Source organism: Coregonus clupeaformis, chromosome 36 (genome assembly GCF_020615455.1).
Source record: "Coregonus clupeaformis isolate EN_2021a chromosome 36, ASM2061545v1, whole genome shotgun sequence".
NCBI classification, from domain to species: Eukaryota; Metazoa; Chordata; class Actinopteri; order Salmoniformes; family Salmonidae; genus Coregonus; species Coregonus clupeaformis.
This window is the reverse complement of record NC_059227.1, coordinates 31,484,610-31,556,178: the sequence shown is the minus strand read 5'-3', so window position 1 is coordinate 31,556,178 and position 71,569 is coordinate 31,484,610. Positions and strand designations below refer to the sequence as shown.

The 71,569-nt window shown below is 44.4% G+C and overlaps 3 protein-coding genes across 5 annotated transcripts; all 3 read right to left on the bottom strand.

Moving 5' to 3' along the window:
* Positions 1–27,894: 27,894 nt before the first annotated feature.
* LOC121552913 (serine/threonine-protein phosphatase 4 regulatory subunit 3) lies at positions 27,895–50,883 on the bottom strand. 3 transcript variants are annotated; one of them, XM_041866014.2, is made up of 15 exons: positions 49,793–50,883; positions 49,137–49,192; positions 48,929–49,027; positions 47,954–48,574; positions 44,654–44,731; positions 44,340–44,456; positions 43,441–43,557; positions 41,714–41,845; positions 40,698–40,800; positions 40,287–40,445; positions 36,155–36,324; positions 32,309–32,451; positions 29,731–29,942; positions 29,222–29,436; positions 27,895–28,336 (listed from the first exon to the last, which is right to left on the bottom strand). In XM_041866014.2, the coding sequence occupies exons 1-15, from the start codon at positions 49,941–49,943 to the stop codon at positions 28,226–28,228; spliced, it is 2,484 nt and encodes an 827-aa protein (XP_041721948.1). In that variant the 5' UTR covers positions 49,944–50,883; the 3' UTR covers positions 27,895–28,225. The 3 variants fall into 3 exon arrangements, with proteins under 3 accessions (XP_041721948.1, XP_041721949.1, XP_041721950.1); XM_041866015.2 differs by having other exon boundaries at positions 32,309–32,448; XM_041866016.2 differs by having other exon boundaries at positions 49,802–50,883.
* Positions 50,884–60,106: 9,223 nt separating this feature from the next.
* LOC121552193 (enhancer of rudimentary homolog) lies at positions 60,107–63,731 on the bottom strand. The gene is made up of 4 exons (XM_041864917.2): positions 63,582–63,731; positions 62,965–63,052; positions 62,368–62,488; positions 60,107–60,987 (listed from the first exon to the last, which is right to left on the bottom strand). The coding sequence occupies exons 1-4, from the start codon at positions 63,582–63,584 to the stop codon at positions 60,885–60,887; spliced, it is 315 nt and encodes a 104-aa protein (XP_041720851.1). The 5' UTR covers positions 63,585–63,731; the 3' UTR covers positions 60,107–60,884.
* A 945-nt stretch (positions 63,732–64,676) lies between these two features.
* paplnb (papilin b, proteoglycan-like sulfated glycoprotein) lies at positions 64,677–70,853 on the bottom strand. Its single transcript, XM_041865481.2, has 11 exons — positions 70,708–70,853; positions 69,403–69,463; positions 69,195–69,297; positions 68,949–69,079; positions 68,515–68,823; positions 67,901–68,077; positions 67,410–67,560; positions 67,241–67,312; positions 65,658–65,805; positions 65,204–65,282; positions 64,677–65,082 (listed from the first exon to the last, which is right to left on the bottom strand). Exons 1-11 carry the CDS (start codon positions 70,851–70,853, stop codon positions 64,789–64,791), a joined length of 1,671 nt encoding a protein of 556 aa, XP_041721415.2. The 3' UTR covers positions 64,677–64,788.
* Positions 70,854–71,569: the final 716 nt, after the last annotated feature.

Genomic DNA, 71,569 nt, shown 5'->3' with positions numbered 1-71,569 from the left:
GTAACTTTGTTGTGTGTTTCTGGGAAAAGGGGAATTTAAGCAAGTTGCCCTTGGGCGTACATTACCCGTAGGAAGAAAACTGTCTAAAAACACTAGTTAGACCTGAGCGGACCACCCACTGTATTTTTGAATGGTTAGCAGTAGCTTAGCGGTTCTTGAGGCAGGCAAGATCAGTTTAGTTTTTTTTTTACACTTGTTTCATTTCTTGGGTCCTGCTCAGCCCTTTTTCCCCAAACCTTTACCGTGTGTTCAAAAATAAACCTTTTATGGTTGTCGTGTAGTTTTTGTTCTCACTGTTTCATGTCACGATTCTAATTTGCATGAATTATGTTACGGGTCTCTTGTTCATCCACCCTAGACGTTTAAAGCCACGGGGTTCGTAACACTGGTGCAGGTCTACAATTTTGTTTCTGGTGTCCTTTGACAGCTCTTTGGTCTTGGCCATAGTGGAGTTTGGAGTGTGACTGTTTGAGGTTGTGGACAGGTGTCTTTTATACTGATAACAAGTTCAAACCGGTGCTATTAATTCAGGTAACGAGTGGAGGACAGAGGAGCCTCTTAAAGAAGTTACAGGTCTGTGAGAGCCAGAAATCTTGCTTGTATGTAGGTGACCAAATATTTATTTTCCACCATAATTTGCAAATAAATTCATTAAAAATCCTACAATGTGATTTTCTGGAAAATAAATTCTCTATTTGTCTGTCATAGTTGACGTGTACCTATGATGAAAATTACAGGCCTCTCTCATCTTTTTAAGTGGGAGAACTTGCACAATTGGTGGCGGACTAAATACCTTTTTTTCCCCACTGTACTTTTGAAGTACATCTCCTGAAGATAACCCTTTTCCTTTCTCTCTGTTTGTATAATAGTAAAGTTACCAGGTTGTTAGGGCGATATGGGTAAAAAAAAATCGAATTGCTATTTTTCAACCAAATATTGCGATTCGACTTGCGATATATACTGAACAAAAATATAAACAGAACATATAAAGTGTGGGTCCCATTTTTCATGAGCTGAAATAAAAGATCCCAGAAATGTCCCATATACACAAAAGCTTATTTCTCAAATTTGTGCACAAATTTGTTTACAACCCTGTTAGTGAGCATTTCTCCTTTGCCAAGATAATCCAACCACCTGACACATGGCATATCAAGAAGCTGATTAAACAGCATGATCATTACACAGGTGCACCTTGTGTTGGGAACAATAAAAGGCCACTCTAAAATGTGCAGTTTTGTCACACAACACAATGACACAGATGTCTAAAGTTTTTAGGGAGTGTGCAATTGGCATGCTGACTGCAGGAATATCCAACAGAGCTGTTGCCAGATAATTAAATGTTAATTTCTCTTAGAGAGTTTTGGAGTACATCCAACCGGCCTCACAACCGCAGACCACGTGTAACCATGCCAGCCCAGGACCTCCACATCTGGCTTCTTCACCTGTGGGATCGTCTGAGACCAGCCACCTGGACAGCTGATGAAACTGAGGAGTATTTATGTCTGTAATAAAGCCCTTTTGTGGAAAAATAAGTATTCTGATTGACTGGGCCTGGCTCCCCAGTGGGTGGACCTGGCTCCTAAGTAGGTGGGCCTATGCCCTCCCAGGCCCACCCATGGCTAAGTCCCTGCCCAGTCATGTGTAATCCATAGATTAGGGCCTAATTCATTTATTTCAATTGACTGATTTCCTTCTATGAACTGTAACTCAGTAAAATCTTTGAAATTGTTGCATGTTGCGTTTATATTTTTGTTCTGTATAGATCAAAACACTTGGGTGAACTGTTGGAATCCTAGAAATAGAATGATTATTCTAATTCTATGGTTGGTGTTGAGAAAAACAGGTAGGAGTTATGACAGGGTAGGAACCAAAGTGCTGGTTAGTGTTTCTCAAGGGACCCTAATAGCATTTGAATAGTTGCTCCCCTGCTGATTTTGTAAGTTTGCCAACTGACAAAGAAATGATCAATCTATAATTTTAATGGTAGGTTTATTTGAACAGTGAGAGACAATAACAACAAAAAAATCCAGAAAAACGCATTTCAAAAATTTTATAAATTGATTTGCATTTTAATGAGGGAAATAAGTATTTTACCCCCTCTCAATCAGAAAGATTTCTGGCTCCCAGGTGTCTTTTATACAGGTAACGAGCTGAGATTAGGAGCACACTCTTAAAGGGAGTGCTCCTAATCTCAGTTTGTTACCTGTATAAAAGACACCAGTCCACAGAAGCAATCAATCAATCAGATTCCAAACTCTCCACCATGGTCAAGACCAAAGAGCTCTCCAAGGATGTCAGGGACAAGATTGTAGACCTACACAAGGCTGGAATGGGCTACAAGACCATCGCCAAGCAGCTTGGTGAGGAGGTGACAACAGTTGGTGCGATTATTCGCAAATGGAAGAAACACAAAAGAACTGTCAATATCCCTCGGCCTGGGGCTCCATGCAAGATCTCACCTCGTGGAGTTGCAATGATCATGAGAACGGTGAGGAATCAGCCCAGAACTACACGGGAGAATCTTGTCAATAATCTCAAGGCAGCTGGGACCATAGTCACCAAGAAAACAATTGGTAACACACTACGCCGTGAAGGACTGAAATCCTGCAGCGCCCGCAAGGTCCCCCTGCTCAAGAAAGCACATATACAGGGCTGTCTGAAGTTTTCCAATGAACATCTGAATGATTCAGAGGAGAACTGTGTGAAAGTGTTGTGGTCAGATGAGACCAAAATTGAGCTCTTTGGCATCAACTCAACACGCCGTGTTTGGAGGAGGAGGAATGCTGCCTATGACCCCAAGAACACCATCCCCACCGTCAAACATGGAGGTGGAAACATTATGCTTTGGGGGTGTTTTTCTGCTAAGGGGAGGGGACAACTTCACTGCATCAAAGGGACGATGGACGGGGCCATGTACCGTCAAATCTTGGGTGAGAACCTCCTTCCCTCAGCTAGGGCATTGAAAATGGGTTGTGGATGGGTATTCCAGCATGACAATGACCCAAAACACACGGCCAAGGCAACAAAGGAGTGGCTCAAGAAGAAGCACATTAAGGTCCTGGAGTGGCCTAGCCAGTCTCCAGACCTTAATCCAATAGAAAATCTGTGGAGGGAGCTGAAGGTTCGAGTTGCCAGACGTCAGCCTCGAAACCTTAATGACTTGGAGAAGATCTGCAAAGAGGAGTGGAACAAAATCCCTCCTGAGATGTGTGCAAACCTGGTGGCCAACTACAAGAAACGTCTGACCTCTGTGATTGCCAACAAGGGTTTTGCCACCAAGTACTAAGTAATGTTTTGCAGAGGGGTCAAATACGTATTTCCCTCATTAAAATGCAAATCAATTCATAACATTTTTGACATGCGTTTTTCTGGATTTCTTTTGTTGTTATTCTGTCTCTCACTGTTCAAATAAACCTACCATTAAAATGATAGACTGATCATGTCTTTGTCAGTGGGCAAACGTACAAAATCAGCAGGGGATTAAATACTTTTTTCCTTCACTGTAGATGTTACATTTAGACAAAGATTTTAGAATAGGCTATCTGATTCAGAACATGCCGTTGCACAAACAACATCCTGATCTACACCACCACTGGCAGCAACCTGTATTAGAGCCAGTGGTGGAAAAAGTACTCAATTGTCATACTTGAGTAAAAGTAAAGATACCTCAATAGAAAATGACTCAAGTAAAAGTGAAAGTCACCCAGTAAAATACTACTTGAGTAAAAGTCTAAAAGTATTTGGTTTTAAATATACTTAAGTATCAAAAGTATAACTCATTTCAAATTCCTTAAATTAAGCAAATCAGACGTCACCATTTTCTTGTTTTTTAAATTTACGGATAGCCAGGGGCACACTCAAACACTCATACATCATTTACAAACGAAGCATGTGTGTTTAGTGAGTCCGCTAGATCAGAGGCAGTAGGGATGACCAGGGATGTTCTCTTGATAAGTGCATGAATTTGACAATTTTCCTGTCCTGCTAAGCATTCAAAATGTAACGAGTATTTTTGGGTGTCAGGGAAAATACATGTAGTAAAAAGTACATTATTTTTTGTAGGAATGTACAGACCACAAAAAACTAGTTAAGTAGTAATTTAAAGTATGTTTACTTAAGTACTTTACACTACTGATTAGAGCTATTGTTTGCTTTGCCCTAACTACTGCATTTAGCTAAAAGGGCATTTAGCTAGCCAGCTAGCTAGTTAGCAATTAGCATGAGCGATTTGGTCGGATATGCAGAAAGGTCGCACAAGGGTCAGATCTGTGTGTCCTCTGTAGCTCAGCTGGTAGAGCACGGCGCTTGTAACGCCAAGGTAGTGGGTTCGATCCCCGGGACCACCCATACACAAAAATGTATGCACGCATGACTGTAAGTCGCTTTGAATAAAAGCGTCTGCTAAATGGCATATTATTATTATTATTATCTGAAACAGGGAACAACTTTGACCCCTTAGGGTGAGGACAGTGGAGTTCTGCAGTTGTGTTATTTGGGAAATGGATGAGATGCAGATAGAGAGTTTTGTTTTGGACAAGCAGACAGGGAAACATGTTGTCTGTTGATTGTTAGAGATTTCTAAAGTAGTTGCAGGGCCGGCTCCAGGCATAAGGGGGGGAACTCAGTTGAGAGTAAGAATAGTAGAATACACAAGGTGCAGCAGCAGTGTCTTTCTTGTTATGTCAGTCACTGAATTAGCCATGTCAGCTAAGAACTTTTTAATTGGTAGTTAGTCTAGCCAGCTTTCTAAACTTGTATTAATCATGGCCGAATACCGACCGGGCACGCAGGGCAGGTGCCCAGGGGCCCTCATTGATTTTGTTAGTCATTCTCACTCAGATACCATATTAACAGTAACGACAAAGTAATGACGTGTAGAATTGCAGGAAATTAACTTTAAAACTTAAATCTCACTTAGGGCCCCCAAAAGGCTAGGGCTGGCCCTGAGTAGGTGACACTGAACTGAAGATAGGTAACAGACTTTCCTCCATTGTTGATGTGTTACAACCAATAGTTACTGCATAGTGCAATTCTATTGGCAGACGTGGGTTAGCTTAGTTAGCTTATTGAGCTCTTATTCAGTCCCAAAACCCATCTGAGGGACCACATGACCAAGTGTTGACCCACCAACACAGCTTTCCTCTAAACATTGATTTAGGGGGATCTTCGTGCCCCATTGGTTGGCAAACTTGGCATCAGACGCTCATGCCAAGGTACACTACATGACCAAAAGTATGTGGACACCTCCTCGTTGAACAACACATTCCAAAATCATTGGCATTAATATGGAGTTGGTCCCCCCCTTTAGAGCTAAAACAGCCTCCACTCTTCTGGGAAGGCTTTCCACTAGATATTGGAACATTGCTGCGGGGACTTGCTTCCATTCAGCCACAAGAGCATTAGTGAGGTCGGGCACTGATGATGTGTGGCAATTAGGCCTGGCTCGCAGTCAGCGTTCCAATTTGGTATTTGGTATTTTATTAGGATCCCCATTAGCTGTTGCAAAAGCAGCAGCTACTCTTCCTGGGGTCCACACAAAACATGAAACATGACATAATACAGAACATTAATAGACAAGAACAGCTCAAGAACATAACTACATAAAACATTTTTAAAGGCACACGTAGCCTACATATCAATACATACACACAAACTAACTAGGTCAAACAGGGGAGGTGTTGCTTTATTTGTTTTTTGAAACCAGGTTTTCTGTTTATTTGAGCAATATGAAATGGAACGGAGTTCCATGCAATAATGGCTCTATATAATGCTATACGCTTTCTTGAATTTTTTCTGGATTTGGGGATTGTGAAAAGACGCCTGGTGGCATGTTTGGTGGGGGAAGTGTGTGTGTCAGAGCTGTGTGTAAGTTGACTATGCAAACAATTTGGGATTTTCAACACATTAATGTTTGTTATAAAAAGAAGAAGTGATGCAGTCAGTCTCTCCTCAACTCTTAGCCAAGAGAGACTGGCATGCATAGTATTTATATCAGCCACTCTGTTCTGGGCCAGCTGCAGCTTAACTAGGTCTATCCATGCAGCACTGGACCACACGACTGGACAATAATCAAGATTAGACTAAACTAGAGCCTGCAGAAATTGCTTTTTGGAGTGTGGTGTCAAAAAAGCAGAACATATTTTTATTACGGACAGACCTCTCCCCATCTTTACAACCATTGAATCTATATGTTTTGACCATGATAGTTTATAATCTAAGGTAATGCCAAGTAATTTAGTCTCCTCAACTTGTTCAACAGCCACACCATTCATTACCAGATTCAGCTGAGGTCTACAATTTAGGGAATGATTTGTACCAAATACAATGTTCTTAGTTTTAGAGATGTTCAGGACCAGTATATTTGTGGCCACCCATTCCAAAACAGACTGCAACTCTTTGTTAAGGGTTTCAGTGACTTCATTAGCTGTGGTTGCTGATGCGTATATGGTTGAATCATCAGCATACATGGACACACATGCTTTGTTTAATGCCAGTGGCAGGTCATTAGTAGAAATAGAAAAGTGTAGAGGGCCTAGAGAGCTGCCCTGTGGTACACCACACTTTACATGTTTGACATTAGAGAAGCGTCCATTAAAGAAAACCCTTTGAGTTCTATTAGATAGATAGCTCTGAATCCACAATATGGCAGAGGTTGAAAAGCCATAACACATATGTTTTTTCAACAACAGGTTATGGTCAATAATATCAAAGGCTGCACTGAAATCTAACAGTACAGCTCCCACAATCTTCTTATTATCAATGTATTTCAACCAATCATCAGTCATTTGTGTCAGTGCAGTACATGTTGAGTGCCCTTACCTATAAGCATGCTGAAAGTCTGTTGTTAATTTGTTTACAGAGAAATAGCATTGTATTTGGTCAAACACACATTTTTCCAATAGCTTGCTAAGAGCTGGTAGCAAGCTTATAGGTCTGCTGTTAGAACCAGTAAAAGGCTGCTTTACCATTCTTGGGTAGCGGAATTACTTTGACTTCCCTCCAGGTCTGAGGACAAACACTTTCCTCTTGGCTCAGATTAAAGATATGATAGATAGGAGTGGCATTAGAGTCCGCTACCGTCCTCAGTAGCTTTCCATCGAAGTTGTCAATGCCAGGAGGTTTGTCATTATTGATCAATAACAATCTTTTATCATTGATCTTGTCTTCATAATACAGTTTCTTCTTCTTTTTGTTGAGTTTAGTCACATAATTTCTCAATTTGCAGTAAGTCAGCCAGTCAGATGTGCAGCCAGACTTATTAGCCACTCCCTTTGCCCCATCTCTTTCAACCACACAGTTTTTCAATTCCTCATCAATCCATGGAGCCTTAACAGTTCTAACAGTCAGTTTCCTAACAGGTGCATGTTTATCAATAATTGGAAGAAGCAATTTCATAAATTCATCAAATGCAGCATCTAGATGCTCCTAATTAATCACATCAGACCAACAAATATTTTTTACATCATCCACAAATGAGTCACATAAAAATATTTTGTATGATCTCTTATACACTACTTTAGGCCCAGCTGTTGGAACTTTGGCTTTCCTGGATATAGCCACTATATTGTGATCACTGCATCCAATGGGTACGGATACAGCTTTAGAACAAAGTTCTACAGTATTAGTAAAAATGTGATCGATACATGTGGATGATCTTGTTCCTGTAGTGTTTGTAAACACCCTGGTAGGTTGATTAATAACCTGAACCAGATTACAGGCACTGATTATAGCACAAAGCTTCCTCTTGAGCGGACAGCTTGATGAAAACCAGTCAATATTCAGGTCCCCAAGAAAGTAGACTTCTCTGTTTACATCACATACACTATCAAGCATTTCACACATATTATTTAGATACTGACTGTTCGCACTTGGTGGCCTATAGCAACACCCCAAAAGAAAAGGCTTTAGATGTGGCAAGTGAACCTGCAACCACAACACTTCAATAACACTTGACATAAGATCTTCTCTAAGCATTACAGGGATATGGCTCTGAATATATACAGCAACACCTCCCCCATAAGCATTTCTGTCTCTTCTATGGATGTTATATTCTTGTATTGCTACTGCTGTATCATCAAATGAATTATCTAAGTGAGTCTCAGAAATGGCTAATATATGAATGTTATCTGAAGTTAGCGAGTTATTGATTTCATGAACCTTATTTCTAAGGCTACATATATTAATATGGGCTATTTTCAGCCCTTTCCTGGGTAGCTTTATCAGAGATAGACAAAACTGAAAAGAGCAAACAAAGCAAGATAAATAAATATATATTCAGCAGGCCATTAATCAATTGGTGTGTGTGTGCTGCTGGGTTGAAGCTACGAACCCATAGGCTTGGCTCTCTCATCCCTTCCAGGCTTCTGGGAGGGAGGGTGGACAATGAGCCTGTCATAGCGGATGTAAGCAATGTCCCCACGTGCTCTGGCAGCTTTCATGGCTGGGATAAGTTATTTCCTCTTCTGGCGCACAGCTTCAGGATAGTCCTTGTTGAGAAAGATATACGTTCCTCTCAAGTTCTTGAACCTCAGGAACTTGACCAGTCCTGGGCCTGTCACCTGGGCCGGTGGTGGGTTTTCCAGTCCTGCGGGCGCGCTCCACCTCAATCTTCCTGTGGTCCAGCTTCAATTTCTCAGAGATCATTTCCCTCACTTTGTCCTCAGACTCCGTCCAGGTCTCATGTGGAGATTCTGCAATTCTGTCCAAAACCATGTTGTTACACCTCGATTGTCCCTTGAGATTGTCCCCTGATTTATCCGCTATTGTTATCGTGGATTCACACACAGAACTGACGTCCTCTCATAATGACTTACCTTCCGTTCTCCTGTTTCAACTCATCGAGCTGACCCTGGGAGAACTGCAAACTGTTCTTTCGGTCCTGGACCTTTCTGGTCAGGTCGTCCATTCTTTTATTAGTTGAATCCACCAGTATTTGGACAAAGTACTTGAAGCTATTTTCTTGTTGTTGTAACAACTGCTTGTAGAACTCTTTTTGTTTGTTTAAAAGATCCTTCACGTGTGATAGAGAGACACCACTATCCTCGACAATGGTACTCCCGCCGGCTTTGCTCTTTGTCATGGTAGCTAGCAATGTAGGTTACGCTGTTACTCCTCACAGTTCCAGACAGGGCAGGTCACAGGGAAGATTGAAAACAACGAACAGCAGGGATCTAGACAGCCACAAACCCGGGACAATCTGTGGTCCCAGCCACAATGACTAACCACGTCGCGGGCTGCGTTCAAGCCCTCAAGAAAACCCCACTAGCTTGATATGCTGCTAGCTAGCAGCTAGGCTAGCTGCAATGCCAAATAGCTCCTCAGACCCGTCCTTGGTCGGCAGGATCACTGGACAGAGACTAGCAATCCCAGTAACTGATGCCAACTGTGTCGCGGGATCCAAACTAAAAAGTTAGCTAGCTACTAAGAACTTCCCAACACACTTTCAAAACAACAAACTTTTCAAAACAACAAATCCGAGCTCATCTTCGTTCCGCGTTCAACAGGAAGTGCTCGATGGGGTTGTGGTCAGGGCTCTGTGCAGGCCAGGCAAGTTCTTCCACACCGATCTCGACAAACCATTTCTGTATGGACCTTGCTTTGTGGACGGGGCATTGTCATGTTGAAACAGGAAAGGGCCTAACCCCAAACTGTTGCCACAAAGTTGGAAGCACAGAATCATCTAGGATGTAATTGTATGTTGTAGCTTTAAGATTTCCCTTCACTGGAACTACGGTGCCAGACTGAACCATGTAAAACAGCCCCAGACCATTATTCCTCCTCCACCAAACTTTACAGTTGGCACTATGCATTGGGCAGGTAGCGTTTTCCTGGCATCCGCCAAACCCAGATTCGTCCGCCGTACTGCCAGGTGGTGAAGTGTGATTCATCACTCCAGAGAACTCGTTTCCACTGCTCCAGAGTCCAATGACGGCAAGCTTTACACCACTCCAGCCGACGCTTGGCATTGCGCATGTTGATCTTAGGCTTGTGTGTGGCTGTTTCGATATGGAAACCCATTTCATGAAGCTCCCAACGAACAGTTATTGTGTTTACATTGCTTCCAGAGGCAGTTTGGAACTCGGTAGTGAGTATTGCAACCGAGGACAGACGATTTTTACGTGCTATGCGCTTCAGTACTCGGTGGTCCCGTTTTGTGAAGTTGTGTGGCCTACCACTTCGCAGCTGAGCCATTGTTGCTCCTAGATGTTTCCACTTCACAATAACAGCACTTACAGTTGATGGGGGCAGCTCTAGCAGGGCAGAAATGTGACAAACTAACTTGTTGGAAAGGTAGCATCCTATGACGGTTGCATGTTGAAAGTCATTGAGCTCTTCAGTAAGGCCATTCTACTGCCAATGTTTGTCTATGGAGATTGCATGGCGGTGTGCTCGATACACCTGTCAGCAACGGGTGTGGCTGAAATAGCCAAATCCACTACTTTGAAGTGGTGTCCACATACTTTTGTATATATAGTGTACCTTCTGAAAAGCCTGACGACCACCAACACCATTGGAACAATAAACACCTGGTACAGTGATGTTATAGTACTGTAACAGGAAAGGAAAATACAGCTACCCGTAGGATTGTTTCACGCTTTATTTGCTCTACCATTTTCACATTATTTTTCACTAGCGGATCAAGGCAAGAGAACACGTGAGGGGAAACGGCTCATATCCTCTTTTATCCTCTCTCACTCGACTGAACAAAACCCACCAACGCAGGTTCCTGATCATAATGTAAATATAGCTCATCCCATGAATACAGACTGTGCAGAAAACACAATGAGCAATATATCGTAAAAGAAAACATGAAAGAAAATGAAAAACGATTTACAGTAGGTTTAAATCACAGTCAACATGAAAAAAAAGCTCCAATGCGTAATCTATTTTTAAAATGTATAAAATAGAACCTATTGTTAATATCTTAGGACTTAGAATCTTTTCTTTTTTTTCCATGACAGGAGATTGCCTCCTAGAAAAGGTTCACTCCCTGTATTTCTAAACTCTGGTTCCATGTCAGATTTTGAACACAGGGGAGTAGTTCGAAGCATTCCTAAACTCACAGACCTTTTATTCTAGGGTCAGATTGAAAACACTGTGGGGAGCTCTACAGCATTCCTAAACTAACATCAAACTGGTCTTGGGTCAGATATTGTACAGTGGGGAAAAGCCCTGGGAAACATTACTGAACACTGGCTCTTGGTTCTTTGGTCAGGTTGAGACCACTGGGGTGTAGTTATCAACTTTTTAGAAGGACGGTTCACTTGTGTTCCGCACACGTTCTTGACTTACAGTTCCGCGAAGTCTCGCACACTCACACACCAGTAGTCCGAGACTGTGGACAGATTTACCTGTCAGTCTATAAAGAGGGTTTTCTCCTGAATGTATTCTCCTGAGAGGTGGTCTAGGCAGTCATCCAGATCTTATTTTCCTTGTGTGTGTGTGTGTGTGTATATGTATGTGTCTGTGTGTGTATATGTATGTGTCTGTGTGTGTATATATGCCAGACATAGAAGCTTCCACTCAAAGTCAATTTGCTCACTTTTCTTTCACTTTCCTTTTGTGCCTTTAAAAACTGTTCTCAATGTCTAAAAACCCTTTAAACTCTTCTCAATGTCTCAATGACACATAAACAAAGCTGGATTCAATGGGGCTGAATTAAGGTGCCAGGGCATCATAGCCAGGATGTGGTGCCATGACTTACTCACCAGACATAGCTTGTTGCTTGTGTGTGGGTGTGGCATGGGAGGGGGCAGTGTTTGTGTGTGTGCCTACCTGTCAGTGTTGTGTGGGTGTATGTAGGCTATTTCTGGTTCACACTGATTAGCTAAATCTACAGATCCATCTATAAACAGCTGTGTCAGATTCAGAGCTGTCTGTATTCCATGTAGCTCTGAGTCTAACCTTCCTGTGCCATATAGTTTGACTTCCAAATGGCACCATAGAGCTCCATAGGGCCCTGGTCAAAAGTAGTGCACTACATGGGGAATAGGGTGTCATTTGGGACGCAGGCAGAGATAATGAAACGCTAGTGTAGAAAAGTGGAGAGAGGAAAAAAAACCCATGGCCATGGAAGAGAGGGCTAAGAATAGCAGCTAATTGTGTGAAACCTGCCACTGGCTCACACACACACACACACTCTTTGGCAACGAGTCTGAACGGTAACCTAAGTTGGCCCGTCACAGAAACCAAGGCAATCAGGAAATCAAAGTGCTGTGTGTGTGTGTACATTAGGGTGTGGGAAGGGGGCTGTGGATAAACGAAAGCAGAAGACATGGTGGAAACCACTCGTCCGAAGAATGAGGTTGTGTGTGTGTGCCTCTCCACTCTGATGTATAGTGGATGTCCCAAGTGAGTGAGAGATTTTGTTCACTCAACCCCTCATTCACTCATCCCCTCATCTTTCCCCCTTCCTTCTCTCCTGGAGAGCATCTGAAGTCCATTCTCTCCCCCTCTTTCTCCATCACACACAAATATAACATCTCTCTGATGGGCAGACCAAGAAAATGCCACTCTTTCCTCTCTAATTGTGCCCAGATGTTTGTTAACACGAGACAAAGGGGCGAGAAGGAGGGGTTAGGTGACGAAGGAGAGCAGAGAGGAGAGTGGAGGGGTTAGGTGAAGAAGGAGAGCAGAGAAGGGAGGAGAGTGGAGGGGTTAGGTGAGGATGGAGAGCAGAGGAGAGTGTGGGGGTTAGGTGAGGATGGAGAGCAGAGGATAGTGGGGGGGTTAGGTGAAGAAGGAGAGCAGAGAAGGGAGGAGAGTGGAGGGGTTAGGTGAGGATGGAGAGCAGAGGAGAGTGTGGGGGTTAGGTGAGGATGGAGAGCAGAGAGGAGAGTGGAGGGGTTAGGTGAGGATGGAGAGCAGAGAGGAGAGTGGAGGGGTTGGGTGAGGAAGGAGAGAAGAGGAGAGTGGAGAATTGGGGAAAGGAGGGTGAGTGCAGAGTCGGAGAGACCGAGAGAAAGAGAGAGCGAGAGAGAGAGGAAGGGTGAGGGAGAAGGAAAGAAGAGGAGATTGTGGGGGAAAGCAAGGGAGAGAGGAGAGGGGTGGAGTGGAGAAGAGGAGTCAAAGGAGGAGAGAAGAAAGGAAGAAATCAAATGTGTGTTTGTTCACAACCAGCGGCTGATCTCTTGCCCAGCTAAACCACATGCCCCTAGGCCACACTGAGGGAGCTGTGTGTGTGTGTGTGTGTGTGTGTGTGTGTGTGTGTGTGTGTGTGTGTGTGTGAACAAGAGAGGGTACGTACCAGACGGACAGGGAAGAGAAAGAGTGTGAAAGAAAGAGGTCAAATAGGATGAATTGAGAAAGATGGAGAATAAGAGAGAGAGAGAAAGTATGGCAATGGAGAGAGAGAGAAACAGACAGACAGATGGGGGAAGGATGAGCGTAGCTAGCAGGGGCTCGGCTTTGACCTGGTTCCACTCTCTCCCCCATGGTCACCCAGTCGCCTGATGACCACACACACCGTCGGCCCGCCGCGGTGCAACTGGCAGGGCACAGACGCCATCGCCCCACGACACAGAGCCGCCGCCACAATCCTCCAGACACCCCAGCGGGCCACCATTTTTGCTCGACAGCCCTGACTTATCATCTTTGGAGCTGATAGTCCGCCGTAACAAAAAAACTGACCGTTGTGTCTGTGGAAAATTTGGGAGGGAAAGCGTGGATGTCAAATAACGTTTCGGATTACTAGAAAAACATAGAGGCTGCCAAGACATTAACAGGCTACAGGTTTTTGAATTGTTGAGTTAAACGTGGAGTGAAATGTACAGAGTATAACAGTGTGTATCCTGACAACGGTGACTACGGTTGGGATGCCAATGTACAAAACCTGCTCTTTCCATGACATAGACTGACCAGGTGAAAGCTATGATCCCTAAGTCACGTGTTAAATCCACTTCAAAACAGCGTAGATGAATGGGAGGAGACAGTTTAAAGAAGGATTTTTAAGCCTCAAGACAATTGAGACATGGATTGTGTGTGCGCCATTCAGATGGTGAATGGGCAAGACAGGTGGTAGTAGGTGCCAGCCACACTGGTTTGAGTGTGTCAAGAACTGTAACGCTGCTGGGTTTTTCACCATCAACAGTTTCTCGTGTGTATTAAGAATGGTCCACCACCCAAAGGACATCTAGCCAACTTGACAACTGTGGGAAGCATTGGAATCAACATGGGCCAGCATCCCTGTGCAATGCTTTCGACACCTTGTAGAGTCCATGCCCCGACAAATTGAAGTTGTTCTGAGGGCAAAAGGGGGTGCAACTCAATATTTAGAAGGTGTTCCTAATGTTTTGTACACTAACTGTATATTTCCACACTATGAGGTTGGAATAATACTGTGAAATTGTGAAAATTATGATAATGCCCTTTTAGTCTAAGACCTGTTTGAAAAGGCAGCCTGAAATTTCAGCCTTCCTGGTGACATCAGCAGGTGGTAAACGAGTTAGACTAATAAGGAAGAGGGATCCAAACCTCTCTGCCAAAAACAACTCATTTTCAGTTTCCCCCTCCCCACTCAGACCACTCCAACAGTCTTTGCAAAATTTTTGCTTGAGAAATTGCTCTTTGCTAAGAATCTATTTTGACCATTTTAATTGAAAACAATCAACACCACAGTGCCCACCAAGTTCATCACTAAGCTAAAGAAAGGATTAACCAGTTAAATGTAAATCTACATAACCCACAAAAGTAATTATTTATCATAAACAATAACTACAAATGCTGCAAATCTCACCTTTCTGGTAAAAAAAAATGTTATATAGTGCTAAGGTGCAGTCACTTGAGGACACAAGCAAATACACAGTACAAATATGATAAAAATATGACATTTTATATGATGAATTTCCTATTCAACAAAACTGTATGAATAAGGCTGGAAATTACATATGCCTTCTAAATATAGCATAATCAATTTATAAAACGACTAACTATAAGATTTCACCTTCCTTTTAACTGTAAAATACATATTTGTATGTTTAGTGTTAGGGAAAATGTGCATATTCTCTAAATGTCTCGACCAAAATGTCTGCCCCCATTGCTGTGAACATCTCAGAGCTCTAGCTTGGCTTCCTGAACTCGTTAGGATCTCGCCTTTCCTCTCATATTAATCTTGTCCGTCTATGACAAACAGAAAATGTTTTTTTATTTAAAATCTATTAACTATTTTAGATTAATGGCTATAAATCGATCTCTGAATGTGCTACCGCGATGAAACCACAATTGCAGGCATGTGTGCTTTGTCAGTGGCTGCGATGTAGGGTTCAGCCTTCAGTTGATGGACAGTCAGAAGAGCGAATTAAATGGAAGGAGGAACATCTCAGCTTCAAGTGGTTTCAGATTTCTCATCCTACGTCACACAGGCTCATAACAAATACTACTGTATCCGTGAGAACCAGGGCTATCACTCAATGTAAGGCAATTCAATCTACAGTGTCCACAGATCGATTTAGAAGTGAAACTGTCAGTCGGAACCGGTACCAGAACCACGCAGGTCGCCAAAACAGGGGATCATACATCAAAGCGGTTTTAAACACCTCCCTCTGCAACTGTATCCTGGACTTCCTGACGGGCCACCCCCAGGTGGTGAGGGTAGGCAACAACACATCCGCCACGCTGACCCTCAACACGGGGGCCCCTCAGGGGTGCGTGCTTAGTCCCCTCATGTACTCCCTGTTCACCCATGACTGCGTGGATGCACACGACTCCAACACCATCATTAAGTTTGTCGACGACACGATGATGGTAGAGCTGATCACCGACGACGATGAGGGAGGTCGTCAGACACCTGGCCCGTCAGCGTGAGCAAGACAAAGGAGCTTATCGTGGACTACAGGAAACTGAGGGCCAAGCACGCCCACATTCACATCGACAGGGCTGTAGTGGAGCGGGTCGAGAGCTTCAAATTCCTCAGTGTCCACATCACTAAGGACCGATCATGGTCCAAACACACCAACACAGTCGTGAAGAGGGCATGACAACACCTCTTCCCCCTCAGGAGGCTGAAAAGATTTGGCATGGGCCCTCAGATACTCAAAAATATCTACAGCTACACCATTGAGACAGCAAGGCGCTACAGAGGGTAGTGAGTACGACCCATTCAGGACCTCTATACCAGGCGGTGTCAGAGGAAGGCCTTAACAATTGACAAACTCCAGCCACCCAAGTCATACAGAGCCTTGCAAAAAAGTATTCATCCTCCTTGCCGTTTTTCCTATTTTGTTGCGTTACAATCTGTAATTTAAATGGATTTTTATTTGGATTTCATGTAATGGACATACACAAAATAGTCCAAATTGGTGAAGTAAAATTTAAAAAATAACTTGTTTCAAAAAATTCTAAAAAATAAATAACGGAAAAGTGGTGCGTGCATATGTATTCACCCCCTTTGCTATGAAGCCCCTAAATAAGATCTGGTGCAACCAATTACCTTCAGAAGTCACATAATTAGTTAAATAAAGTCCACCTGTGTGCAATCTAAGTGTCACATGATCTCAGTATGTATACACCTGTTCTGAAAGGCCCCAGAGTCTGCAACACCACTAAGCAAGGGGCACCACCAAGCAAGCGGCACCATGAAGACCAAGGAGCTCTCCAAACAGGTCAGGGATAAAGTTGTGGAGAAGTACAGATCAGGGTTGGGTTATACAAAAATATCAAACTTTGAACATCCCACGGAGCACCATTAAATCCATTATTAAAAAATTGAAAGAATATGGCACCACAACAAACCTGCCAACCTGCCAAGGGAGGGCCGCCCACCAAAACTCACGGACCAGGCAAGGAGGGCATTAATCAGAGAGGCAACAAAGAGACCAAAGATAACCCTGAAGGAGCTGCAAAGCTCCACAGCGGAGATTGGAGTATCTGTCCATAGGACCATTTTAAGCCGTACACTCCACAGAGCTGGGCTTTACGGAGAGTGGCCAGAAAAAAAGCCATTGCTTGAGCTTTTTGGCCATCAAGGAAAACGCTATGTCTGGCGCAAACCCAACACCTCTCATCACCCCGAGAACACCATCCCTACAGTGGGGATGTTTTTCCATCGGCAGGGACTGAGAAACTGGTCAGAATTGAAGGAATGAGGGATGGCGCTAAATACAGGGAAATTCTTGAGGGAAATCTGTTTCAGTCTTCCAGAGATTTGAGACTGGGATGGAGGTTCACCTTCCAGCAGGACAATGACCCTAAGCATACTGCTAAAGCAACACTCGAGTGGTTTAAGGGGAAACATTTAAATGTCTTGGAATGGCCTAGTCAAAGCCCAGACCTCAATCCAATTGAGAATCTGTGGTATGACTTAAAGATTGCTGTACACCAGCGGAACCCATCCAAGTTGAAGGAGCTGGAGCAGTTTTGCCTTGAAGAATGGGCAAAAATCCCAGTGGCTAGATGTGCCAAGCTTATAGAGACATACCCCAAGAGACTTGCAGCTGTAATTGCTGCAAAAGGTGGCTCTATAAAGTTTTGACTTTAGGAGGGGGGTGAATAGTTATGCACGCTCAAGTTCTGTTTTTTTTGTCTTATTTCTTGTTCGTTTCATAATAAAAAAATATTTTGCATCTTCAAAGTGGTAGGCATGTTGTGTAAATCAAATGCTACAAACCCCCCAAAAATCTAATTTTAATTCCAGGTTGTAAGGCAACAAAATAGGATAAATGCCAAGGGGGGTGAATACTTTCGCAAGCCACTGTAGATGTTTCTCTCTGCTACCGCACGGCAATCGGTACTGGAGTGCCATGTCTGGAACCAAAAGGCTGCTGAACAGCTTCTACCACCAAGACATAAGACTGCTGAACAGTTAATCAAATCTCTTCCCAGACTATTTACATAAACCCCCTTTATTTTGATTTTAACAAATTGCACTGGCTCTATGCACACTCACTAGACCTCAACTGGCAGCTTCATTAAATAGTACCCGCAAAACACCAGTCTCAACATCTACAGTGAAGCGGCGACTCCGGGATGCTGACCTTCTAGGCAGAGTTGCAAAGAAAAAGCCATATCTCAGACTGCCCATCTTAATATTTTCTTTTATTGGCCAGTCTGAGATATAGCTTTTTCTTTGCAACTCGGCCTAGAAGGTCAGCATCCCGGAGTCGCCACTTCATTGTTGATGTTGAGACTGGTTTTTTGCGTGTACTATTTAATGAAGCTGCCAGTTGAGGACCTGTGAGGCGCCTGTTTCTCAAACTAGACACTAATGCATTTGTCCTCTTGCTCAGTTGTGCACCGGGGTCACCCACTCCTCTTTCTATTCTGGTTAGAGATCTTCAGTTTCTTGGCAATTTCTCGCATGGAATAGCCTTCATTTTTCAGAACAAGAATAGACTGACGAGTTTCAGAAGAAAGTTATTTGTTTCTGGCCATTTTGACCCTGTAATCGAACCCAAAATTGCTGATGCTCCAGATACTCAACTAGTCTCAAGAAGGCCAGTTTTATTGCTTCTTTAATCAGCACAACAGTTTTCAACTGGGCTAACATAATTGCAAAAGGGTTTTCTAATGATCAACTAGCCTTTTAAATGATAAACTTGGATTAGCAAACACAACGTGCCATTGGAACACAGGACTGATGGTTGCTGATAATGGGCTCTGTACGCCTATGTAGATATTCCATAAAAAATCAGCCGTTTCCAGCTACAATAGCCATTTACAACATTAACACTGTATTTTTGATCAATTTGATGTTATTTTAATGGACGAAAAAATTGCTCTTCTTTCGAAAACAAGGACATTTCTAAGTGACCCCAAACTTTTGAACGGTATTGTATGCTGATACTCTGTTTATTGTCTATCCTGATTGCCTAGTCACTTTTACCCTTACCTACACGTACATACTGGTTTACCTCAATTACCTCGTACCCCTGCACATTGACTCGGTACCGGTGCTCCTTGTATATAGTCTCATTATTTTATTGTGTTAATATTTACTTTTTTTATTTAGCAAATATTTTCTTACTCTTTAACTAGGCATTGTTGGGAATGGGCTTGGAAGTAAGCATTTCATGGTAAAGTGTACACCTGTTGTATTCAGCGCATGTGACCAATCAAATTTGATTTGAGTAGGCCTAAGGTACTTAATTGTTACCCAGAAATGATTTGATATTGAGATAAAAACGGCTGCATTGGACCTTTATACGTGAGGTGAATGAAGTGACTATCGCTGTTGGCCATTCCACTCTATGCTCCGAGTGATTTTACATGGCTGTGAGTGGGGTTAGCCAACACCGGGTCCCATTCATTAGGCATAAAACAGGAGAAAACAGAAAGAAACAGGGAGGAACTACCTGAACTTGCCCAATGCGAAACGCTCATATTCGTTTTCCGTTTAAAACGTTTTGCTTTGGCATGCCCTAATGAATACAACCCCTGCCCGGATGTCTGTCTCTCTCTCCCTCTGGGCTGCGTTCAGAGGAGTCTTTGTGTTCCTGAACGTTCCCCAGCGCTGTCTCGTTCCTCAATAACACCTCCTGAACAGCCTACTATACTATACAAGCCCTTGGGGCCGTTTAACTGTTAGTTTCACTCAGTGTGAGTTTTATATGTCTGTTTAATGGGAGGAGAAATTTTCGCCTGTGGAGGTTTTATCTGCTCGATCTCAATGCGTGACTTTACATAGTAACTGCGGTGAAAAATAGAATCCCTAGAGAGTAGTGGTATTATTGCGAATGGGAGCAGTAGCGATTTTGGGAGCAGTAGCGATTTTGAATAGCGTATGTGTCCTTACTCACACACTCAATCTCCCTCTCCCACATTATCTCTCTCTTTCTCACACACAAACACACTTCCGGTGCGGAGGTGCGCTATTTATCACTGTGACAGTTCCATTTAACACGTGGCTCGAACGCACTTAGCCTCACATCCGTGTTTCCTGTGCCCCCATAGCGAGCAATAATACCCCCCCCTCCCTAACATTTGGGACGGGCGTAAAGCAGGAACAGATCCCCTCACCATTCACGGAAAAGCTCATCATATCCCTCCAGATCTGGGGTGACAGCAGACGGATGGTGGGATTGGGGGTTTGCTGTTATCCAAGACAAAGAATAGGCGATGTATTCAAGCTGCAAAACTTATCGAGAAACAGATGTAGACGATATCGAGTCACATTGAGTACCTGGGTTATACTGTATGCCTATACACTGAGTATACCAAACATTATGAACACCAGCTCTTTCCATGACATAGACTGACCAGGTGAATTCAGGTGAAAGCTATGATCCCTTATTGATGTCACTTGTTAAATCCAAAAGATTGAAGTGCCTTTGAACGGGGTATGGTAGTAGGTGCCAGGCGCACCGGTTTGTGTCAAGAATTGCAATGCTGCTGGGGGTTTTCACGCTGAACAGTTTCCCGTGTGTATAAAGAATGGTCCACCACCCAAAGCACATCCAGCCAACTTGACACAACTGTGGGAAGCATTGGAGTCAACATGAGGAACGCTTGACACCTTGTAGAGTCCATACCCCGACAAATTGAGGCTGTTCGGAGTGCAAAACAGGCGGGGGGTTCAACTCAATATTAAGGTGGTGTTCATAATGTTTTGTATACTCAGTGTATGTTGCCACTTCAGAAAGCACATTTTGTACTGGTCGTCTTCTAGTGGAAGACAAGCCTGCTTATTTAAGTATCGTTGCACAGGAAATCACAACACATGGGCATTTGTAGATGGGATAAGGGCTAGGAGTGATATAAGCATGCATGCATGCAGGCAGGCAGGCAACGAACACATGCACACACACAATTTAGACAGCAACATTGGATAATGCTTGGCACAATTCAAAATACAGATTAGGCTACTGAATAGGCTAGGAGAACATGTTTTATATCCAAGAGTAAGGGGGATTCATCCAAGGCCTACATCTGACCTTTACAGTGAACCAAGTTATCACCAGACAACCTGAGCTCTAATGTCTCTCTCATCAACGCACCTACTGACAATTAAAAACACAACTCCAGGGCTGGCAGAAACCCAGCAGTGTAGTGCTGCAGTGGGGCCTCGCCTCTCCCGGCAGCGGCAATAATCTAAAACACATGGCGAAACAGATGACTTTTTTTTCTCAGGTCTTTCATTACAGCTACCGACGGACGGATGCTGACTGTTGCGGAGACGGATGCTGACTTGCTGTGACCTCGGGCATGGGGCGGCTTCTACCAATTTCGCAACGCGAACGGCAGCCATCTGCACTGTTGGACCTCCCGCCTCGCTCACCCCGTAGGACACAGTACACAGAGATCCGGACGTTTTCACATAGTGATTAATCACAGCGGACACGCTGCGCTGAACATGGCCAATCACCTCTATTAGCCCGGGAACCGCCGCCAACACAAGGCGAGACAGAGGAGACTTTGTTGGCGAGAACACAGGTCATTGTCCGCCGGTCGCGGCCGTGACGCCTGGGTCCGTTTTGCGGACATGAAGTGGACATTGTGCGGGACTTGTTTAGACAACCTTGCCGTGCAAGGCCATGTATTTCCTCCCCAGTATAGGCTACGTTTCCCCATTTCATATTTTGCCGCGAGATTAATGTTTCATGAATGTTTCATATTAGGCCTACATGCAAGGAGACGATTAAAAAAGGCACTTAGCAAAGCAGCAGGAATGGCATCTGGGGCGGCCTCCACGTCAATAATTGGCACATAAAAGTTGTTTTGCACATTGATACTCTAACCTTAACTTCTTGACTTTTAATTATATATCACTTTCTCTGAAGGGTCCGTGGCGGGGATTCGATGACAAAAAGCCAGGTTTCAATTAATTTAATTTCTATAGTTTAATCCAAATCCAAGTAGCAGCAGCAAAAACTTTAGTGGCACAACAGGTTTACATCTCCATCACTCTCCTTCTTTGTCACAGCTGACGGGTGATTCTAAAACTAGGAAAGATTCCACTCTGGAATGTTATATTTTCAATATTCATGTTTAGATTTTTCTATATTCATAAATTTAGAAAATTGTTATTTAAATCAAAATAGCCTAATACTCATATTACAGCGCAAGCGGCAAAGCTTCATTTGACACAAATGTGTCCTTTGTAGCACATACAGATGAAACATTATGGAGTCTTAAAGGAGGCCTGGGTAAGGCCAAAATGTCACAAATGTTCCAATTTAAAAACATAAGAGAAATAATTAATTTAAGATACGAATATCAAATATACCTTAAGTCACAATTCTTTCTCCAAAAGGACCCTTCGATGGATAAAATTGTGAAAATCCAAAAGATCATGGTCTTGTTTTGTTATAGTTTGGTGAGGAATCCCCCATCTCTCAGACGAATCTCCTCATGCGCAGGTGAGCATGACATTATCGATCATCGTCTGCTACTGGAAAAATGTGTGTGTTATGGCTTCAGAATACAGAGGGTGTTCTTTAATAGAAGCCTCTCAAACATAATCCAGGTAGAATCAGGAATTCCCCAGGGCAGCAGTCTAGGCCCCTTGTTTTTTTCCATCTTTACTAACGACATGCCACTGGCTTTGAGTAAAGCCAGTGTGTCTATGTATGCAGATGACTCAACACTATACATGTCAGCTACTACAGCAACTGAAATAACTGCAACACTTAAAGAATGGGTGGCAAGGAATAAGTTAGTCCTGAATATTTTCAAAACTAAAAGCATTGTATTTGGGTCAAATCATTCACTAAACCCTAAACCTCAACTACATCTAGTAATGAATAATGTGGAAATTGAGCAAGTTGAGGTGACTAAACTACTTGGAGTAATCCTGGATTATAGACTGTCATGGTAAAAGCAAATTGATAAAACAGTTGCTAAGATTGGGAGAAGTATGTCCATAATTAAGCGCTGCTCTGCCTTCTTAACACTATCAACAAGGCAGGTCCTACAGGCCCTAGTTTTGTCGCACCTAGACTACTGTTCAGTAGTGTGGTCAGGTGCCACAAAGAGGGACTTGGGAAAATTGCAGTTGGCTCAGAACAAGGCAGTACGGCTGGCCCTTAAAAGCACACGGCGAGCTAACATTGATGACATGCATGTCAGTCTCTCCTGGCTCAGAGTGGAAGAGAGATTGACTTCATCACTGCTTGTTTTTGTGAGAGGTGTCGACGAGCTGAATGTACCGAGCTGTCTGTTTGTAATACTGGCACACAGCTCGGACACCCATGCATACCGCACTTTGACATGCCACCAGAGGTCTCTTCACAGTCCCCAAGTCCAGAACTGACTATGGGAGGTGTACAGTACTACATAGAGCCATGACTTCATGGAACTCTATTCCACATCAGGTAACTGATGCAAGCAGTAGAATCAGATTTAAAAAAGAGGTACAAATACACCTTGTGGAACAGCGGGGACTGTGAAGAGACATACACACAGACACTCACTCTACACACACGTACACATGGATGTTGTATTGTAAATATGTGATAGTGGAGTAGTGGCCTGAGGGAACACACTAAATGTATTGGGTAAAGTGTTATGAAATATGTCATTTTAAATTGTATATAACTGCCTTAATGTTGCAGGACCCCAGGAAGAGTAGCTGCTGCCTTGGCAGGAACTAATGGAGATCCTTAATAAATACAAATACAAATGAGAAGGATAGCCTACTGTCAAAATAAATCCCTAACAAATTCTCAATGGCAATGACATATTAATAGTCTCAGATACACATTACATATTTCTGATTCTGATTATAAAACATTTCTTATTTCAAAACCATGGCTTCTTATGGGGCGGCAGGTAGCCTAACGGTTAAGAGTGTTGGGCCAGTAACCGAAAGGTCTCGGGTTTTGAATCCCTGAGCCGGCAAGGGGGAAAAGTCTGCCATTCTGCCCTTGATCAAGGCAGTCAACCCCCAACAACAACTGCTCCCCGGGAGCTGATGACGGGGGACGTCGATTAAGGCAGCAGACCCGCACACCTCTCTGGTTCAGAGGGGTTGGGTTAAATGCGGAAGACACATCTCGGTTGAATGCATTCAGTTGTGCAACTGACTAGGTATCCCCTTTCCCTGCTTTCAAGACCAGATAAGAGGACAAGATTGGCCTACCTGAAGTGTGAGGTGACCAATTCAGGACTGTACGCAGCTAAAGGGCTGCTGGTTGCTCTGGTTATAGACATCCAGGCTGTCATACAGAAGGTTCAGGAACAATATCCACAAATTATCTCAGAGTAGGAGTGTTGATCTAGGATCAGTCCAGAAGACCTTATTATGATCTAAAAGGCAAAACTGATCCTAGATCAACACTCCTATTCAAATTGCTTTGTGAATACGGGCCCTGATCCTCATCTACCTCCTGAGTAGGGGTCTGAAGTCATCTCAGTTCACTGTTCATCACATTGTGTTAGCCTACCTCACAACCTGTATACCGGGGTGGAAACTCAGTCTGGAAACCCACCAATGTAAAATCCTTGAATTCACCTTAAAGATATATTCTTTACATGTCAAAATTATTTCCCTCCCAGAATCCCCCATGGCTGTATATAACACAAATTACCACTGCCATATATTTTGTATGTTTAGCCAGTTTCATCAAATGCCAGCAACATTTGCCGACATTTTCCTCTGCAGGAACCCATGACAGAGGCATGGCCCATTGGCAAGGAGATGATGCAGTCGTCTGGATTCTTAATACAATGAAATAAGCCTGGGGTAGTAGGACTTAACTTACGTCCTAACTATAGGCTCCATCCCTATACTATACCCTCCCAGGCCAACCAATGACTGCGCCCCTACCAGTCAGGTGAAATCCATAAATTAGGGCCAAATGAATTCATTTCAATTGACTGATTTCCTTCTATGAACTGTACCTCAGTAAAATCTTTGAAATTGTTGCATGTTGCCTTTCTATTTTTGTTCAGTATATATATAGCTAACCTACAACTTATTATCGCGTTCACTGTCAAACCTACACTGCCGTGCAACCATTCAGAGACCCAAATACTGTACACATTCATGGTGGAACATTTGTTGGTGGATGATCAGACCATAAAGTGTATACGGTTGTGTTCAGCTGTGTTTTCCCCCACCTAAAAGATTTTGGCTCCTATCGGTTTCAATTGACAATTGTGATGCCAGACACAGGCCTGGATGTTGCTTTGGGGGCCCATTGGAAATTAAACTTGAGTAAACACTGGCCTAAGGGACCTTGGCTAGATAACATTTAAGTGAACCAGTTATGTAGCGTTGTCAGTTACCTGCATTGCTGTCAATGCTCATCCTGGACTGGTCAGTCCACGGAACAGCTCCAGATCGCTCCCAGACAAAACTGGAGGCGGCAATGCCGGCGAAGACAGCGAGTCGTGCCAATCAAAAGAGCTGTCAAAGAAGGTATTCAGTGGCACGCTAGGAAGTCCACAGTACGCCAGCAGTTCCGCCAGTGGGGATGCCTTCAGGCTGGCAGACAAACAGGCGGGCGACGCAAGGGGGCAAGCGTCTTGGCAAAAACCTTGCGTTGGGTTGGCATGCCTTTCGGTCGAGTAGAGCTGGCATCTCTAGGCCACTACCAGACTGCCCCTCTCTCCAGTCCGGTAGTCGAGAGAGAACCCACACCGTCATGCTGTGGAACAAACGTAGCATTGGCGAGGAGAAAGGCTGTTTTTGAAAAGTGTCTTGTCTCTAAAGTCTATAAAGGCTTTGTAGTGAATGGGGTTGTAAATAGGCGTTGTGAATCACAATGAATCGCGGCCTGCTGAGCTTTGGGGATCAGATGGGTTTAATCAGATGGTTTTAATTAATAGCAGACGTTTGATAGCCAACTCGGCTATTGAAGGGATGGGGCGGGATAATGCGGTGCGCGCCAAGGTTTCACCGTTTGCTTTTTTGTTTAGTTCCAGCGCCCACTGAGGCACAGATAAGCAGACTAATCGATGTTTATCGTAAAGAGAACTGTCAGTCACACATCTATCCTGGTCTTTACCATTAAAATTGTGTGTAGTTACCTTCAATAATTGCCCCTTGGGGATGAATAGAGTAGATGGAATTAAAACTGTAATCTCCCCTGGCCCATAAACTATCTGCAAAATGGGAATTTTAATTGACATTTTAATCAATTATCTCATTTGAGCAGACAAAGGCAATCTAATACAGACGAGAGACCAATAATAATAAAAAAAATCTCAAAAGTAATTAAATGTAAAGTCTTATTGTAACCCCAGAGGTGGTGCTTGTTGCTTTAGCGGTCAAACCCTGCCATCAAACGTTACACAGGGGGACTAAGTAGACTACAGATGCTCTTCTCTTTGAAGAAACATGGGCGCCTGTGGTAGAACAAAGTAACAGCTGAACAACATAAGTAGTTTGTTGGAAAATAAGAACCATGACAACCTCTGATTGACCTGCATGTTAGAACTCAAGACGCATGACTTCAATTATAGACAAAGACCCAGAAAGAACATCTACAAAGACCCAATAAAGGACTTCAACAAAGACCCAACAAAGGACTTCAACAAAGACCCAATAAAGGACTTCAACAAAGTACTTCATCAAAGGACTTCAACAAAGACCCAACAAAGACCCACAAAGGACTTCAACAAAGACCCAACAAAGGACTTCAACAAAGACCCAACAAAGACCCACAAAGGACTTCAACAAAGACCCAGAAAGGACTTCAACAAAGACCCAGAACTTCAACGCATAATGAGTAGCTAAGACCAGAAATGAAAACCGTCGCACATCCCAAAGACCCCCAGTATAACTTTTCCAAATGGACTGGCATGTCTTGTGTGACGCGAGGGCACCACCCGGTGGAGATGTTGTATGAGTGCACTAACGGAGGTTAACCCTTATCAATATATAGAACTGGTAAGCTGACCTCATTGTCAATTCAAACTATTAAAGAAATGGTATGAAATGGGTTTTAAGTATCAAAAGTTCCCATTCCAAATAAAACAATATTCCAGTAGACTTTTCAACATCCCCAAAAATCATTGGAGGTGTCAGGTGAAAAGCAACTAGAGAACATATAAACATTAGCCTTGTCCCAGATCTGTTTGCGTTGCCAACTGCTGTGGTCATTGTCAAACCCCTATTGGAGTTGGTAAGATGGCACAAACCGATCTGGGACTAGGCTACGGCAACACAGCAGTGCAGAGATAACACAATTCAGTCTTGCGAGTCGCCAGCACAAAAGGTAGTAGGACATCATACAGCAAAGATAATTTTTAATGGTCCCAAATATTTCTGAACAACTAAGTATACACTCATGTAAAAGAAAACAAAAAAAAATGAGAAGATATGACAAAATTGATCACATCTAGAATTCCACTCAATCTTTAATCAAGACGGGATTACAAATTATTTTTCCCAAAAAATCTGCAGTTTCAAAGGGCAAAAAAGGGTCAAACTAGCTCAACCTACTGAGGTCTTTAAAAACCTGTTCAAGTGCGACTGAAAATGTCCTGAACATGTAAAGGCTGGGTTGTTTACAAAAACATGAGAGAGGGAGAGATGGTCAGAGAGAGAGAGAGAAAGAGCAAGAGAAAGAGAGAGAGAGTAAAAAGACAAAATAAGAAACTGCTGGCTTTTTTCTATCAAGAGGAAGAACTTCCCTCTGAGCGACGACATCAAAAGGAAAAACAGACAGCGTTTTCGCCGCGCCGGTGTCTGCTGTCTCCCGTCTGGTCCTAGAAACTAACTTGGTTAAAAAAAAAAACGAAAAAACAACAAAAAACGGACAGAGAAAAGGGGGGGGAGAATGTAGCGGATGGAGGAGAGAGAGAGAGGAGCTGAGAGGAGGAGTCAGCGTAGGGGGTGAGTGGTGGTGGTTCTGCTTCTGGATTGGCCGGCCCCATTTTGGGGGTCGCTGCAATGTCCTTCCCTGAGTGGGGGGTTGGGGGTGGGGCAGTGAGTCATGGTCTGAGCCCGCGAGCTCTTTGGGGTTTTAGTTTGTAGCGAGTGTGTGTGTAGATAAATGTGATATTTTAGCTTTGTTGAATTAGAAATCGTCAGTCCGCCCCTTTTATCTGACGCCAATATCGGAAATAGTATTTTCTCCACGCCTTTCTCTCTTGTCCGTTCGTTTGCTGCGTTCGCTCCTAGCTCCACGGCCTCCAGATTGGCACTTGTATATTGGGATTAGTCCGAGGAGACGCGTTTCCATTCATAGTCCACTCCTCAAAAAGAGCCACCATTGAAAACCAAGGGGGTGGGGTCATTCATGGTTTTAACAGTTTTTGTTAGTTTTCTGTGCCTATCGTGGGATCGGTGGAAAATAGTCTGGCGCTCGGAGAGAGGAACAATATTAACGTTTTTTTATTTTTATTATTAGGAGCTCAGCTTGGACTTCTTGGACAGGGGCGGAGTCTCCTCTTTACTCTCGCCGTCCTCTTCCTCCTCGTCGTCGTCGGGGTAGTCCACCAGCCCCACCAGACCTCCCTGAGAGAGATGGAGAGATAATTCATCTATTCAGATCTGATCTTCAGATTTAAAGAAGAAACAAAAATAACTACTAAACTCCAGACCTGGGGGCCACATCAGGACCACAAGCTACTTTCTTGGGGCCCACAGACTGATATCTGCTTCCCATCCAGAGGACTTCTTCCCTATTGGAATCAACCCAATGCACAACTACGTTTATTACTATCGCATATTACATGCCACATATCTTTGGAGTAACCATAGACCACATACGCTGGCACAACAATCTACATAACGGCTGCAATAAGTCCAACCACTAACATAGAATGCTAGCAAATATGTTAATGAGCACCTAACACCACACAAATAATATTTTGCACAATGTTGGCATTACTCAAAATGGCCACCTATAACAGCAGCAAGATGGGTGTTGGCCCCCAGGTAATTTGAGTTTGAGACTCCTGCATTAGACTGTGCAAAGCTAGCAGACACCTCACCTTTCAAGGAGGGATAGTTCATCCAAATAATGCTAATTTGGGGTAAAACTACTGGTTTTTGGTTTGCAAATGCTAAAAGTCAGCGGTTGTTGGCAGTTGCTCTGTAAACAAACCCAAAGTGTGGATTGCAGTCTGTCCTTCTCCAGACTGCTTTCAAGGTAAGGAAAACAAAATGTCCATTTTATACTATGGGTAAACTATCCCTGTCTTCTGTAACACCTAAACTACTAAACCACCTCCCAAACCCCCCCAAAATCACCCCATTATTATGCACAGAATGAAGACTACTGACAAACTGGGGGGGTTACCTGGATTTTCATTTTCCATCGGGAAACATTGAACAAATATTTTCTGTTGTTCCGTGCCTTAAGGAACACATGGAGGTGGGTTAGCTACTACTACCCACCTTGGTGGTGACTGCTGTCGGGGGCGAGCCCTTGGTCCCTGACCCTGGCGATCCTGGGGAGCCTGGCGAGCCGGGGTGCAGCGAGGCGGAGGAGGGCGGGCTGGACAGGCTGGTCTTGGTAGTGGAGCCGGAGAAGGACAGCTTGAAGCTGGGGCTCTGGCGGCCCGACAGACTACTGGACTTGCCCAGAACTTCCTTGTCGTCTGAGTCTTTCACTGTGGGGCCGAGAGACCGAGATACAGACAGTTGTAGGCCGTCAGTTTGACCGTTTTTAAAGACGCAAGACACGACTTACTTCGTTCTCAGTACATAGAGTATGTCAGCTACCGTCGAATGTATGAGCTGCGCTTACATTTTGTTTACTCAGAGCAACAGAACCAATTGCATAATCCCAAAAGTACAAATTCCAAGCCAAAACAGGTGTAACCTAAAAACTGTATTTCACATAACATGTATTTGAACCAGGCCAGTTCTGCCAGCAATTCATGCATTCTTTCCCTGCGACCTACGTTTCTTCCTCTCCATGAACTTGCTGATGGGGTCCATGAGGTCTTCGTTCTCCGCGGCGCCGCTAGTCTTGGTGGTCTTGTTGTCCGAGGGGGGCACCACCGCCTCGCCGTCCTCCAGCTCGTCCTCGTCCGCGTTGAACCACATCTCCTCGTCGTCGTCCAACGTCCGTGCGTCCCGGCGGAAGCGGTGGTTCCTCAGGATGGACCGCATGCTGTGTGAAGGGAGGTGACCAACGGTTACGCCTGACCGTGACTGTAGAGTCGACTTACAGATACATCATGAATAGCAATCAATAAGAACCGGCGGATTCCAAACTGTAAAATGTTTTAAACCATTGGTAAAGCCAATAGTGGAGGGGCATAACTATAACGGCCCCCATGCACTTTTCACAAATTGCCATGTTCTCATTACTGTACAGTGCTCTCCGTTACTCTTTTCTCGTACAGTCATCAGCACAGTGCACATGATCCCAATTCTAGCTTCAAGACGCCGGCAATTAGAAAAAACTAAAAAGTAGATTGTGCTGATTTATTGGCACATTGTACCATGTTGCCTGCCGTAGTTTAAACAGTCAGTGGACAGCGCTAAAACAATGACATATCTTTTAATTCTGCCATCTTTATGCATTTTCGACCATTAGATCGAGTCGCGGCAAAAGACAGTAGCACTAGCCAATCGGATTCCTTCAAAGCCAAAAAACGACCACTCACTCACCCTGTAGCTAACGGCAGTCATTCCCAAACAACCACAGATAGAACGCCCACCACCAACTCCAAACATCACTAGCAGAATTTTGATTCCATCTGTCCTTCCATCCATTAAATCACTCATCCAACCATTGTCAATACATTACCTGTCCAGTTTGGGGTTGTCAATACATTACCTGTCCGCTTCGGGGTTGTCAATACCTTACCTGTCCAGTTTGGGGTTGTCAATATATTACCTGTCCAGTTTGGGGTTGTCAATATACACTGCTCAAAAAAATAAAGGGAACACTTAAACAACACAATGTAACTCCAAGTCAATCACACTTCTGTGAAATCAAACTGTCCACTTAGGAAGCAACCCTGATTGACAATAAATGTCACATGCTGTTGTGCAAATGGAATAGACAACAGGTGGAAATTATAGGCAAATAGCAAGACGCCCCCAATAACGGACTGGTTTTGCAGGTGGTGACCACAGACCACTTCTCAGTTCCTATGCTTCCTGGCTGATGTTTGGGTCACTTTTGAATGCTGGCGGTGCTTTCACTCTAGTGGTAGCATGAGACGGAGTCTACAACCCACACAAGTGCCTCAGGTAGTGCAGCTCATCCAGGATGGCACATCAATGCGAGCTGTGGCAAGAAGATTTGCTGTGTCTGTCAGCGTAGTGTCCAGAGCATGGAGGCGCTACCAGGAGACAGGCCAGTACATCAGGAGACGTGGAGGAGGCCGTAGGAGGGCAACAACCCAGCAGCAGGACTGCTACCTCCGCGTATGTGCAAGGAGGAGCAGCACTGCCAGAGCCCTGCAAAATGACCTCCAGCAGGCCACAAATGTGCATGTGTCTGCTCAAACGGTCAGAAACAGACTCCATGAGGGTGGTATGAGGGCCCGACGTCCACAGGTGGGGGTTGTGCTTACAGCCCAACACCGTGCAGGACGTTTGGCATTTGCCAGAGAACACCAAGATTGGCAAATTCGCAACTGGCGCCCTGTGCTCTTCACAGATGAAAGCAGGTTCACACTGAGCACATGTGACAGACGTGACAGAGTCTGGAGACGCCGTGGAGAACGTTCTGCTGCCTGCAATATCCTCCAGCATGACCGGTTTGGCGGTGGGTCAGTCATGGTGTGGGGTGGCATTTCTTTGGGGGCCGCACAGCCCTCCATGTGCTCGCCAGAGGTAGCCTGACTGCCATTAGGTACCGAGATGAGATCCTCAGACCCCTTGTGAGACCATATGCTGGTGCGGTTGGCCCTGGGTTCCTCCTAATGCAAGACAATGCTAGACCTCATGTGGCTGTAGTGTGTCAGCAGTTCCTGCAAGAGGAAGGCATTGATGCTATGGACTGGCCCGCCCGTTCCCCAGACCTGAATCCAATTGAGCACATCTGGGACATCATGTCTCGCTCCATCCACCAACGACATGTTGCACCACAGACTGTCCAGGAGTTGGCGGATGCTTTAGTCCAGGTCTGGGAGGAGATCCCTCAGGAGACCATCCGCCACCTCATCAGGAGCATGCCCAGGCGTTGTAGGGAGGTCAAACAGGCACGTGGAGGCCACACACACTACTGAGCCTCATTTTGTCTTGTTTTAAGGCCATTACATCAAAGTTGGATCAGCCTGTAGTGTGGTTTTCCACTTTAATTTGAGGGTGACTCCAAATCCAGACCTCCATGGGTTGATAAATTTGATTTCCATTGATAATTTTTGTGTGATTTTGTTGTCAGCACATTCAACTATGTAAATAAAAAAGTATTTAATAAGATTATTTCATTCATTCAGATCTAGGATGTGTTATTTTAGTGTTCGCTTTATTTTTTTGAGCAGTGTATTACCTGTCCAGTTTGGGTTGTCAATATATTACCTGTCCAGTTTGGGGTTGTCCTGCCTCTCCCTCTGCTGTTCGTAGCGCAGCTTCAGTCCTTTAAAGGTCTGAACGTAGTTCACATCCTCCAGAGCCTTCCAGTAGTTCTCTACTATATGGGCTGTCAGGGACTTCACATCCTCCTGGGGGGAACGGGAGAGTATAGAGGGAGGGAGAAAGAGAGAGAGGGAAAAGGAGGAAGCGGGAGGGAGGAGAGGGTGGCAGGGTGGGATGGGAAGAGGGAGACCGTACCAGTTTTGTTTAATACAATGCACTGTGTCATGCATATACATACACATATACACACATATATACACACACACACACACATACATATAACACACACACACACACACACACACACACGTATTTCAAGGCCTACCTTCAAACTCAGTGACTCTTTGCATGACATCATGGGAAAATCAAAAGAAATCAGCCAAGACCTCAGAAATATTATTGTAGACCTCTACAAGTCTGGTTCATCCTTGGGAGCAATTTCCAAACACCTGAAGGTACCACGTTCATCTGTACAAACAATAGTACGCAAGTATAAACACCATGGGACCACGCAGCCGTCATACCGCTCAGGAAGGAGATGCGTTCTGTCTCCTAGAGATGAATGAACTTTGGTGCGAAAAGTGCAAATCAATCCCAGAACAACAGCAAAGGACTTGTGAAGATTCTGGAGGAAACAGGTACAAAACTATCTATATCCATAGAAAACGAGTCCTATATCGACATAAGCTGAAAGGCCGCTCAGCAAGGAAGAAGCCACTGCTCCAAAACCGCCATAAAAAAAGCCAGACTACGGTTTGCAACTGCACATGGGGACAAATGTCGTACTTTTTGGAGAAATGTCCTCTGGTCTGATGAAACAAAAATAGAACTGTTTGGCCATAATGACCATTGTTATGTTTGGAGGAAAAAAGGGGTGCTTGCAAGCCGAAGAACACCATCCCAACCGTGAAGCACTGGGGTGGCAGCATCATGCTGTGGGGGTGCTTTGCTGCAGGAGGGACTAGTGCACTTCACAAAATAGATGGCATCATGAGGAAGGAAAATGATGTGGATATTTTGAAGCAACATCTCAAGACATCAGTTAAAGCTTGGTCGCAAATGGGTCTTCCAAATGGACAATGACCCCAAGCATACTTCCAAAGTTGTGGCAAAATGGCTTAAGGACAACAAAGTCAAGGTATTGGAGTGGCCATCACAAAGCCCTGAACTCAATCCTATAGAAAATGTGTGGGCGGAAATGAAAAGGTGTGTGCGAGAAAGGAGGCCTACAAACCTGACTCAGTTACACCAGCTCTGTCAGGAGGAATGGGCCAAAATTCTCCCAAGTTATTGTAAGCTTGTGGAAGGCTACCCAAAACGTTTGACCCAAATTAAACAATTTAAAGGCAATGCTAACAAATACTAATTGAGTGTATATAAACTTCTGACCCACTGGGAATGTGATGAAAGAAATAAAAGCTGAAATAAATCACTCTCTCTACTATTATTCTGACATATCACATTCTTAAAATGAAGTGGTGATCCTAACTGACCTAAGACAGGGAATTGTTACTATGATTAAATGTCAGGAATTGTGAAAAACTGAGTTTAAATGTATTTGGCTAAGGTGTATGTAAACTTCCGACTTCAACTGTACATACAGTACCAGTCAAAAGTTTGGACACACCTACTCATTCCAGGGTATTTCATTATTTTTACTATTTTCTACATTGTAGAATAACAGTGAAGACACCAAAACTATGAACTAACACATATGGAATCGTGTAGTAACCAAAAAAAAGTATTAAACAAATCAAAATATATTTTATATTTGAAGTTCTTCAAAGTAGCCACCCTTTGCCTTGATGACAGCTTTGCACACTCTTGGTATTCTCTCAACCAGTTTCATGAGGTAGTCACCTGGAATGCATTTCAATTAACAGGTGTGCCTTCTTAAAAGTTAATTTGTGGAATTTCTTTCCTTCTTAATGCGTTTGAGCCAATCAGTTGTGTTGTGACAAGGTAGGGTTGGGTATACAGAAGATAGCCCTATTTGGTAAAAGACCAAGTGCATATTATGGCAAGAACAGCTCAAATAACCAAAGAGAAATGACAGTCCATCGTTACTTTAAGACATGAAGGTCAGTCAATACGGAACATTTCAAGATTTTTCAAAAAACATTAAGCGCTATGATGAAACTGGCTCTCGTGAGGACTGCCACCGGAAAGGAAGACCCAGAGTTACCTCTGCTGCAGAGGATAAGTTAATTAGAGTTAACTGCACCTCAGATTGCAGCCCAAATGAATGCTTCAGAGTTAAAGTAACAGACATCTCAACATCAACTGTTCAGAGGTGAAATCAGGCCTTCATGGTCAAATTGCTGCAAAGGAACCACTACTAAAGGACACCAATAAGAAGAAGAGACTTGCTTGGGCCGAGAAACACGAGCAATGGACTTTAGACCGGTGGAAATCTGTCCTTTGGTCTGACGAGTCCAAATTTAAGAAGCATGGAAGAGATGGTGTGATGGTTTGGGGGTGCTTTGCTGGTGATTTGTTTAACACTTTTTTGGTTACTACATGATTCCATATGTGTTATTTTATAGTTTTGATGTCTTCACTATTATTCTACAATGTAAAAAATAAAGAAAAACCCTTGAATGAGTAGGTGTTTCCAAACGTTTTGACTGGTACTGTATATACACATACATATATAACATTTTGTTCACAAATTTGTTTACATCCCTGTTAGAGAGCCTTTCTCCTTTGCCAAGATAATCCAACCACCAGACAGGTGTGGCATATCAAGAAGCTGATTAAACAGCATGATCATGACACAGGTGCACCTTGTGCTGGGGACAATAAAAGGCCACTCTAAAATGTAGTTTTGTCACACAACGCCACAGATGTCTCAAGTTTTGAGGGATCGTGCAATTGGCATGCTGACTGCAGGAATGTCCACCAGAGCTTTTGTCAGATAATTTAATGTTAAGTTCTCTACCATGAGCCACATGACCACGTGTAACTATGCCAGCCCAGAACCTCCACAAACAGCTTCTTTACCTGCTGTATCGTCTGAGACCAGCCACCCGGACAGCTGATGAAACTGAGTTTGCACAATGGAATAATTTCTGCACAAACTGTCAGAAACGGTCTCTGGGAAGATCATCTGCGTGCTCGTCACTCAGGGTCTTGACTGCCCCATGGTGGCGGTGAGGTTATGGTATGGGCAGGCATAAGCTACGGACAACGAACACAATTGCATTTTATCAATGGCAATTTGAATGCACAGAGATACCGTGACGAGATCCTGAGGCCCATTGTCGTGCTATTCATCCGCCACTCATGTCTCAGCATGTTAATGCACGGCCCCATGTCGGAAGGATCTGTAAACAATTCCTGGAAACTGAAAATGTCCTAGTTCTTCCATGGCCTGCATACTCACCAGACATGTCACCCATTGAGCATGTTTGGGATGCTCTGTATTGACGTGTACGACAGCGTGTTCCAGTTCCCGCCAATATCCAGCAACTTCGCACAGCCATAGAAGAGGAGTGGGATGACATTCCACAGACCACAATCAACAGCCTGATCAACTCTATGCGAAGGAGATGTGTCGCGCTGCATGAGGCAAATGGTGGTCATACCAGATACTGACTGGTTTTCTGATCCACGCCCCTACCTTTTCTTTTTAAGGTATCTGTGACCAACAGATGCATATCTGTATTCCCAGTCATGTGACATCCATAGATAAGGGCCTAATTTATTTATTTCAGTGTATATATTTGAAAATTACAATCAAAAGTTAATCACAAAAGGATGAGACATTGGAAGCGGAAGAAAACTCACCACGCGGACATACTCAAACATCTCTATGATGGCCGAGTTCATGAGGTTGTAGCGGGTACCGTTGTTGAGGAAAGCCTTGACCACGGGCTCAAACAGGAAGTTCCTTATGATGTAGCGGTTATAGAACTCGTCCTTCAGACCGATGATCCGCCGCATGAAGCGCAGCGCGCCTGGAGGAGAGGGTAAGAGGGAGACAGAACAGACAGACAGACAGACCGACAGTGAGAGTGAGAGTGAGAGTGAGAGAGAGAGAGAGAGAGAGAGAGAAGGGGAGAGAGTGGAGAAGGAGACAGGGAGTGTCAGCACTGTGTGACAATATAGCTTCCGTCCCTGTCTGCCCAAAGCAGAGTTAGACCCAGGGACCCTGCCACCCAAAGCCAGCCGTGCTAACTGACAGGCCAAGAGACTAGTCTATTACGTTGACTTTTGTGTCTAAGGGAAGGTAACGTCACTTGCACGATGGCCGTTACTCACGTTACTACTATCGCTAGCTACTAACTAGTGATTTCACATCAGCTATACAGTGCATTCGGAGAGTATTCAGACCCCTTTACTTTTTCCACTTTGTTATGTTACAGCCTTATTCTAAAATTGATTAAATACTTTTTCCCCCCTCAATCTACACACAGTACCCCATAATGACAAAGCGAAAACAGGTGTTTAGATATGTTTACAAATTCATTAAAAATAAAACAGAAATACCTTATTTATATAAGTATTCAAACCCTTGACAATGAGACTCAAAATTGAGCTCAGGTGCATCCTGTTTCCATTGATAATCCTTGAGATGTTTCTACAACTTTTAAAAAAGGCACACACCTGTCTATATAAGGTCCCACAGCTGACAGTGCATGTCAGAGCAAAAACCAAGCCATGAGGTTGAAGGAATTGTCCGTAGAGCTCCGAGACAGGATTGTGTCGAGGCATAGATCTGTGGAATGGTACCAAAAACAGTCTGCAGCATTGAAGGCCCCCAAGAACACAGTGGCCTCCATCATTCTTAAATGGAAAAGTTTGGAACCACCAAGTCTTCCTAGATCTGGCAGCCTGGCCAAACTGAGCAATCGGGGGAGAAGGGCCTTGGTCAGGGAGGTGACCAAGAACCCGATGGTCACTCTGACAGGGCTCTAGAGTTCCTCTGTGGAGATGGGAGAATCTTCCAGAAGGACAAATATCACTGCAGCACTCCACCAATCAGGCCTTTATGGTAGAGTGGCCAGACGGAAGCCACTCCTCAGTAAAAGGCACATGACAGCCTGCTTGGAGTTTGCCAAAAGGCACCTAAAGACTCTAAGACCATGAGAAACAAGATTTTCTGGTCTGATGAAACCAAGATTGAACTCTTTGGCCTGAATGCCAAGCGTCACGTCTGGAGGAACCCTGGCACCATCTCTACGGTGAAGGATGGTGGTGGCAGCATCATGCTGTGGGGATGTTTTTCAGCGGCAGGGACTGGGAGACTAGTCAGGATCGAGCGAAAGATGAACGGAGGAAAGTACAGAGAGATCCTTGATGAAAACCTGCTCCAGAGCGCTCAGGACCTCAGACTGGGGCAAAGGTTCACCTTCCAACAGGACAACAACCCTAAGCACACAGCCAAGACAACATAGGAGTGGCTCCGGGACAAGTCTCTGAATGTCCTTGAGTGGCCCAGCCAGAGCCCGGACTTGAACCCAATCGAACATCTCTGAAGACACCTGAAAATAGCTGTACAGCCATGCTCCCCATCCAACCTGACAGCTTGAGAGGGGAGAAACTCCCCAAATACAGGTGAATCCTCCATTTGCAACAATTACAGCCTTGCAGACCTTTGGAATTCTAGTTGTCAATTTGTTGAGGTAATCTGAAGAGATTTCACCCCATGCTTCCTGAAGCACCTCTCACAAGTTGGATTGGCTTGATGGACACTTCAGCTCAATAGGGTTGAGATCCGGTGACTGTGCTGGCCACTGCATTATAGACAGAATACCAGCTGACTGCTTCTTCCCTAAATAGTTATTGCATAGTTTGGAGCTGTGCTTTGGGTCATTGTCCTGTTGTAGGAGGAAATTGGCTCCAATCAAGCACCGTCCACATGGTATGGCATGGTGTTATAAAATGGAGTGATAGCCTTCCTTCTTCTAGATCCCTTTTACCCTGTACAAATCTCCCACTTTACCACCACCAAAGCACCCCCAGACCATCACATTGCCTCCACCATGTTTGACAGATAGCATCAAGCACTCCTCTAGCATCTTTTCATTTGGTTTGCGTCTCACAAATGTTCTTCTTTGTGATCCGAACACCTCAAACTTCGATTCGTCTGTCCATAACACTTTTTCCTATCTTCCTCTGTCCAGTGTCTGTGTTCTTTTGCCCATTTTTTTTATTTTTATTGGCCAGTCTGAGATATGGCTTTTTCTTTGCAACTCTGCCTAGAAGGTCAGCATCACGGAGTCGCCTCTTCACTGTTGACGTTGAGACTGGTGTTTTACGGGTACTATTTAATGAAGCTGCCAGTTGAGGACCTGTGAGCCGTCTGTTTCTCAAACTAGAAGCTGTAATGTATTTGTCCTCTTGCTCAGTTTTGCACCGGGGCCTCCCACGCCTCTTTCTATTCTGGTTATAGCCAGTTTGCGCTGTTCTGTGAAGGGAGTAGTACACAGCGTTGTACGAGATATTCAGTTTTTTTTGCAATTTCTCACATGGAATAGCCTTCATTTCTCAGAACAAGAATATACTGACGAGTTTCAGAAGAAAGATCTTTGTTTCTGGCCATTTTGAGCCTGTAATCGAACCCACAATTACTGATGCTCCAGATACTCAACTAGTCTCCAGAAGGCCAGTTTTATTGCTTCTTTAAATCAGCACAACAGTTTTCAGCTGTGCTAACATAATTGCAAAATGGTTTTCTAATGATCAACTAGCCTTTTAAAATGATAAACTTGGATTAGCAAACACAACGTGCCATTGGAACACAGGACTGATAGTTGCTGATAATGGGCCTCTGTACGCCTATGTAGATATTCCATAAAAAATCAGCCGTTTCCAGCTACAATAGCCATTTACAACATTAACAATGTCTACACTGTATTTCTGATCAATTCGATGATATTTTTTTAAAAATGCTTTTCTTTCGAAAACAAGGACATTTCTAAGTGACCCCAAACTTTTGAACGGTAGTGTGTATATATAGGCTGATTATTAATTATTATTCACTCGAAAATGTTGATTATTTTGGTTTCTGTTACAAAGTAGGGCTATGCCATTGCCCTTTTAAGATGCCATTGCCCCTTTAAGAGCTATGTTGCGAAGCTGCGCCTAACATGCTTGAACTCCGGTTGTACCTGCACTTGCAAAACGATGCCACTCGAGCAAGAGAAAGATAAATAAACGTGGTAGCAATGGAAAACTGGGATCCCACTCTTTTTTAAAAGGCCAAAAACTGCTCACAAAATACATTTGCGTAAACTGCTTTCAAAAGTGTTTTCCTGCGATTGCATTAAGAATGGTTGTGCATTGACTGCTCGTCAGAATACGTTTCCCTCCCTATGGCTCTCGCAACTTGAATGCGCCTCGAGGGGAATATTTATCTCACATAGAACACACAAGCCGACTAGGTAAACTATTCTACTATGGGGTTGTCTGATTTCGTTTTAATAACATTACATTGCAAAAATAGTAGCACTGGAAAGTTCCATCCTGAGTGATAAAGACTAGGCTATACATCGCTGTCTGAGTGATGCGCATTATAGATTAATACATTAATTCCCTTCATCTGAACATTGGAGTGTCAGCAACAATCGTGCATGTCAGTTCAGTGCATACAGCGTAAGAGAAAATAAAATATTTGACATATACATTTATTTGGGAATATATTTAGTAGAACAGAGATGCTTATGTATTAGGCCAAACTACACCCCCCCAATGTACTGTATATGTGTGTGTGTGAGTGCATTATGATTGTTATGAACACACCTATCCCCAAACACACACTGTTAAACACCCCCCCCCCCACCCCAGATATTTTTTCTTGCGGATCTACAAAAAAAAAACGACCTCTCCAGAATCCATATGACGGAAATCCGTCACAGTAACAGCGAACTTTAACCCCTGACTATACAGTGTGTATGTATGTATATAGGGGACTCACAAAGGGCCAGGAAGGCGTGCTGCGAGGCGGTGAGAACCAGGACCCGGCGCAAGACGTCCTTGTTGATGATGTAGTTCTTGATGTGGTACGTGTGGTGCTCCACACAGAACGTCAGCAGCTCCAGGATCAGCGCCAACAGCTGAGACGTCTGGAAGTCATCTAAAGGGGGAGAGTGTTAACGGTGTGCGTTTGGGGGGAGGGGTGTGTGTGTTCATACCCATCATAAAGCACACACACACACATACAGTACAGTGGCTCATATGGAGTGTGTGTGTATAACTTTCAGTGAATGTGTCCATCATCATGATAATCAGAGAACTCACACATTTACAGCGGAACTTTAAAATGTATGGTTTATTTGGCCAGGGACAGATACACGAACACATACATACAGGGGATTGATGGACTCACCTTTGCTGAGTTTGTCGTCCGTGGTGTTGGCCAGCAGAGGAGCAGAGAGGACGTGCATGCAGTGCTTGTAGAAGAAGCTCAGGAACTCAGTCTTCTCAGTTTTCTGCAGGAGGACCAGAGACAAACTGTTGCAAACAGGCGCTCTAGACCAGGGGTTCTCAAACCGCTCGTCTGGGACGCAAGGCAGTTCCACAGCTAGCACACCTGATTCAACTTGTCAACTAATCATCAAGCCCTTCATTAGATGAATCAAGTGTAGCTAGTTAAGGGCTACAACAAAATTGTGAAATGTCTGGGGGTCCCAGAGGAGAGGTTTAAATACCACTGGTCTAGAGGAAGTGCCTAGGGAGTTAATAGTTTTTGGCTTACACTGGGTTTGGGTTTTAAGTTGCGTTCCCACCAAGTGATCTCCTTAGTTGCACATACTGGCATGCACCTACATTTCTGTGTGAAGCCCTAGGTGCGGTGCGTGGTGGAGTCACAAAACAGTCACAGAGCCACTATGAAGTATGCCTAGTAGATTTTAAATCCAGCCCAGGGAGGAGCTAGGAGTCGATTCCAGCCACTATCTCGGGGTCAGAGGAGAGAGGTGTCGTCTCAGGGTCAGAGGAGAGAGGTGTGGTCTCGGGGTCAGAGGAGAGAGGTGTCGTCTCGGGGTCAGAGGAGAGAGGTGTCGTCTCGGGGTCAGAGGAGAGAGGTGTCGTCTCGGGGTCAGAGGAGAGAGGTGTCGTCTCGGGGTCAGAGGAGAGAGGTGTCGTCTCGGGGTCAGAGGAGAGAGGTGTCGTCTCGGGGTCAGAGGAGAGAGGTGTGGTCTCGGGGTCAGAGGAGAGAGGTGTGGTCTCGGGGTCAGAGGAGAGAGGTGTGGTCTCGGGGTCAGAGGAGAGAGGTGTGAGAGGCAACTAGACTTTTGTTGGCGATGACCAGCATGTTCCCGGGGTGAGGGGTGTTAGCTCAGGGTGAAAGGGGTAAGGAAGGGGTGAGAGGTTAACAGGTAAGAAGCGAGGCGCTCTACTCACGTTGGCGGTAGCCAGCATGTTCTCGGGGTCCACCAGGGTGCGCAGCAGGCCCATCAGCTGCACGGCGCCACCCAGCTCGGGGTCCGTGTCACAGATCATGTGCTCGATGATCAGGTTGATCAGCAGAATGTCCTGGGAAAGACACGGTGGGAGATACAAGAGAGACTTTAGACAGACACCATTAGCACTGCTCCCCTAGGGACAGAACTAGGATCAGCTTCCCCTCCCCCAAGACGAACCTTAACCATTAGTAGGGGAAATGCAAAACTGATCCAAGATCAGTGTCTAGAGGCAATATCACCACTAGCACTCATGCTACGTTTAAAAACATATAGGTGACTCAAAGAATGTCAGAAGTGGACTACCCAATGTTGCATGTCAGTTTGCTTGGCTGGCTGGTTTGAAGAACATGCTAGCTTAGCTACATCCAAAAATCCAAATTGAATATATATGGCGCTTTGTACAGCCAAACTTCCTAGCTAGACTGTAGGAGATGTTGCTAAACATATCCTGATGATAAACATTAAAATGAGCCTAGTTATTGTTTGAGTTAGCTTAAGACTATTCATGATGACTAACAGAAGGCAAAAGGTTAAACGTTTTAGGCATCATTGTCTCATTGCAAACAATGACATCAGGTTTCGTCCTGGCATGATGAGTCGCCTATGTGAACTCAGCATCATGCACAATGGTGGCATTCCAGGTCATCTTTATTGCAGTCAAGCTGTACAAATTACCAAAGGATTCAGGATCACAATGCCTGTAAAAGTGTTTAACATCTCAGGAACCTCATTGATGGGATATAAGCCTAGAAATCTCCTGAAATGCACAGCAGCGCAACAGCAAAAAACGACAACCTGGAACGCCAGCACTCATAATGTTCCAACCAGGGGTTGGAACCAGTTCAGGGAACAGAACACCGGAAAATAACAACATTTTCAGGAACGGAAACAGAACCGAAAGTGATCTCTAGTGTTCCGGAACAGAACCCTTATTTTAAAATCTTGAGAACCGGGTAATAATGTTCCGATACTAGTAATGGCCTAAACATCATGATGTTCAACGCTTCAAGCCCGGTCCCCTCCATGTCCACCCCTGTTTATCGCTCTCTTCCCACCTCTGAAATGTCACTTGTATTACCAATCAAACACGTAAACAACTAGCTTACCCATTCCATAGCAAATTGCTCTATCCGCGCTAATTGCCTCAAGGGGCAGAACAAGATGTTCTTTAGAAACGACCCAGATGCCCATACGGTACGACCTCAAGAGATATTAACATGTTGGGAATGGAGGTCGATTGTCGATCGGAACACTGAAATATCCGTAACTTTGAAATTCACTTAAAAACCAAAACAAGCATTGATTTCATTTAGGCCTAGCCCAATACTGTGAATGTCTGATGCGTTTTAACACACGCAACATTTATGTTTGTCTGTAGCCGATACAGAAGTCTGTTTTTTGTTTGTTTTATATTTGTCCCATTTCGATAGTCCATAACTCTGAGGTTAGCATCTCGGATGTCCTACTATGGGGGATGCATTCATTAGACGAAGACCGTAGCAGATTCAGTTCCAAACTTTTTTCAACGCAAACCGTTTACGCCAAATGGAAAACATTTTGCAATGACCCGTTCCTATAGGACAAATTCAGGCAGGTCCCTCTCCGCTTAATTCCGTTTGGTTCATAGTAAACACATCCATGGTATAGGGTGAAAGCTGTACTCACGTCGTCATTCTGCTGGGACTCCTGCATGACAAACTCTCGTACCATAGAGGGGTTGTACTCCACCAGATAGGAGAAGATATCGGTGGCCGCGCCGCGCACCTGCACATCATCCATCCCCTGGTGGAACGCACACAGAACACAATGGAATAGAATATTAAGGAGTAGAACAGAGTAGACTGGAATAAAACAACATTATTATAAAGTAGTTGGTAAAGGAAAAAACATCTAAGTTTGTTAGTAATTGTTAAAGGCTGATGGCACCTTAGTACGCTGGTCAAAACGATCAGCCAAACGCTTGAATGGAACGGTCCCAAAAGTGCCTTTCCATGTCTAACCCTAATGCCCAAGCTTAATCAATTACATTTTGATTGATTGTTTTTATTCCAGTGTCATACACCTATTGGTGGGGCCAGCTCATTGGTGGCCAGCTTACATGGGCTTATAAGACACTATTATTTATTTACGTGCAGAAAACACAAAACTAAATTACATGACCGCTAAATACTGCACCAATCCCCTCTTCCCCAAAACACATGTAAATATTAAGACTATAAATTGTGGCTTCCTGTATTATACTGATGCTAAAATGTTTATTCTGTTCTACTGAGACATTTACTTTATGTTCGTATTCTCATATTTTATTATTTCTTATTGTTGTTGCATTGTCCAGAAGGTTCCTGCAGGTAAGCTTCTCATTGGACGGTGTATGCCATACATACGACTAATAAAACTTTAAACTTACACACAGACCATAATCACGGCAAGAACAGCTGCCATTTTGTCACATTTTACAAACAATACATTTGTCCTTCTCCCCCAGACTATGACAAAATCCTCAAACACTTTCAAGTATTTGACATGTGTATGACCCAGGTCTGGAGTGCTGTGTGTGCTCTCACCAGTACCACCTCTAGTGCAGGGAGAACGCCCATGTTCGACAGCGTCTTGAAGAAGGCTTCTCTGTTTTGAGGTTGCAACGTCTGGGAGAAGGCGCAGAACTCCTTCAGGAAGTTTACCTGTGGGGAAGAGAACTTCATGTTAGCCCATGACTACTATACAGGGTGTGAGAAAAGTGGTAATATTTGACCATTTTGTCAGAATAAACCCTTGTGCTTGATTGACATTATAAGGCCTGGTTATGAGACCTAGCTTGGTCGGGTATATAGTGGGAATCCGGCATTAGTGGCGTCTGTGCTGATGTCAGTTGGCGTACCAGTTCGTATCGCTTGTCGTCGTCTGTGGACTCGTCTGTGAGCTGTGCAAAGAGGTCGGTCAGGAACTTCTCATCATCCTGACCGGGAAGGAAAGAAAACCAAGAGAACACAAAGGATGAGAAGGAGGATAACGGGATAAAGTTGCACAAGGACACAGATCTACTGTCAGTTTTTGAGTTTGACTCCTAAATGGCTATGGTTAGAGTTGGAGAGGGGTAAGCTGATCCTAGATCTGTGCCTATGAAGGCAATTTGTATCTGAAGCTTGCGTGGTAAATAGGTCTGCTGATGTTTAGCTGTCCCACCATGCTGCGTTTACACTGTGGTTGTTTCAATAGGCACGAAACAAGACCATTTTTTCCCCAAAAGGAAGAAGTACAACACTCATTTGAACTTTTAGTTGAAAAACGTTTTAGCTAAACACAACCCTGACTCACAGGAGACAGACTGGCCAGGTTAGAGCCGTAACAGGAAGTTGAAAACCTCTGCCTAGATAAAGGACCGTTATGAGAAGTCCTCATTAGCGATAGGGGAAAAATAGATTGTTACATATAGGCACATTATTTTTTACTTATATTGCAATATCATTTTTTCTGTTATCGCAATATTATTTTTGCGCTAATGGGCCGTACTGTGCCAAAACTCTTACATTCTATAGCGCGTTCTCTTCTTGTTTTCAGCACTTTTATTTCCATGACTGATCAAAACCTCGTTTTCGCATGGCTCTCTCGTCCCTCTGCGAGCAATGTTTGGAACATTTAAAATCGCAGAATCGGAACACATTTAGAATCGTAATATACTGAACAAAAATAGAACGATTTTACTGAGTTACAGTTCATATAAGGAAATCAGTCAATTTAAATAAATTAGACCCTAATCTATGGATTTCATACGATTGGGAATACAGATATGCATATGTTGGTCACAGAAAGAAAATCAGTCAGTATCTGGTGTGACCACCATTTGCCTCAAGCAGTGTGACATAGAGTTGATCAGGCTGTTGATTGTGGCCTGTGGAATGTTGTCCCACTCCTCTTAAATGGCTGTGCGACATTACTGGATATTGGCGGGAACTTGGTCCAGAGCATCCCAAACATGCGCAATGGGTCACATGTCTGGTGAGTACGCAAGCCATGGAAGAACTGGGACATGTTCAGCTTCCAGGAATTGTGTACAGATCCTTGCAACATGGGGCCGTGCATTATCATGCTGAAACATGAGGTGATGGCGGTGGCTGAATGGCACAACAATGGGCCTCAGGATCTCGTCACGGTATCTCTGTGCATTCAAATTGCTATCGATAAAATGCAATAGTGTTTGTTGTCCGTAGCTTATGCCTGCCCGTACCATAACCCCACCGCCACCATGGGGCACTCTGTTCACAATGTTGACATCAGCAAACCGCTCGCCCACACAACGCCATACACATGGTCTGCGGTTGTGAGGCCGGTTGGACATACTGCCAAATTCTCTAAAACGACGGCTTATGGTACAGAAATGAATTCAATTCTCTGGCAAGAGCTCTGCTGGACATTCCTGCAGTCAGCATGCCAATTGCACACTCCCTCAAAACCTCTGTGGCATTGTGTTGGGTTAACAAAACTGCACTTTTTAGAGTGGCCTTTTATTGTCCCCAGCACAAGGTGCACCTGTGTAATGATCATGCTGTTTAATCAGCTTCTTGATATGCCACACCTGTCAGGTGAATGGATTATCTTGGCAAAAGAGAAAGGCTCACTAACATGGATGTAAACAAATTTGTGCACAAAATTTGAGAGAAATAAACTTTGTGCGTATGGACAAATTCTTGGGATCTTTTATTTCAGCTCATAAAACATGGGACCAACACTTTAAAATGTTGTGTTTATATTGTTGTTCAGTGTACATATTGTATCGGCACCTAAGTCATTCCTAGTCCTTGTCACAACAGTTTTACCATAGTTAGCCTAGTTTCAGAGTCAGCAAATTAACTTTGCTTATTGGACAAGCCCAGCTAGTCCCTCCCTGCTTCAGTCTGCTTTCTTCCCTTTGGTGCCTGATTAACACAGCCCATGTCTGTCTGTTTCCCCAACGCAGCATAACTTGTTTACAAAACACTCTGGCGTTTCTACGGAGACTACCAACAAGGCGGGGACTTGACAATGCAAAAACAAACATAATTTCACCATAAAAGGGATTTGGCCGGCAGGGGATGTAGCTCAGTTGGTAGAGCATGGCGTTTGCAACGCCAGGGTTGTGGGTTCGATAAAATAATGTAAGCACTAACTGTAAGTCGCTCTGGATAAGAGCGTCTGCTAAATGACTAAAATGTAAATGTAATAAAAGCAGCCAATCATTGACAATGGGTACAGCACACACAAGACAAACTAAAAAAGCACAGGCTTACTGTATAGCAACAACACACAGTAGTCATCTACACTACACCTTATCTGGTGCCTCTGTACTTATACAATGGCTGAACATTTATTTAAGTTCCAAGCGGAGTGGTTAGGGCCAGGCTGACCAAGCAGTGGGGTTAGGGCCAGGAGAATAAACCTGGCCAGAGAAAACTCTGGGCTCCAGGTATGGTTCACAAAGGTTTATATAGCCTGTGTACCAGTCTCTGTACTTCATGTCATTTACCAAAGAGACTGGCCTTTCTGCCATCTTCAAATATGAACATTCTAATTAATGAGCTTGAGGAGATCACCCTCACAGCTATCGTCCAATCACAACACGTTGGTATCCGGTTCCTAAGCAGTTTGTTTGTCCAGATGAAACCAGTCTGTCAAAAGTTGCTATCTCACATCTAAATTCTCTAACTAAATTCCACAAAATACCTTAAAATACAACAACTTGCCTAGCTAACAGCTAAATGTTTGCGCATATTGAATGTTGAGATTGCCGAAAGGCCAGTCTCTTCGCCAATGACAAGGAGACTTGTCAGACAGGGGTTTATATGGATATCATAAGAAAAATAAAACCAAAATAAAACCAAACGCAGAAATCGCTGACATTTCACCAGTACAGCACGCTCGCTGCTCCCCATGTGCATTACTTCCTCTGGCCTATGTTGTCCTGACTGTGTGTGCTCCCTCTGTGTCCTTATTTCAAATCAAAATCAAATAGTCACATGCTTGGTAAACAACAGGTGTAGACTAACAGTGAAATGCTTACTTCCGGGACCATCCCAACAATGCAGAGAGAAAAATGTAAAAAAATAAAATAAAATACTAGCAAGATAATAATGAGGAATAAATACACAACATATTTGTGTTCACTGTGCATGCATGCCCCCTCCCCGTGTCCCCACCAACTCACCTGCAGCATGCCCACAATCTCCACCTTGTTGAAGAAGATAAACGAGTGCAACGTGGAGAGCATGTTCTCCTCGAACACCGACGGCGTGGGCAGCACCATGTCCTGGATGTACTGCACGCGGTACGTCTGGTGGATCTTGGCGCGCAGCTCAGGGTCGCCAATGGGGATCACCTCCTTGAAGCGGGCAGTCTTAGTGAGGAAGTCACGGTGGCGGCGGGGCGCCGCCCCCAGCGCCGGGTCGTGCTCCAGGCAGCCAATCACGTCCATGATGCACTCCTCGGAGAACATGACCTCGAACAGGGCCGTGCGGTTCAGCAGGAAGATGCCCTTGACAATCTCGTAGAGGTGGTGGAGGCCATCAGCGTTTTCTAGGACCTCACACTGGCGGAAGAGCTCCAGGAGCTTGCGGATGTAGCCCTCGTTCTCCACGGCCAGGGCCAGTTTCTCACGGCGTAAGGGCGAAGGGAGGGAGGAGGCCACAAGTTCGGCGAGCTCCTCGAGGCGGCCCAGCTCGCAGGGCGGGAGCTCGAGCCCCGGGGAGGACATGTCGTCGAAGCGCTCCTCCTCCGACTCATCCACCAGCTCCTGGGTGATGTCCACCGACGGGTCCTTGCCCTGGACCTGGTAGAGATGGGACGGAGACACAGGAGTCAAAAATCACATGAACAAACCAAGTTCTAACACCACAACATTAGGGGAGACACACAAGTCAACAGAGAGACACACAAGTCAAAACACAACACATGAAGGCATTAGATATACACGAACATGCATGCTCTTACCTTTAAACCATACTTAGATTTTCTAAAATTCTAAGTATCTGCTGTTACTTTAAGTGAGTGCTAAACTATTACTACTTAATTATTAGTGGATTTTTGGCTTCTAGCCACAAGACCGAGTTGAGCATGTTCCACCTTCATCTAATACGTACACACACAACAAACGCGCACACACAGAGAAGAAATGTGTGATTACCTGACAGATTTTCTCCCAGATCTCATCGCAGCCGGCCTTCTCCTGGAAGCTGAGGGCCAGGTCATAGTTCTCAGCCTCCGACCACACTATCAACGTGTCCTGATGGAAAGAGACAAAACAGCACTATTACCATCACAAATACACTTTTCGAATAAGACAGGAGACATTATACTAACATTCAAGTGTCTTCGTCTAGCAAGTGACTGACCTGTTGTTTCTGGTAGGCTGTGTTTGGGTTAATCTTCGACTCCAGCAGTAGGGAACCTGAGGGTGTGAAGAAACACAAAGCGTGTTAGCAATAACACCAAAAACTAACATGCAGCTTTGCACAAACACTTCTAAAGCTGAGGTGGACGCAGCTCACTGCTGCAACAGGACGAGAGGGGGGGCTAAATCGGGAGTTGTGTATCTCGGTCCCTCTTTGGGAGGCTGTGGGGGCAGTGTGATTATGTAACTGTAAGGCGATGACATACTGCTTGGACTGAGCAGTGTTTCCAACAGGGGCCTGGCTCAATACAACTGTGGAGGAAAGAGATGGGTCATGATATTCCATGATCACTTCTAGCTAGATAAAAAAAAAAAGAAGCTATCTGTTTATATATTTTAGTGCACATAGTATGAAGATTCAGGATCAGTGACTTGTATAGGACCTCAAGGGCTCAATGGACCGCCCACTCATTAGATATAGAGGCTCCTCTTTTGACTGTTTTCATAATAGCACACAAAAACGAGGCTATGTAGTTTGTTTACAGTTAGCTAGCTAGGTGTTATCAACAACATCATCATCATGACATGATCAGAACAAAGAGTATAGTAATCAATCAATGGTTGTGAGTATTAGTGAGAGTATGACAATACTTTTACCTGACTCACCATCGCTCTCCGCTCGCACCAGCAGAGACATGCCTTTCAGCCTCTCTACATAGCCCGAGGAGACGTGTCCCGTGCCGCGGTCGTCCCATTGTCTGTCCTCGTTGAGCGTATACACTTTGACTCGGCGGCGGGTGTCCGTCATTTTGGCAGGTGGTCGTGACCGCTTTCCCCAGCCGATTTCTGTTTACCTCGCACCAACTCTACCAACTGCCTAGTATGGTGGTTGTGAGGATCAACTACTGTAGATCCACTTAGTAAGTAGAGTTCAGAAACTATATTATCTAGCTAGTTATCACTGTTCGCTATTTGTAGCTTGCTACAGATGCTAGCTGTCTTCCACAAAACTTGTCTCGCGCAGACTAGAAAGGCTACGACGCGTCAACTCGCGCTGTCTAGCAGACCAGTTTGCTAGCTAGCTAGTTACACATTCTCCTTCAGAAATTAGCTACACTACACGAACAGTACAATCATAGACCAAATAATACGTATGAAAACTATGTTCGAATGGGAAACATTCAGTGTAATAGTGTGGCTATGTTAGAGGACTTCAGCTATAGTACACTGAGATAATTGCTGTATGCTAGCTAGCTAGCTATCTACTGGAGCTAACTAGCTAGCACGTTAGCTAGCTAGTCGGCTAACTGCCTAGCTACATTCAACATCTTATGAAAACAGTACATTATTATACATCGACAAATACACCGGTTACACCGGTTACATTATTGCCCGTTTACGAACCGCAACCAGTGTCGTTCAATATTGCCCCCGACGTTTCCGATCAGCTATGTGGCTCTCTATAATACGTTAGCTGCTAGCTAGCTATTTCTTTCCCAAGTGTTCCGCCATGTTCTGGCTCCGGGCCGCGGAGAAATCCGTCTCTCTCCTTACTGGGTGTCCTTGCATTTCAAAATGAGGCAGACCATCAAGTTGTAATCGTATAACTCCCCCAATGTTATGTTTCACATACTAACATTATTTGTCATTCATTTCAATCATGTTGCTTATCTAGATAATTGTTAACTGCACCCCCTGTGAGCATTCAGCCATCTTGGGTCCCTTCAGAAAGTCAGTACGGGGTTTCCAGCACAGCAACAACAGGGCAGCACAATAGTATTCAGCTGCATCCCCGCAGAAGCCTGTCACTAAAACCAATACTATCGCCATCTACAGGCCGTGGTTAATCCCTAGTACATACATGTGAACTCTCTTTCCTAGTTTAATTTACTTTCCTCCTTTCCTAACTTTCTTTCCTTCTTCAGTAAAGGAAGAAGGAAAGGAAGCTAGGAAACGAGGAAAGGAAAGGGAGATAGAGAAGGAGCTGAATACTATCCAGGCTCTGTCGTAGCCGGCCGCGACCGGGAGACCCATGGGGCGGCGCACAATTTGCCCAGCGTCGTCCAGGGTAGGGGAGGGAATGGCCGGCAGGGATGTAGCCCAGTTGGTAGAGCATGGCGTTTGCAACGCTAGGGTTGTGGGTTCGATTCCCACGGGGGGCCAGTATGAAAAATAAAAACATTAAGTATGCACTCACTAACTGTAAATCGCTCTGGATTAGAGCGTCTGCTAAATGACTAAAATGTAAAGGAGGAAGAGGTGGTAGGGATGGAACGGAATCTAAGAAAGGAGGAAAGGAAGCTAGGAAAGGAGGAAAAGATGGGGAGTTAGGAAAGGGAGCGAGGAAAGCGGGAAAGGAATCTAGGAAAGAAAATTAGTAAAGGAAAGGAAGCTAGGAAAGAGAGCTAGGAAAGGAGGAAAGGAGCTAAGGAAAGGGAAGAGCGGAAAGAGAAGCAGGGAAGGAAAGGACTTTTTTTTTTTACACTGCTGCTACTTGCTGTTTATTATCTTTGCATAGTCACTTTACCCCTACCTACATGTACATATTACCTCAATTACATCGGCTAACCTGTACCCCCACACATTGACTCGGTACCGGTACCCCCTGTATAGAGCCTCGTTATTGTTATTTTATTGTGTAACTTTTTTTTAAACTTTAGTTTATTTAGTAAATATTTTCTTAACTCTATTTTCTTAAAACTGCATTGTTGGTTAAGGGCTTGTAAGTAAGCATTTCGCAGCAATGTTGTATTCGGCGCATGTGACAAATAAAATTGCATTTGATTTGATTTGGAAAAGAAAGGGAGCTCGGAAATGAGGTTGGAAAGGGAGCAAGGAAATGAGGTTGGAAAGGGAGCAAGGAAATGAGGTTGGAAAGGGAGCTAGGAAATTAGGTTGGAAAGGGAGCAAGGAAATGAGGTTGGAAAGGGAGCTAGGAAATTAGGTTGGAAAGGGAGCAAGGAAATGAGGTTGGAAAGGGAGCTAGGAAATTAGGGTGGAAAGGGAGCAAGGAAATTAGGTTGGAAAGGGAGCTAGGAAATTAGGTTGGAAAAGGAGAAAAGGAATCTAGGAAAGAAAATGAGTTCACATGTATGTGGTAGGAATTAACCATGTCCAGTAGATGGCGATAGTATTGGTTTTAGTAGCTACGTTTCCATCAATTTGTCCAGTGATTTTTTTGTTGACATTTAGAAAGTTCTCATAGAACATTGATGCAACAATTTCCTGCTATGGTGCGTTTCCATTTAATTGTCTTGTGTCTGTAAAAACAGCTGGACGTAATGACGTCACACCTAAAAATACACATTTTGAAGTTTTCAATTATCCATTTAGGCAAATTGCGCATTAGTAAATTAGCGACAGCCTGTATGCCCTCCCACCTATCTGTTTCATGTCTCAGGTAGCCTGCAAAAGCCAGCATGGATAGAATGCAAGAATTGACTAATATTTACCATATTCTAGTAATTCTCATGTGCCAATTTATCGCTGCAGTCTGTGCCATCGTCCCCAGACGTCAGTGTGAAAATCAAGCCTTTCACCAGATTATGCGAATGGCCCCTCCACTGTGCCATGCGCCAAACCCTTGGCAACGGCAGCATAACCATGGGAAGTAGGGGTGCTGATGGTGCTGCAGCACCCCATGATAAATGAGAATACTTTTTTTTTTTTATTGACAATTTTTTTCACAAAATTAGTGCACTGGGCCTTTATTATGCCAGTATGAGTGGACCAAAATAGTTGTCTGCAGGGCAGGTAGAAATAATTATCTCCCCCCACCCCTAAACATCTTAGGAAGTTCTGGGAAGTGATTGTCCTGGGGCATTTCAAGGAGAGCCTTTGGCTTCAACAGGGGCAGACTGGCCGTCTGGCATTTCGGGCAAATGACAGATGGGCTGGTCCATTTTTAGCCCAGTGGGCATGTCTAACTTATAAAAAATAAAAAAAATATCAGGCTAATAATATGCCTCAAGAAAAATAAATGGGCCTGTATGGGGGTCCCGAGGAAAAAAACGGTCCTGTGTGTTAGAAATGCCAAGGGTGATTTCTGATCCCAGTCTGCCCCTGGGCTTCAACATTTTAGAATGTCCCAACCAACATTGGAGCATTTGTGTGAGATCATAGGACCATTTCTTGCCTAGCCCCCGTGCTCCTGTACCGATGCGACCCCAGGCTGATGTTGATGTAGAAGGAGTACAAGTACCTCTGCTGATCGCAGGAGATCCTGCATATCCTCTCCTCCTGTGGCTGGTGAAGGGCTTCTCACGGAGGAGGAGGACACCTTCAACCTCCGCCGGAATTGCATCTGAGTAGCTGTGGAGCACACATTTGGGGGAGATGGAGGATCCTCTCCAAACGCTCCGACATCCACTACACCTTAATGAAAACCGTGGTCTTGTCATGCTGTGTGCTGCACAACCTCTGCAAGGGGGAGAGGCAGAGATTTCTCCAACCGGATCTTGGTGAGCGCCAAGAGAATCTCTACGACGCATAGCCACCTCGCCATCGACACCAAGGCACACCAAACGATGTGGCAAACATGATAAGAGATCCTCTGGTAAGACACCTGGAAAATATGGTAGTCTAAACAGCTAACCAAATCATCCTTTGTATTCTTATTTGTCTTGTCAAATTTCATTTCCTCAAACTTTGTTTTGTAACATGCAGCCGTAATAATCTTTTCATGTCCTTTTGGGATGTCTCTAAGTAAAGGAATAGAGCCCCCCTTGCCTATTGTGGGCCAAAAACAAATGTATTGGGACTGCAATTTTGTGAAGAACCATGACACTTATTTCAGGTTGTTGCAATGCCATTATTATTTCGAAATATGTCCAAAAAACAAAAGCATTTGCTAGTACTTTAAGATTATTTAATTTTTTGAAAATAAAGACATTTGAAAAAAAGTTATTTTTCAAGTTAAATTGATTGAAGCGTGATTGATCACTCCAGAGAACGTGCATCCACTGCTCCAGAGTCCAATGGTGGCAAGCTTTACACAACTCCAGCCGATGCTTCGCAATGCGCACAGCTATTTAAGACACACCCGTTGCTGACAGGTGTATAAAATCGAGCACACAGCCATGCAATCTCTGTAGACAAAGATTGGCAGTGGAATGGCCAGTACTGAAGAGCTCAGTGACTTTCAACGTGGCACCGTCATAGGATGCCACCTTTCCAACAAGTCAGTTTGGCAAATTTCTGCCCTGCTAGAGCTGCCCCGGTCAACTGTTAGTGCTGTTATTGTGAATCGGAAATATCTAGGAGCAACAACGGCTCAGCCGCGAAGTGGTAGGCCACACAAGCTCACAGAACGTGACTGCCAAGTGCTGAAGCGCGTAGTGCGTAAAAATAATCTGTCCTCGGTTGCAACACTCAATACCGAGTTCCAAACTGCCACTGGAAGCAACATCAGCACAATAACTGTTCGTCAGGAGCTTCATGAAATGGGTTTCCGTGGCCGAGTAGCCGCACACAAGCCTAACATAACCATGTACAATGCCAAGCGTCGGCTGGAGTGGTGTAAAGCCCGCCGCCATTGGACTCTGGAACAGTGGAAATGCGTTCTCTGGAGTGATCAATCACACGTCACCATCTGGACGAATCTGGGTTTGGCGGATGCCAGGAGAACGCTACCTGTTCGAATGCATAGTGCCAACTGCAAAGCTTGGTGGAGGAGGAATAATGGTCTGGGGCTGTTTTTCATGGTTCGAGCAAGGCCCCTTAGTTCCAGTGAGGGAAAATCTTAACGCTACAGCATGACATTCTAGACGATTCTGTGCTTCCAACTTTGTGGCAACAGTTTGGGGAAGGCCTTTTCCTGTTTCAGCATGACAATACCCCCGTGCACAAAGCAAGGTCCATACAGAAATGGTTTGTCAAGATCGCTGTGGAAGAACTTAACTGGCCTGCACAGAGCCCTGACCTCAACCCCATCGAGCACCTTTGGGATGAATTGGAACGCCGACTGCGAGCCAGGCCTAATCACCCAACATCGGTGCCTGACCTCACTAATGCTCTTGTGGCAGAATGGAAGCAAGTCCCCTTAGCAATGTTCCAACATCTAGTGGAAAGCCTTGCCAGAAGAGTGGAGGCTGTTATAGCAGCAAAGGGGGGGACCAACTCCATATTAATGCCCATGATTTTGGAATGAGGTGTTCGACGAGCAGGTGTCCACATACTTTTGATTATATAGTGTATGTTGTATCTACATAGGCCTTATTATATGGGCTAGCCAACCCATTTTCTGCATTGCTTCAGTTAGTAGCAAAGTAAGCTACAGCCTTATGATAAGCCAATGCCAACCTAAAAGTTTAATTTCTTAAGAGGAATTTATACATAGGCCTACCTGTAGGTATACTCTCCAGGTTGTCATCCTCCTCCTCGTCCCTCAGGGCAATTGTCATCACCTACGTGGAGATTGAGAATCACAACATTATTGCAAGTTACCTTGCTGTAGTCCTAAAGCCTAACGTAACATTACTTACCAGCACGTGAGCTGTTATGTTGGTGTGCATTGAAACAACAACAGGTCTTTGTCCTAGGATTTCATTCCTTTCCGATAGGAAACGTGCTTTTACCTCCAGCACCACTATTTCTTCATACAGGTAGCGCTGTTTCAAGGCCTTCCACTTGCATCTTAGGATGTGACAGCCTTTGTTATAGTCCTTACTCTGCATGTCCTTATTTACAGTAATTGTTCAAACAATGAGGCATTTCTTTGGCATTTTCCATCTTAAACAGATGTTGTGTTTCACTCTTGAATCAAACCAAAAAACACTTTGGTCTCTTCCTCCATCCCCTTGAATCTTTGTGTGCTCGGCAGGGTTTGAATGGCGCTGGAGGGTATAGCAGCCGTTTTTACTGGCTCCTGACCAATTGTGCTATTATGTGTGTTTTTCTGCGCTGATCTTAACTTATTTTGTACATAATGTTTCCGCCATCGTTTCCTATGACTGAAAAGAGCTTCTGGACATCAGAACAGCGATAACTAACGTATATTTGGATGAGGATTTCTACTTCAATGAGTCGGAGGCGAAACACATACTGCTCATACCGGACCAGGCCCAAATCCCTGACACTCGGAAAAGGAAGAGGCGGAGACTACATCGCCGAGTAGATAAACCGCCTCTACCCTCTGTTCTATTGGTGAACGTGCAATCACTGGAGAATCAACTGGACGAGCTCCGTTCCAGACTATCCTATCAACGTGATCTGAGGAACTGTAATATACAGTGAGGGAAAAAAGTATTTCATCCCCTGCTGATTTTGTATGTTTGCCCACTGACAAAGACATGATCAGTCTATAATATTAACGGTAGGTTTATTTGAACAGTGAGAGACAGAATAAATAAATAAAATCCAGAAAAACGCATGGCAAAAATGTTATAAATTGATTTCCATTTTAATTAGGGAAATAAGTATTTGACCCCTCTGCATACAGGTACAGGTATCAAGCTGAGTGTGCTCCTAATCTCAGCTCGTTACCTGTATAAAAGACACCTGGGAGCCAGAAATCATTCTGATTGAGAGGGGGGTCAAATACTTATTTCCCTCATTAAAATGCAAATCAATTTATAAAATTTTTGACATGCGTTTTTCTGGATTTGTTTGTTGTTATTCTGTCTCTCACTGTTCAAATAAACCTACCATTAAAATTATAGACTGATCATTTCTTTGTCAGTGGGCAAACGTACAAAATCAGCAGGGGATCAAATACTTTTTTCCCTCACTGTACTATGTTTTTCAGAGCCGTGGCTGGTTTTTCTATACAATCGGCAGGACAGAACGGCAGCGTCAGGTAAGCTCAGGGGGGTGGTGTGTGTCTCTTTGTTAACAACAGCTGGTGCGCAATCTCTAATATTAAAGAAGTCTCGAGGTTCTGCTCGCCTGAGTTAGAATACCTCATGATAAGCTGTAGGCCATACTATTTACCAAGAGAGTTTTCATCTATATTTTTCGTAGCTGTCTATTTACCACCACAAACCAATCCTGGCACTAAGCCCGCACTCAACGAGCTGTATAAGGCCATAAGCAAAAAAGAAAACGCTCACGCAGAGGAGGTGCTCCTAATGGACAGTGATTTTAATGCAGGAAAAATGAAATCCGTTTTACCTCATTTCTACCAGCATGTCACCTGTGCAACTAGAGGCGAAAAAACTCTAGATCACCTTTACTCCGCACACAGAAACGCATACAAAGCTCTACCTCGCCTTCCATTTGATAAATCTAACCATAACTCTATCCTCCTGATTCCTGCTTACAAGCAAAAACTCAAACAGGAAGTACCAGTACGGAAGTGGTTCGATGAAGCGGATGCTAAGCTACATTATATTGTATTTTTTTGTGATTTTTTTTTGGTATTCTTTCTTAAAACTGCATTGTTGGTTAAGGGCTTGTAAGTAAGCATTTCACTGTAATGTTTACACCTGTTGTATTCGGCGCATGTGACAAATACAATTTGATTTGATTTGCAGGACTGTGTTTCTCTAGCACAGACTGGAATATGTTCCGTAATTCTTCCGATGGCATTGAGGAGTTTACCACATCAGTCACCGGCTTCATTAATCAGTGCATCAATGACGTCATCCCCACAGTGACCGTAAATACATATCCCAACCAGAAGCCATGGTACAGGCAACATCCGCACTGAGCTAAAGGCTAGAGCTGCAGCTTTCAAGGAGCGGGACACTAATCCAGACGCTTATAAAAAATCCCACTACGCCCTCCAACGAACCATCAAACAGGCAAAGCATCAATAAAGGACCAAGATCTAATCCTACTACACCGGCTCTGACGCTCGTCGGATGTGGCAGGGCTTGCAAACTATCATGGATTACAGAAGGAAACCCATGCCTTTATGCTCGTGTCGAGGCAAGCAACACTGAACCATGCATGAGAGATCCAGCTGTTCCGGGCGACTGTGTGATCACGCTCTCCGTAACCGATGTGAGTAAGAACTTTAAACAGGTTAACATTCAGACGGATTACCAGGACGCGTACTCAGAGCATGCGCTGACCAGCCGGCAAGTGTCTTCACTTACATTTTCAACCTCTCCCTGACTCAAGCAGATCACCATAGTCCATGTGCCCAAGAAAACGCCACGGTAACCTGCCTAAATGATCATCGCATCGTAGCACTTACATCTGTAGCCATGAAATGCTTTGAAAGGCTGATTTGTATTGTTTAAAAAAAATCATTCTTACAAAAAAAAACAGAAAGGCTGGTCATGGGTCACATCAACACATTCATCCCAGACAACCACTCCAATTCGCATACCACCCCATCAGATCCACTGCATTCCACACTGCCCTTTCCCACCTGGACAAAAGGAACACCTATATGAGAATGCTGTTCATTGACTACAACTCAGCGTTCAACACCATAGTGCCCTCCAAGCTCATCACTAAGCTTAGGACCCTGGGACTAAACACCTCCCTCTGCAACTGGATCCTGGACTTCCTGACGAGCGGCCCCCAGGTGGTAAGGGTAGGCAAGAACACGTCTGCCACGCTGACCCTCAACACAGGGGCCGCTCAGGGATGCGTGCTTAGTCCCCTCCTGTACTCCCTGTTCACCCACGACTGCATGGCCACACACAACTCCAACACCCCCATCATTAAGTTTGCAGACGACACAACCTGATCACTGACGGCGATGAGACAGCCTACAGGGAGAAGGCCAGAGACCTGGCTGTGCGGTGCCAGGACAACAACCTCTCCCTCAACGTCAGCAAGACAAAGGAGCTTATCATGGACTACAGGAAACGGAGGGCCGAGCACGCCCCCATTTACATTGACCCCCTATCTTTTGTTGCACTGACTCTACACTACACATACTACATTGATACTCCCAACACACACACACTTTCACATATGCTGCTGCCTAGTCACTTTCACCCCTACCTACATGTACCCCTGCACATGGACTCGGTACCGGCACTCCTTGTATATAGCCTCGTCATTATTTTATTGTGTTACTCTTTCCTTTTTTTATTAGCACATCTTTCTCACTTTAACTCTGCATGGTTGGGAAAGGGCTCCAAAGTAAGCATTTCACGGTAAAGTCTACACCTGTTGTATTCGGTGCATGTGACAAATACATTTGATTTGGAGTGCCGATTTATAGTTACGTGATGACATCACGTTCCCCCGCGTACCTTCAAAATGAGTCAGCATTAATCACATTCGAAAAACACTTTCCATCATTTGTCGCAATAAATGAAGTTTGACCAAAATATAAATCCACCCCTGTTGAACGGATAAAAACTTCCATTTTTTAGAAAATGTCTCCTATATCTGCCATTTCACGTCACATTTGAGACATTGCTTTTGTCGAATAAACCTGGGTCAATGGAAACCTGTCTAGTGACAGGCTAGTTTTAGTCACAGGCTTCTGTGGGGCTGCATCTCGAGCAGCCCGCCACATTTTAAAGCAACAGCACACAGGTTTCAAAACATGTAAGACAAGAAGAGCCTCTCAGCATCACTTGGTGCAAAACACAAAATATGAAGAAATATCCAGCTAATGATAAGGAATCATAACTACTACATATTAAATTATTTGGAAGAATCTTTTCAGATTCATGTTTCCCTGGAGAATCATGTTTCATCCTCAGGTATTTTACCAAATCAAATAAGTTCCCGCTCTCATTCTTTGTCAAAAATTCTATCCATTTGTGAATTTTCATTGCACTTGTACCAAAGATGAGCTATATATATATAAATAATCTTTACATAAAGAAGCTTTGCCTCTTCCACTCTGCTTGTTCTCATCTTCTCAGTATAAAAGCATAGATGAACTCTGTAGTATATTGATATGCTTTCAGTAAAATACACTCCACATAAAATCTGAAAACAATAGTTAATTTCCTGTATTCAGAGAACATTAAAAACATGAAATCAGATGTCAGGCAAATACCAAATAGGTTTACAAAAGACACAGTGAGAATGACGGTAGTAAGTGGGGCAAATATGGAAGATGAATCTACTGACACTTTAATTTCACCCTAAATCAAAACATTTGAATTTCAGTTTAAATGAACAAATCACACTCTTATCGGTCACCCTCAGTGGCATGTTTCAATTCAACTCTCCCTTACAGGTATAAAAACAAAGCAAATAGTCACACTCATATCCCTCTTCCTTCAACAAAAATAAAAAAAAATACTGAAAGAAAAATAGTACTTTAATAGTTGTCCTGTTTTTAGCTCATTTTCCTTCTGTTCAATAGAACCATTTTCACCAAGCAACTAGCCCCTCCCACAAATAGACCCAAACAAATGACAGGCTTGTCTGCCGAGCCCCACCCCATAGATCACTGTCATGTCTCCCCACCCCCAGATCACAGTCCCTGTTCGAATACCTTCAATATACTTTTCTCCCTTCCTTGGAGTACTCATTGATCTGATCTGGTTGGATTGGCAAAAGCAATAGGTTGATAACCTTGCTCTCATCTATCCAATCACTTCTAGATCTGTGATTATCTCAAGGAAGGCAGGATGCACTTTGTGTTGTGTGTACTCGAACAGGGCCACTGTCCCCCTCCCTTTATACAGCCCAGTAATAACCCCAACCAATAAAACCAAGGCCCACCCCTACCCCCATCTGATGAAGGATGAAGTTGCCCCTATGCACTGGTCCAGAATCAGTTTTTTACCTCCTAGTGGTTTGGGTTCTGATTGGGGTAGAGCAAACTGACCCTAGATCTATGCAATGGGGGCAACCTCTTAGCTACCTCCCTTCCTGCCTGCCTCTACTTCCCAGCTTGTTGGGCCTGACGCCGCAGCAGCACGTAAATCTTCTCCTTGATCCAGTCTTTGTTGTATGGCTGGTACGTCTGAGTGTCCGCCCGGTACCTGAATGGAGAGTAGGAGGTTAGTATTCATTAGCCAAACTGAATAAAACAGACAAACTGGGAGGAAATACTGTACTTCCAACAAGAAACGCTCATTTTCTGTTGCAAAACATTTTGAATACGACCCAGGAGAGACATGTCATGAACATTTGACATTTTAGTCATTTAGCAGACGCTCTTATCCAGAGCAACTTACAATTAGTGAGTGCATACATTTTTCATACTGGCCCCCCATGGGAATCAAACCCACAACCCTTGCGTTGCAAGTGCCATGCTCTACCAACTGAGCTACAGGAGGGCCAATAGGATTAGGATAAGATTGTTCTCCCATGATATTAAGCTCAATTGGTACAGATATTCCTGGGGTCAAATAGCCTAGCAGACCTAATTATTACTGGGGGGGAAATACAGAAGGCAATTCTTAGTCACAATCCAAAATGGACCCCTAGTCCCCTAAACCTTGGCAGAACTGTGAAATGACAGGATAGACCAGGGTCGTATTTACTAGGAACGGAAGCAAACAAGCCGAAACGGGGAGGGACTACCTGAACTTGTCCAATAAGAAACGCTTGTTTTTTTTCTCTTCCATTGCAAAACGTTTCGCTACAGTGTCGACTAATAAATACAACCATGCAGTATAACAATAGCACCTCTGGTACGCAAGGTGGATTTAACGCTACACCACTGGGCTCTAACGGTGAGGTTCTAAACCCCTGCAACATATCCAGAACCTTCCCAAGTTCTCTCACATCACCCCGCTCCTCCACACACTCCACTGGCTTCCAGTTGAAGCTCGCATCTACTACAAAACCATGGTGCTTGCCTACGGAGCTGTGAGGGGAACGGCACCTCCTTACCTTCAGGCTCTGATCAGACCCTACACCCAAACGAGGGCACTACGTTCATCCACCTCTGGCCTGCTAGCCCCCCTACCTCTATGGAAGCACAGTTCCCGCTCAGCCCAGTCAAAGCTATTCGCTGCTCTGGCACCCCAATGGTGGAACAAGCTCCCCCACGACGCCAGGACAGCAGAGTCACTGACCACCTTCCGGAGACACTTGAAACCCTACCTCTTTAAGGAATACCTGGAATAGTATTATAGTAATCCTTCTACCCCCCTTCACTACCACTGTCTTTTGTCTAAACTAACACCTGACTTATTTCACCTGCTAGCACTGACTTGTTTAAAGAAATGTACTTATTGTGATCGAGATGTAGTTGTCCCTAATTGCACTGACTTTGCTCACAGCTGCTTGTTTGAAGAAGTGTACTTACTGTGATCAAGATGTGGTTGTCCCACTGGCTATCCTAAGGTGAATGCACCAATTTGTAAGTCGCTCTGGATAAGAGCGTCTGCTAAATGTTCTACAGCACTACTTACACTAGACAGCTGAGGTCCGCCAAGTCGTCAATGAAGTCAAACAGCTGGCTGATGTCATAAGTGATGGAGGGACTGTTGGGATTCATCCTCTTCAGGTGCTCTTCGTACATTTTACACACACCTGGATCAGGAGGGACACAGGGTGAGACATAGAACTAGGCTACATCATGTGAAAATACTTTTGAGTTAAGGACAAAACACAGCGCCGACCAACAGTTCAAAGCAGCGGGTGACAACGAAGGGTGACAACGAACGGTGACATTGTGGAATGTCATTGTAGAATGCCACCATGTAAAATCGTCGGGAAATTAACAAAGTGACGGCCGATGTTCTGGTAGAGGCGACAGGAGGCCAGCCGCTTCTTTTAACCATTCATTGGCACAGTGTGTTTTGTTCTTTAAGTAGGGCCTACACCGGGGTCGTGTTCAGTAGGGCATACCGTAGCAAAAATTAACATGAAAATCTGTCTTCTTATTGCCCGTTCCGGTAGTAGCCTATACCTCCCTATTTAAAAACTTTTCTCCCTACTGGGAACAACCACTTCAGAGACACTGAGGCTCAAACTGCACTACTCCGTGTCTGTAGACCGATTCTCACCTTCCATGCATTCGTTGACTGACTCGTAGTCGGCATATGTTCGCCCCTCTGGTCTCTTAGTTGGCTGGACAAGCAGAATTGTGTGTGACTGTAAAGCAGAGAAGAAGAAAAAACAGTCGTTTGTTACATATACACTTACATTTGGCCTATACTGTAACAACCAAACACACCGACCATGACATTGTCTTCCACAATTGCATTAAGTAAATGTTGTTATTGTTGCACACTTTACCACTGCTCAACTGGTATTATTATACAGACACAAAGTTACAATTTATCCAATAAGAATTGAGCAGACGGAATTTGGCCTGACGAACCATTTCCTAACGAATCAGCTTTGCTTACTGTCTCGATAACGCATGGAGTTGCTGTTATTGTATGATACATCCACGAAGCTAGCTAACATTAGTGTAAATTACTGCATTTAGCACATTAGGCAAATGTGCATCTCACTAATAGTTAGTGAAGTCGCGAGATCCTGCCAGAGCCCTGTGGCTCGGGCTAGTGCTAGCCAACTAGCCACAGTTTTAGCTAGCTAGCTCAGCAAGAGCCGAATGATTGAATAATGTAGTTTAGACTGCACTGTACGAACAAAAAGCAAAAACATTCACACTTACCATGTTTGTGCTGGTGTCCAATTAGGCTTTTAAAACTAGACTTACAGATTCAGCGTTTAAATGGCTGTTATACTGCTCTCCTAGCCCCGTGAAATGCAGCTGTATGGAAAGAAATGACCGGAAAGGAAGTATTGATGGTTCGTTTGCGAACGGCTCTTTTGAACGGATATTTTTGCTGAACGTCGGGAATCGAATCGCAGCGGTGAAAGAGCCGTTCATTTGGCTCCCTGATTTGAATACTGCTACTACTGCTTTTGGAACAAAACAAAAAAACGTTTTTCTGAAGATTAGTTACAAAAGAATGGAATAGAGGGTAAATCCTCACTGCAGAAACAATACATAGTGTGGAGAGCGCGTCAATCTGGTCCACGTAGATTTTTTCAGTGATTAAAAAAAAGGAAGTAATAATTTGCCCAGGTTCAAATGTATTTGAACGCGCATTCCACGATCTGACATAATGGTAGACTACCTTGGTTCTAGGTCGATTTATAAGCATTTTGAACGAAGAGCCGTTTGGGAGCCAAATAAGCCGGCTCTTTTACGTGAACGGAGCCAAGTTAGCTGGCTCACCGAAAAGACTCGGAATGCCAATCACTAAAAAAAAGTTGAGAAAAGGTCAATTACATTTACATTTTCCTCATTTAGCAGACGCTCTTATCCAGAGTGACTTACAAATCGGTGCATTCACCTTATGATAGCCAGTGGGACAACCACTTTACAATAGTTTTTTTTTTTTGGGGGGGGGGAGTAAGGGGGGTAGAAGGATTACTTTATCCTATCCCAGGTATTCCTTAAAGCGGTGGGGTTTCAAGTGTCTCCGGAAGGTGGTGAGTGACTCCGCTGTCCTGGCGTCGTGAGGGAGATTGTTCCACCATTGTCTATTTCAAAGTAAAAGCACCTATTCAAAATAAAAGTCTCCATTTACTACTGGATATTTCTAACGCCAGTGATAAACCGGGGCCACTCTTCAAGTGTAAAAAGTGAATACAAATATATTATGATACAAGAAGAAGGATAACATGATTCAACAGATTTGTTCAGTTCAGTTTATTGATATCAACAATGACAGAAAGCACAGATAAATGGTGCAGGTCAGATTTTGGATGACATTTGTTCACAGATTAAGTAGTTTATGGTATTGCTTCATATCTTTCCTTTCCTCTGTACGGTGTGTGTGTGCCACTGAAACACATTCATACTGTGTCTCTTAAGACCGGGCGCGGTATGCTCTCGCCCTTGTACCCGCCCTTACCCTCACGCCAGACCGTGCGGGTGGGGGTGCCTGTCTTGGTGTCACGACGGCACCGCCACACTCCCTCTGGCAAACGTCCCTGGAGACAAAGTTGTTGGCATTGCCATGGCAACCGCTGTACCAGAACTGGGTGCAGCTGCCAGTGGCTGAGTTGTAGTAGAAGCGGGATGTCCAGTTGGCACAGGGTCCATCGTCACGTGACAGGGAGCACATATGGCCGGACTGAGCATGAGCTGGGGCGGAGTGGTCCTGCAGAGAGATAGAGAGAGAGAGAGAGAAAGTCAGAGACAGACAGACAGACAGGCAGACACACAGACAGACAGACAAACGGGTGGTATAGTAAGGCATAATGGATGGTAGCAGCTCTTACCACGTGTGGGTGGTAATCAGCACATCCTGCTCTTCCATGACCCTGAGCAGGAGTCACCCCATCCAGACAGCAGCCGTACCTGACAACCAGACACACACACAGGTACGATATAGATCACAAACAAAGAGGTAGCTGGTATGAACAGGCAAACACAAAGACAGCTGAGACAGAAACACGGACACAGACGGCATCCATATAGGCCAACGAGTTGAAAGTCACTAGTTGGACTGCAAGTAACTTAAATTTTTGTCACAATCAACCTCTGTGTGCCATGTGTGTTCTACACTATGGTGATCAAATCAAATCAAATTTTATTGGTCACATACACATATTTAGCAGATGTTATTGCGGGTGTACCGAAATGCTTGTCAATGCTTATGCAATGCTATCTCTATCTGAACGTTATGTAATGTTCTGTAGCGTTGCGCCGTAATGAACAGACCCTAGGTCTTACCGGGTGCGTTCACAGTCATCTGTGGGACAGCCCTCTCCTCTATGCCCACCAGCGGATGTGTGGCCATCCGGGCAGCAGCCGTAGTATGACTGGGCGCAGTGGGGACCAACCACAGCGGTGGAGTATGGGTCGTATACTGTGTTAGTGGCTAAAGAGAGCACATATAAGGTCACATGTTTACATTATGTATACACATAGCCTGTCCTTAATGACAATGGCTTACCAAGACAAACTTCCAAAAGGACTAATTCAAGGTAAAAAGGCGTGGGAGCACTCCACAAAGAAAGGCAGAGTGATTTATTTTTTCACTCTGAGGAAGACGTCAGCTTGACGTTGAAACGTCAGTTATCTGTTCGCATCCTGTACAATGGATTAAAGTGAGCAAAAATAAATACATCTCTGCCTTTTTTTTGTGGAGTGCTCCAACTCCATTTGACCTCGAATTAGTCCTTTTGGAAGTTTTTCTTGGTAAGCTCTTCTTTTGTTTTTTGTCATTGTTGTTGATCTACCCGCCTTTCCTTTGTTTGGTGAAGCGGGAAGGCCCACCTGAACTCTAGAGTATACTTAATGTACATATACAAATATACAAATATACAAATATACAAAAAGTAAACACCCAACTGGATAAAAATTAGCATGTTAAGAATACATAGAACTGTAGTAGTGGCATAGGTATGTTTAGCTAGACAGTATATTTTCAGATTTAGATATAGGTCTACCACTTTGGCAAGTGGAACCTGTCTTGTATATATGTAGCTATGATTTTATGATGGATTACAACACTGCCTAGACCCCTCCAACTCAACTCTGGACCTGGAAGCCAGTTCCACTGTGTTTTTTCATTGTTCCCCTCTCATCAGGGACCGATTTAGACCTTGGACACAAGGTGGGTGAAATTAATTATCAGGTAGAACAGAAAACCAGCAGGCTCCGGACCTCGTAAGTTAAGAGTTGGATACACCTGGTCTAGACGTAGAGAACTGGGACATGCAGTATGTACTATAACAGAATGGTGTTTTAGCACCACCATCAAAGGAGGCTGGTGGCACCTTCATTGGGGAGTATGGGGTCGTGGTAATGGCTGGAGCAGAATCTGTGGAATGGTATCAAATACATCAAATACATGGTTTCCATGTGTTTGATGCCATTCCATTTGCGCCGTTCCAGATATTATTATGAGCCGTCTTCCCCTCAGCAGCCTCCACTGACCACCACCAATCAGCCTACACCACTGTACACACACCTGTTGTTACTATGACAACTAGCGTAGCCGTGTCAGAAAATGACTGCTGTCTGAACTTGCTGTTTGGACAGTCTGTAGACCAAAACGGATTTGAAAACAAAACTGATTGGAGTGTTAAGGCTTGTAGGGTGAACAAGGCTTACGGGAAGTGTGCTTTAGCCTGAGGAAAGATAGTCTGATTTGTTGGAGTGAGGAATGAGTGATAAATAAAAGGTAAGCTATTTCTGTCTCTACTTAATTATCCCAAGACAGTCTACACACATGTATGATTATAATTTCACACACAAATTCATACACATACATGCATAGAGACAAACACTTCCCTGATACACACACACACCTGAAGGGTCATAAGGCACAAATCCTCTCAGAGTTCTATCATGTCCTCTTGGGTCGTGGACACTTGGTACACCTAAAAAGAGAGGGACAGGCATGAGTAGAAACACACACACACACACACACACACACAAACACACATGCAGACACACACACACAGGGATTGGACTCACTCTGGGCTTCATGGCAGGCCTGGGTGTTACAGTGCTCCACGGTGGGGGGTCTTGGGTGGGGGGCGCATCTGTCCTCCCCATGTGGGTTCTGCTCTATGTCCATACACACCACCCTTCTCTCACGCACCCCTCCACCACACTTCTTAGAGCACTATAGGGACAGAGAGAGAGAGAGAGAGAGAGAGAGAGAGAGAGAGAGAGAAACAGAGAGAGAGAAACAGAGAGAGAGAAACAGAGAGAGAGAAAGAGAAAGAGAAACAGAGAGAGAGAGAGAGAGAGAAAGAGGGAGAGAGAGCGAGAATGATAGGATAGAGAGGGACAAAGTGACACAAAAGTAGGGAAAGATGAGAGGATACATAAGGGTGTACTGTAGTCTAATGTCGAAAGTATCTCTCTCACTCTCTCTCTCATTGTTTATGTATGTCGTTTAAAGTGTTTTTGTAATGTATGATTTTGACCCAAAAACATTAAAAAAAGGTTTTCTCTCTCACCAGTCCGAAGTCATTGACGTGCCAGCTGATGTGGGTATGACAGGGTAGATTGTGGCAGGCCTGGACTGTGGGTGGACGTGTCAGACCACTGCAGGCCTGCTCCCCAAGGTGCTCTCCTCCCGCCCCCACACAGAACACCTCCCTGGTCTGCTGGCCATCACCACAGGTCACTGAGCACTGGACATTGGACATATCGTTAGGGAATCATTCTGTGTGACACTGTAGTTGTTTAGTACAATAGTTTACACCTCGCTGCTATGAAGAGAGGGAGGGAGGGAGGGAGACAGTATGTTGAACATGATGTTATGTTCTGACAGACACATCTTGTTGACAGCCCCTCTTCCACAACCAGCCTCTACTCCAGTGTTTCCAGAACCTCCCTTTGAGAGCCTGTCTACTTATTGGATCTAGTCCAGTGCGAGCACACCTTATTCAACTGGTCAACTAATCATCAAGCCCTGATGTGTTGAGTCAGGTGTGCCAGTACTGGAATGGCTCAAATAAGTGGAATGGCTCGGGGGGACTGAAGGAGAAGTTTGGGAAACACTCCCCTAATCTACCCTCTGTCTTCATACTGCTAACATCGACTCTATACTGGCTATACCGGTACCCACCACACTGTAGCTGGAAACACTGTACTCGGCACACTGCTGCTGGTTGCAGGCCTGCTGGCTGGCCGGCCTGGGTAGTCCCTGGGAGATGCAGTAAGAGTCGTCCACCACGTGGGGTGCCGTCGAGTCCTGGACCATGCACTGTACACTGCGGTGCTGTGTGCCTCCGTTGCAGGGGGCTGAGCACTCGGACCAGGCGCTGTATGTGTAGGCGTACGTGAGGGACTCTCGGTGGCGGAGGTTGGTGGCGGGAGCGGGAGGGGCGGGCACCACGTCACGGTCCATGCCTAGGATCTCTCCGTTGCTCACCGCCTAGACATCAGATAAGAAGAGAGATTAAGACAATATGAGTGTGTGTGTGTGTGTGTGTGTGTGTGTGTGGCATGTTGAACTATTAAATGTTGTATGAAAAGAAGGACATAAGGTTAGCACTATACCCTGCAGATGCCTTCGATACAGATGTCACTGCGGCCCACATTGCAGGGTGTCCCGTCCACCACGGCAGGCCTGTGTCTGTAGAAGAAGTTCTCTCCACGGGGGACGCAGTTCAGCTCACATGGGTTAGACGCTTCACAGGTAAACGGCAAACGTGAGTCATTCTTCATGTATGTATAATGTGGATATGGGTAATAATTCACAGTGAAATATTAAACGTTATTATTTGCATACAATCCCTATTTTACCTCCATGGTATGGCAGCCAGGTGTAGCGTTTGCTCTGGAAGTCCATCCTATCAAACTGGGCACACTGCTCCTCACGGATATCCCTGGAACCCACTGGACATGCCTGCATGGAGCAATTACAGACAATCTCAGTCTGTTAGTGTTTTCATGGGGGGATTGTGTGTGTGCGTGTGTGTGTGTGTGTGTGTGCGTGTGTGTGTGTGTGTACCTGCGTATTACAGGTGCGGTAAGATTTTGAAGATCCCACGCAGTTGTTTCCTCCGTCTGTCCTGCAAGTCAAAGAGAAGGAGTGTCAGAAAGACATACAATCCTCTCACACTCTCTCTCTCTGTCTCTCACTCTCTCTCTCTCTCTCAACTTTCTCTCTCACACACACACTCTCTCTCTCTCTCTCTCTCTCTCTCTCTCTCTCTCTCTCTCTCTCTCTCTCTCTCTCTCTCTCTTCTTCTCTCTCTCTCTCTCTCTCTGTCTCTCTCTCTCTCTTCTTCTCTCTCTCACACTCTCTCTTAACTGTCTCTCACAAACACTCTCTCTCCCTTCTTCTCTCTCTATTCTCTCTCACACTCTCTCTCTCTCAACTCTCTCTCTCTCTCCTCTCTCTCTCTCTCTCTCTCTCTCTCTCTCTCTCTCTCTCTCTCTCTCTCTCTCTCTCTCTCTCTCTCTCTCTCTCTCTCTCTCTCTCTCTCTCTCTGTCTCTCTCTCTCTCTTCTTCTCTCTCTCACACTCTCTCTTAACTGTCTCTCACAAACACTCTCTCTCCCTTCTTCTCTCTCTATTCTCTCTCACACTCTCTCTCTCTCAACTCTCTCTCTCTCTCCTCTCTCTCTCTCTCTCTCTCTCTCTCTCTCTCTCTCTCTCTCTCTCTCTCTCTCTCTCTCTCTCTCTCTCTCTCTCTCTCTCTCTCTCTCTCTCTCTTCTTCTCTCTCTCGCTCTCTCTCACACTCTCTCTCAACTCTCTCTCACAAACACTCTCTCTCTATTCTCTCTCACACTCTCTCTCTCTCACACACTCTCTCAACTCTCTCTCTCTCCTCTCTCACACACTCTCTCTCTCTCTTCTTCTCTCTCTCGCTCTCTCTCACACTCTCTCTCAACTCCCTCTCTCACACACACTCTCTCAACTCTCTCTCACACACACACACTCTCTCAACTCTCTCTCAACTCTCTCTCTCTCTCTCTCTCTCTCTCTCTCTCTCTCTCTCTCTCTCTCTCTCTCTCTCTCTCTCACACACTCTCTCTCAACTCCCTCTCTCACACACACTCTCTCAACTCTCTCTCACACACACACACACTCTCTCAACTCTCTCTCAACTCTCTCTCTCTCTCTCTCTCTCTCGCTCTCTCTCTCTCTCTCACACACTCTCTCAACTCTCTCTCTCTCTTTTTCTCTCTAACTCTCACAAACTCTCTCAACTCTCTCTCAACTCCCTCTCTCACACACATACCTCTCTCTCTCTCTCTCTCTCTCTCTCTCTCTCTTCTCTCTCTCTCTCTCTCTCTCTCTCTCTCTCACCTTGCAGTGATACATTGCCTTGCCCTCATGGCTACTCCAGTGCCACAGGGTCGACTGCACGGCCCATAAGCCCCGTATTCCCCCCAGTAGTCATTGCTTGGAGCCGTTAGCTGGAACACAACAGCAGTGAGCACACCAAACACCATAACCCGACTGTAAACACAGTACTTAGTAAGTATACACCAGAATAGCAAGTGGAAAACATCCTATCACCACAAACAATTCCATATCATTACACAAACATTTTACATACCAGTATGGAAACTATATATGACTATGTGTGCCTGTAATGTGTAATGACATGAGTTGTGTTGTATTATTGCTGTTTTATGTACATGTTGTGGTATCATGTAGTAGTATTAGATTATCATATGTATTTCCTGTTGTTTTTGTTTTCTTTGTCTTCCATTGAGGACCTCATTGAACATTTGCTTTGTACAACACTGGTATACAGTGAGCTCCAAAAGTATTGGGACAGTGACACATGAATTGTGGTTTTGGCTCTGTCCTCCAGCACTTTGGATTTGAAATGTTACAATGACCATGAGGTTAATTTGAGGTTATTTTCATCCATATCGGGTGAACTGTTTCAAACTTACAGCACTTTTTGTACATAGTCCCCCAATTTTAAGGGACCAAAAGTATTGGAACAAATTCACTTATGTGTATTAAAGTATACTGAACAAAAATATAAACGCAACATGTAACTATTTCAAAGATTTTACTGAGTTACACAGTTCATATAAGGAAATCAGTCAATTGAAATAAATTCATTATGCCCTAATCTATGGATTTCACATGACTGGGCAGGGTCACAGCCATGGGTTGTCCTGGCCCACCCACTGGGGAGCCAGGCCCAGCC

Bases quoted from the DNA above. Each gene is read 5' to 3' on its own strand.
- LOC121552193 (XM_041864917.2), bottom strand. The intron at 62,489-62,964 runs GTGAGAATCGGT...CTCCTGATCCAG, and splicing joins AGTCAACGAATGCATGGAAG to GTGTGTGTAAAATGTACGAA. The intron at 60,988-62,367 runs GTAAGTAGTGCT...CTCTCCATTCAG, and splicing joins GCGGACCTCAGCTGTCTAGT to GTACCGGGCGGACACTCAGA.
- LOC121552913 (XM_041866014.2), bottom strand. From the start codon at position 49,943: ATGACGGACACCCGCCGCCGAGTCAAAGTGTATACGCTCAACGAGGAC. The intron at 43,558-44,339 runs GTGAGAGCACAC...GCGTTCCACCAG, and splicing joins CTGCACTAGAGGTGGTACTG to GGGATGGATGATGTGCAGGT. The intron at 32,452-36,154 runs GTGAGTTTTCTT...CGTTCCCCCCAG, and splicing joins TGTTTGAGTATGTCCGCGTG to GAGGATGTGAAGTCCCTGAC.
- paplnb (XM_041865481.2), bottom strand. From the start codon at position 70,853: ATGGTGTTTGGTGTGCTCACTGCTGTTGTGTTCCAGCTAACGGCTCCA. The intron at 68,078-68,514 runs GTGGGTACCGGT...TCCAATGTCCAG, and splicing joins GTGTTTCCAGCTACAGTGTG to TGCTCAGTGACCTGTGGTGA. The intron at 65,083-65,203 runs GTAAGAGCTGCT...ATCTCTCTGCAG, and splicing joins CTGATTACCACCCACACGTG to GACCACTCCGCCCCAGCTCA.